Below are 71,691 nucleotides of genomic sequence, written 5' to 3'. Positions count from 1 at the left end.
GTAATACAACAGTATAACTATTAAGGGTTAAAAAGTGCTGAAACATTTTTGTAACAGTTTCATTCTTGTGCAGCTCTGCACTGACAGTTCGGGCAGAGGGGCATTAAGCTGTGTGTTTCTGTGCTAAGCCCATCTCCACTAATCCCAGAGCCCTTCATTAAAACACTGAGGGGGAGCGTCTGCTGGAAATCCTGTCTGTGAGCAGAAGTGAGTCATGGGGCTCACAGACTGAGCTCTCTCTCAGGACACCTAGACTCTGTTGTGTAGGACAACTGTCTCTTGCCAAGTCTCTCTCTTTGTAAAAGAGTCCAGCTGGTTTCCAAGTGCAGAAAGGAGATTCAGTGTAAGGGACCAGCACTCTGGCACATCAGCTTCTCCGTACAGGAGTGAGAGATGTGTTACATCTCCCACACCCACTCCCAAACTCCCACAGCCACTCTGAGCTTGTTACCGTCCTGCTGTGATGGAGCCAAACCGTGATCTTCTCCCAGTCTACAGGAATGGCCCTCAAGAAGCTCACAGGGAGGAGAGGAGATGTTTCTTCTTGCTGATACTGGTACTGGGCCCCAGGATCTGCTCCAGTCAGGCAGTGTGGCTGAAAAGCACCACTGTTGTGTTGAAGATGGGAGCAGCTGTGCTTGTGGAGAGAGAGAGGAGAAGGGATGGAAGATAAACGACTAGAGAGAAAGAGAGGACACAGAGAGAGCATTGTAAGCTCTCGATCTCAACAAACCCCTCCTTCACAGAGGTGGGCCTGCTCTCTGGTCGTCATGGTGACGCAGGCATTTGAAAAGCATTGTGGGAGAAGACCCACTTCCTGCTTCCTCCCAGATCATCTCCAGGAAGTCTACTGCTCATCAAAGCTGTGGCTGTTACAGGAGATGGCAGGGTGTAGATCATTTCGTCCTGTTGTTCAGCTCCAAGCTCAGGGTGTTCAGAGTCCAGACAAGCCTCCTTCACCTCCAGACACTGGAAACACAAAGAGAGAGCCGTGTGTCAGTGTGTCGTACAGAGAGAGGCTCAGTGATGTAGGAGAGAGAGCTGTGTGTCAGTGTGTCGTACAGACAGAGGGTCAGTGATGTAGGAGAGAGAGCTGTGTGTCAGTGTGTCGTACAGACAGAGGGTCAGTGATGTAGGAGAGAGAGAGCTGTGTGTCAGTGTGTCGTACAGACAGAGGGTCAGTGACGTGGGAGAGAGAGAGCTGTGTGTCAGTGTGTCGTACAGAGAGAGGCTCAGTGATGTAGGAGAGAGAGCTGTGTGTCAGTGTGTCGTACAGACAGAGGCTCAGTGACGTAGGAGAGAGAGCTGTGTGTCAGTGTGTCGTACAGACAGAGGGTCAGTGACGTAGGAGAGAGAGCTGTGTGTCAGTGTGTCGTACAGACAGAGGCTCAGTGATGTAGGAGAGAGAGCTGTGTGTCAGTGTGTCGTACAGACAGAGGGTCAGTGATGTAGGAGAGAGAGCTGTGTGTCAGTGTGTCGTACAGACAGAGGGTCAGTGATGTAGGAGAGAGAGCTGTGTGTCAGTGTGCCGTACAGAGAGAGGGCAGTGATGTAGGAGAGAGACTTTCGGTGTGATCAGGACTTACAGTATGGGGGCTCCATCTCTTTACTGTGTCTCCTCCTGACAGGCACTCTTCCAGCTCCTCTCTCTTCCTCCTCTTCTACATCGACCACTTTCTTGGCCGACTTCCTCTTCTCTATCTTCTGCAGAAGTTTTCTGTCCATCATGTAAGGAAAGACACTCATTCCTGCCACCATGTCCTCTATCTTCTCCAGCAGCTCTGTGACCTGAGTGCGGTCACCCCTGTTCTTGTTGTTGAGAACATGATACCTGTTCCCACACTTCTCCACCAGCCACTGGAGCTCCTCTCCTCCTCTCTCAATGTGCTGCTCAATGCTTGTGTGTGTCAGTGTGTCTGTCAGCTCATCCCCCCAGGTGAACAGCAGTATTGTGTGTCTCCACACTCTCTCACTGAGAAGCTCAAGATGCTCCTTCACTGATCTCCTCTGTTTCTCTCTCAGTGTGATGAGAGGGATCACCAGGAGGAGAGCGTGGGGTCCTGGGGGGCACAGAGACACGCTGTACACAGTCTCTTGTTTGACCTGCTCTGAGGTGGACTTTATATTATCCCACTCCCAGCCTGGAGTGTCGACCACAGTGATCTTCCTCCCAGCTACTTCACCCTGTCTCTTCTCACACTCCTCAGTTCCTCCCTCAGCGTCAAACTCCTCTCTGCCCAGGATGGTGTTTCCTGCTGAGCTCTTCCCAGCCTTTTCACACCCTAGAAGCACAATGTTCAGCTTCGACAGACGAGGAGCTGCTGAGATCTCTGGACGGGGAGTTTCTCCTGGGCTTCTCCCTGGATCAGCAACCAAACAAGACAACATCAGTGTTAGAGCTTGTAGTGTTTCAGTGCACAAGAACTAAATCATTTTTTCAGCTGTTCTGCCACTCTAGTACTTAAAGGGGATGAAACTCTGCTGTGTGCTTAATTGAAACAAACATGTCAATAAAACAAGCAGATTCTGGGATCTGAGTGCAGAAGGTTAAAGTTCCCTTATGTTATCAAAAACATCAAAAACTACAGCTTTTGGAGTTTAAAAGACATAAACCAAGATGAAGAGAAATGTTATGACAAAAAAGAAAGCAAAGTGAAGAAGAAAGAAATTCAAATAAGAACCACTGCATAGAGACAAAATAAAAATCACAAGATGCAAGACCTCTCTTCAATCTTGTCACGATTGCATGTATGCAGTCCAAACTACACAATTCTCTGGAATTTGCAGTTTTACCTCTTAAACTGGGCATCTACCTCCTGCCTTCCTGCTGGGGTACTTACTCTGACCCGGCTCCAGGCTCTGAGGCTGGGAGGACTCCTGCAGCTCCTTCACTCTCCTCTGCAGCTCCCCTTCCCACCTCTCCTGGATCTCCGCCTCCTTTCTTTGCAGCCTCCTGTCGTACTCCTCTCTCAGCCCTTCCTCCCACTGTCTCCTCAGCTCCTCCGTCCTGCTCCTCTCCTCCTGCGCCTCTCGCTGCTGCTCCCTGTATCTCTCCTCCAGCTCCTGCTCTCTCTGACGGTGCTCCCTCTCCAACTGCTGCCTCAGCTCCTCCGCCCTCCTCCTCTGCTCGTCCTCCAGTTCCTGCCTCAGCTCTGCCTCCCTCTGCTGCTGCCTCAGTTTCAGCTCCTCCGTCTGCCTCTGCAGCTCCTGCCTGCCCTGCTCTCTCATCCTCTCCTCGTGGAGTCTGAGCTCTGCCAGTCTGCTCTGCTCCTCCTGTGCGTATCTCTGCTCCAGCTCCTCCACTCTCCTGAGCTCCTCAGCCTTCCTCAGCTCCAGCTCCTGCTCCCTCTGCCTGCGATCCTCCTCCAGCTGCCTCCTCAGCTCCTCCTCTCTCTTCCTCTGCTCCTCCTCCTGCTCCTCCCTCTTCTCCTCCATCTCCCTCTGCTGCTGCTGCTCCAGCTCCTGAACTCTCCCCTGCAGTCTCTCTTCATACAGCTGCTTGATCTCGTCCACCTTCCTCCACAGCTCTGCTTCACACCTCTGCTGGGCCTCCCCGCGGTCTTGGCCTCTGTGCTGCTGCCTCAGCTCCTCTATCTTCCTCTCCTGCTCTTCTTCAAGCTCCCTCTTCACGGCCTCCATCCTCTCCCTCAGTCTCTCTGCACACTGGGTCCTGGTCTCCTCCACCTTCCTCAGCTGCTCCTCAGTGAGTTTCAGGATGGTCTCCTGCACCCTCCTGTGCTGCTCCTGGTGTCTGAGCTCCATCTGCTCAGCTCTGCTGCGCTGCTCCTCCTCGTACCTGCGTAGGAGCTCCTGGTGCTGCGTCCTGTAGTGGAGCTTGATCTCCTCCATCTTCTCGCGCTGCTCCTGCTCCAGCCTCTGGCTGTGCTCCTGGTTCTGCAGCTGCAGCGCCTGCTCCTTCCTGCGCAGTGTCTCCTCCTGCTCTCTCCTGAGAGCCTCCAGCTGCCTACGCTGCTCCTCTCCCTGCCTGCGTCTCAGCTCCTCCAGCTGGTGCCTCTGCTGCTCCTCGTGCTCCTCCTTCAGCTGCTCCGCTCTCCTCCTCTGCTCTTCCTCACTCCTGCGTCTCAGCTCCTCTGTCTTCTGACGCAGTTCTGCCTCGTACTCCTCTCTCAGCTCCTGCACTTTCTTCAGAAACTCCTCCCTCTCCTTCCTGCCCTCCTCCTCCTCCCTGTATCTGTTCTCTCTTTCTCTCAGCCTCTCCTCTGCATCCTGGTCCACAAAGAAGTCCAGACTGTTTCCTGCCACCATGTCCTCGATCTTGTCCAGCAGCTGTGTGACCTGAGTGCGGTCGCCCGTGTCCATATTGTTGAGAACATGATACCTGTTCCCACAGCTCTCTATGAGCTGCTGCAGGTCTCTCCCCTGTGTGTCAACGTACTGCTGCACTGTCTCCTGTCCCAGACTGTCCCCGTGGGTGAAGAGGACGACAGTGTGATTCAGGACAGCCTCCCCGAACACCTCGGTCATGGTCAGCAGGGCTCCCTTCTCCTCGTCCGTGAAGCGTCTGGCCCGCAGCACCAGCAGGAAAGCGTGGGGTCCTGGGGAGGACAGCAGCAGGCACCTCCGGACCTCCAGACACACGTCTCTCTGGCGCCCCCTGCTGTTCAGGAGGTCTGGCGTGTCGATGACAGAGAGCTGCCTCCCAGCAGCCTCTCCCCTGCATCTCTCGCAGTCCTGGGTGACCGCGGACAGGCTGGGCCGGGAGGGGAACTGTGTGCTGCCCAGGATGGTGTTTCCTGCTGCGCTCTTCCCAGCACCAGTCCTGCCCAGCAGCACCAGTCTCAGCTCAGAGGGGCGGGGCTGGAGTCTGGGTTTGACTGCAGGGTCCCCTTCACTCACTGCAACAGGAGGAGAGACAGGAGCATCAGGGATGTGACACATGAGAGGAGACCAACCTCTCCACAGGTAAGAGGAGTACAATTTGCTCAGGTTATTTCTTGACAAGCGTAACTTAAAAGTCATTATAATAATAATTGCTTACACTTCTATAGTGCTTTTCTGGACACTCTACTCAAAGCGCTTTACAGGTCCTGGGGATCCCACTACTGCCACCAGTGTGCAGCCCAACCTGGATGATGCTCCAGTCCTCTCCCCACACAGCAGCTCTCAGTGGGGAGGAGAGCAGAGTGATGGAGCCAGTTCAGAGAGGGGGGTTATTAGGAGGCCATGACTGGTAAGGGCCAATGGGAGATCTAGCCAGGACACCAGGGTAACACCCCTACTCTTCTCGAGAGACACCCTGGGATTGTTCATGACCACAGAGAGTCAGGACCTCGGTTTGACGTCTCATCCGCAGGATGGCGCCTGTTTACAGTCCAGTGTCCCCGTCACTATACTGGGGCATCAGGACCCACACAGACCGCAGGCTGAGACCGCCCCCTGCTGGTCCCACACACACCTCTCCCAGCAGTAGCCTTAGTGTTTTCCCAGGAGTCTCCCCTCCAGGTACTGGCCAGGCTCACCCCTGCTGGGCTCCTGTGGGGCTGCCAGCTGGGAGTTGCAGGGTGATAGGGCTGCTGGCCATTATGAAAGAAACTTACATCTGGGAATTATTCTTGGGCATCATGCCCAGAGTCGGCACAAGTACATCCTCCACCCTGACTCTGAACATCGGCGTTCCCCAGCGCTGCAAACGCAGCCCTCTCCTCTGCTCCCTTTTCACCCACGACTGCATCTCCAGAAACAAGACAAACTCCATCATCAAGTTTGCGGACGATACAACGATCATCAGCTTGATCATGAACGGTGATGAGTCCGCCTACAGGGAGGAGGTAGAAACGCTGACAGCATGGTGTCAGGACAGCAGCCTCTCTCTGAACACCAGCAGAACTAAGAAGCTGATGGTGGACCACAGGAACAGACCAGGCACCCATTCACATCAGTGGGTCCGCAGTGGTCCAGATTTTCAAATTCCTAGGTGTCAACATCACAGGCGACCTGACCTGGACCCACCACACCAACCCCGTAGACAAGACAGCGCCTGTTCTTTCTCCCCAGACTGAAGACGTTCAGCCTGCCTTCACACATCCTGACCAGCTTCTACAGCTGCACCACTGAGAGCATCCTAACCGGCTGCACCACTGCCTGGTGTGGTAACTGCTCTGCCCACGAGCTCAGGGTCCTCCAGAGGGTGGTGACACTGGCTCAGAACACTACCGGCTGCACTACTGAACACAGAGGATATCTACTGTGTTAATGCCTCAAGAAGGCCAGGTCCATCCTCAGGGACCCTAGTCACCCTAAACACAACTTGCTCTCTCTACTACCATCTGGAAAACGGTACTGAAGTATCAGACCAAGACCACCAGGTGTCAGAACAGCTTCTTCCCCCAGGCAGTAAGACTGCTGAACAGCCAACCACAGCAGACACCTGCAGTTACCTCCTTGAACTGACAGGGGGCACTGGCACTCTCAGGACACCTACGAAGAGCACTAAATACCTCCTACCCTGTACCCTACTACTGTCAGGACACCTCAATACCTCCTACCCTGTACCCTACGACTGTCAGGACACCTCAATACCTCCTACTCTGTACCCTACTACTGTCAGAACACCTCAATACCTCCTACCCTGTACCCTACTACTGTCAGGACACCTAAATACCTCCTACCCTGCACCCTACGACTGTCAGGACACCTCAATACCTCCTACCCTGTACCCCACTACTGTCAGGACACCTCAATACCTCCTACTCTGTACCCTGCTACTGTCAGGACACCTCAATACCTCCTACTCTGTACCCTACTACTGTCAGGACACCTCAATACCTCCTACCCTGTACCCTACCACTGTCAGGACACCTCAATACCTCCTACCCTGTACCCTACTACTGTCAGGACACCTAAATACCTCCTACCCTGTACCCTACCACTGTCAGGACACCTCAATACCTCCTACCCTGTACCCTACTACTGTCAGGACACCTCAATACCTCCTATCCTTGTGTTTGTTCCACACAATCTGTGAATTGCAGTTGTGTAATCTGTTGTATCCCAATGTTAACCCCTATAAATTCCTGTCCTCCAACTCTTCTATCCCTCTTAACGAGCCTTTAACGAGCTCGCAGATTTCAATGCTGACAACACCGCTGTGTGCTGTACTGTTCGTGCATCGATCAATAAGCCTTGATTGATTGAGTGTTGGTCCGACAGTCTTGAGGAACAGATTACAGAGACTGAGCTGCTGTGTGATGGATTAAATCTAATCTCCCCGAGAGAAAACAGTTCAATTACAGCACAGAGGATTTAAACAGACACAGATCTGTGTGCCACTGTTAGTAACGCAGTACAGAGCGGAGCACAGAATGATTTTAATTCCTAACAGGACACAAGATGGTTGAATCTCTCAGTCTGATGACCAGTAAGATCAGTGACTCAGTAATACAGCATCAATCACACTCACTGTCGGGAGGTTCAAGATCTTTACTGTTCCTCCTCTTGACAGGCAGTCTGGGCTCCTCTGTCTCTTTCTCCAGCTCCTCTTCCTTCAGTGTCTTTCTCATCTTCTCCTTCAGCTCCTCTTCTCTCCTGCTCCACTCCTCCTCCAACCTCTGTCTGAGCTCCTCTTCTCTCTCTCTCTCCCTTCTTTCATACTTCTGTCTCAGCTCCTCTGCCTCTCTCTGTCTCTCCTCCTCCCTCTGTCTCAGCTCCTCTGTCTCTCTCTGTCTCTCCTCCTCCCTCTGTCTCTGCTCCTTTGTCTCTCTCTGTCTCTCCTCCTCCAACCTCTGTCTCAGCTCCTCCGTCTCTCTCTGTCTGTCCTCCTCCCTCTGTCTCAGCTCCTCCGTCTCTCTCTGTCTGTCCTCCTCCCTCTGTCTCAGCTCCTCTGTCTCTCTCTGTCTCTCTTCCTCCCTCTGTCTCAGCTCCTCTGTCTCTCTCTGTCTCTCCTGCTCCCTCTGTCTCAGCTCCTCCGTCTCTCTCTGTCTGTCCTCCTCTGTCTCTCTCTGTCTCTCCTCCTCCCTCTGTCTCAGCTCCTCTGTCTCTCTCTGTCTCTCCTTCAACCTCTGTCTCAGCTCCTCTGTCTCTCTCTGTCTCTCCTCCTCCCACTGTCTCAGCTCCTCTGTCTCTCTCTGTCTCTCTTCCAACCTCTGTCTCAGCTCCTCTGTCTCTCTCTGTCTCTCTTCCAACCTCTGTCTCAGCTCCTCTGTCTCTCTCTGTCTCTCCTGCTCCCTCTGTCTCAGCTCCTCCGTCTCTCTCTGTCTGTCCTCCTCTGTCTCTCTCTGTCTCTCTTCCTCCCTCTGTCTCAGCTCCTCTGTCTCTCTCTGTCTCTCCTCCAACCTCTGTCTCAGCTCCTCTGTCTCTCTCTGTCTCTCCTCCTCCCACTGTCTCAGCTCCTCTGTCTCTCTCTGTCTCTCCTCCTCCCTCTGTCCCAGCTCCTCTGTCTCTCTCTGTCTCTCCTCCAACCTCTGTCTCAGCTCCTCTGTCTCTCTCTGTCTCTCCTCCTCCCTCTGTCTCAGCTCCTCTGTCTCTCTCTGTCTCTCCTCCAACCTCTGTCTCAGCTCCTCTGTCTCTCTCTGTCTCTCCTTCAACCTCTGTCTCAGCTCCTCTGTCTCTCTCTGTCTCTCCTCCTCCCTCTGTCTCAGCTCCTCTGTCTCTCTCTGTCTCTCCTCCAACCTCTGTCTCAGCTTCTCTATCTCTCTATTGTATGTCTCCAGTTCAGTATATACTTGGTCAATGTCAGTAGTGAAGTACAGCCCATAGTTTCCTGCCACCATGTCTTCTATCTTCTCCAGCAGCTCTGTGACCTGAGTGCGGTCGCCCCTGTTCTTGTTGTTGAGAACATGATACCTGTTCCCACACTTCTCCACCAGACACTGGAGCTCCTTCCCTCCTCTCTCAATGTGCTGCTCAATGGTTGTGTCTCCCAGTGTGTCCCCCCAGGTGAACAGTACTATTGTGTGTCTCCACACTCTCTCACTGAGAAGCTCCAGATATTCCTTCACTGATTTCCCGTCTGTGTCTGAGTCGAGATCAATCACCAGGAGGAGAGCGTGGGGTCCTAAGGGACACAGAGACACACTGCACACAACCTCCTGTCTGATCTGCTGAGGATCATTCCTCATCAGCCACACATTCCAGCCTGGAGTGTTGACCACAGTGATCTGCCTCCCAGCTACTTCACCCTGTCTCTTCTCACACTCCTGAGGTTCTCCCTCAGTGTCAAACTCCTCTCTGCCCAGGATGGTGTTTCCTGCTGAGCTCTTCTCAGACCATCTCTTCCCCAGCTGCACGATCCTGATCTCTGAGAGACGCTGTGGTGCCTCATGGGAATCAGCCTGTCCCTCCCCTGTCAGAGAGAAAGATCACAGATTATTTACATGATAAAGTTCTCATCACAGATATCTTCACTCTTCATCCCATTTAAAATTCACGATAAAAACTTTTCTATATCTTTCCTATTGTCCCTGCCCTGTGAGAGAGAAAAATCACAGATTATTGAGATTATATTTCTGTGTATTCTCTGTGGTATACAAAAATGTTCTGTTAATGTTAGTCAAACTGTATTCTTACATTCTATATATAAATATTTTATTTTTAACTGTTCTCTCAATAGTACATGTTTATTTTTCATCAGGATTTTTTTTCTTAGAATAATTTAACCTCACTGAAAGGTTAGATTTCTCTCATCTGATAAACAACACAGACATTTTTCCAATGCCTTCCTTGCTCATCTTTACCAAGGGTGCCAATACTTCAAGAGGGCCCTGTAGAGTCCCACTAACACTCTGAGTGTCCAATGGCAGTTCAGACACATATGGGACTCCTGTGTTCAGAATGAACCTTTATACCACCTTATTTTTAAATAAATGTAAAAAACTGTAAAATCATTCAGTCTGTCCTGATTCTTCAGTAGTTAGTCTAAAATTTCACATTTCATAAAGAAATGTTTGGGACTCAGCCACCTGGCTGGGAAATCTGTGTGTTGTATAGTTTCAAACCGCTTAGAAACTATCTACTGTGATCCACACTGAAGAGAATTAGCATGATGTTAGTTTAAAAACAGTGAAACTGACAAGCTGGAGGAACTGAGTCTCTTTAGTCTGAAGGGAGTGTCCCACACTGACAGGGTGAAGATAGGGAACCACATATATACAAAATATTCAACATCCTCAGTGACAGTCATCGTTAAAGACCAGTTAGATATTGACACCTCAGAGTTCCTCAGAATTAACACTGAAACTCAAAGCAACACTAAGACTTAAAATCAGGAGTGGGAGGCTCTACTGTACACAGAGAGGGGTGGGAGGGGGGAACAAGCCGATACCCTGGCTTCTCTCCAGACACAGCTGGGTGAGCTCCTCCAGTCAGGACAGGAGGCTCTACTGTACACAGAGAGGGGTGGGAGGGGGGAACAAGCTGCCCAGTCAGGACAGGAGAAACAGCTGCACGAGAACCTGGAATCACTACTAATTATGGGCCAAATAAATTCCTCTGTTGTTCATCTGTACTGATTCCCCTCTGGTATTATCAGCTGTACAATAAACACGGCCCCTGAGCAACAAACAGGAAACGATCATATCTGAGCGTGTCTGAGCATCATGAATACTAACAGTGTGAATCCAATACCATCAGCACACAGTCAGGTTTTACATCAATCATTTTACCTTAAATAAACACCTTATTAAAATATTCAGTACATTCCAAACAGCTTGAGTTGACAGTACCGATCTCTGATCCCCAACAAGAGAAAGTGAAAGTAAACCAGTTCCTGTCTCTCTCTCCTAGTTCAGACCCTGTGTGTCTGACACACAGAACACACTCTCAGCAGACAGGAAGACACTTCTCCAGCTGCTGCTGTGCTCTGTGACAGAGAAGAGACCCTCAGTGACTCCCTTACCGACACTCTGACAGGTAGAACAAGAGAAAACTCACCAGGGCTGAGCGCTGAGCTCCTACACACTGCCATCTCTCTCTTTCTCTCTCTCTCTTCCTGGTGATCTGAAGGGCAGGACTTTGTCCTCTCAGTGGCCCTTGATAAATTTACTGGGTTCAGTTAATGATTAACTCACCAGAGCAGAATGAAGTCTTGGGCGCCGCCTGATATGAACGTTTCTGGTATATCTAATCACTTAGGAATTTAAAAATACTTTAAAAATTATTTTTCATAAGCAAACTCTCGTTTGGGGTTCTGGAAAGTTGATCTAAAAGGATCTCCAAAGCACTTTACAATCAGGGACCCCACTTCATCCCACCTGCAAACAACTGAGAAGAGGGAATTTGGGAAGTACAGACCGAACCCCGACTAAGCAGCACCCCTGACCAGCAGTCGGAAAACTGGGGTCCACACCCATCTGGATCTATGAAGTCAATGAGGCACTGCAGTACTGCGCAGTCCCCGCCAGGGGGAGACAAGGCACCAGAAGTCAGAGGCCCTAGCTGAACTGCTTCAGGAGAGAGACAGATTGGGTAAACAGCAGGCCAGAGAGAGAGGGAGAGCAGACAGTAGATAACAGACCTGAGGATTTCATCGGCTTGTTCCCCCCTCCCACCCCTCTCTGTGTACAGACCATCTCTTAACCACAGATGCCTGAGCGCAGATTGACCCCGACCTCCCCCCCCCCCACCTTGTCTGAGCCGCCCCCTCAGAGCCCGTGACGGTCTGGGGACGAGTACAGTTTCAGGAGAATCTCCTCTCTTCCACCGGCTCCTCCAACGCAGACTCTCAGTCGGCTCTTCTGCAGCGTAAATCCCTCCCCAGAACAAACACAAACCACACCGCTGCTTCTCCGTCTTTATTCATCTGTTCACAGAACACACAGCGACCGGGGCCTCCCTCCCTCACGAGGAACCCCAGGCCACGGCCAGGCGGAGAAAGGAGAGCGATGCGGTGGGGTCTGGGGATTTCGGACCAAGGGGCGGTCTGTCTTAGTCCTCTGGGCGTTACTATGGCGAAATACTCCCTCCTGTCCTGCTTTTAAGGTCGAATTTCCTTTTTTATTGTAATAAATACATTCGCTTTTTTTTTAAGCGTTTTTTTGGGGGCATCTCTGCTGTTGAAATAAAGACTTAGGAAACATAAACAAAGACCTCAGTCGGTTTCAGAGGAGAAACCGCCCTCCTCCCCCCCCCCCCACTAACGATGAACGCAAGAAGGTTAAAAATGAAGACGACCCGCGACCTCACAGGCGTGTCCGTGGGAGTCTGCTTGAGCGACGCAGAAACACGTCCACGCCTGGGGCTCGCCTGCCATTCCCACACAAGAGAGCAACAGGAACCGGAAGTCCAGGGCTCCGTCTCTTGCCGGGGAGCGTGGGTGGTGTTGTTTTTGTGGGTGGGGGTGGGAGAAGGGAGTGAAACACGTGTCGTTCCCCGCCCACCCCACGATCATTTCGCTCACTGTCATCGACCGATCGATTATACAACGACAAATCATGGAGAACCGTTCCAGTTCCTCACGGTGAAGGAAGAGTAGCACCACCTCCGCTCTCACTGAAATACTCTCCATCAATAAGACGCACGAGTCTCTCCGTCAATAAGATAAATAAATAAGCCACGCAGGAAATCAATCAATAAACAAACAGAGCGATAAGGCGCCACGGGCGTCTCCGCCCACGAGTCCCGGACTCCCCTCTCCGGGCGGCAGCGGTCCGGGTCCGAGCTCGGGTTCGGGTCGAGCTGGCCCGTATGGGTATCGGTATCGGGCCGGACTCGAGGGCCTCTCCCGTCACGGTCGGACTCCACCCAGAAGGGGGGCGGGGGGGTGGGGGTCACAGGTCACAGGTCACAGGTCACAGGTCGGAGCTGCTGCTGAGGTACTGAGAGATGCCGACCAGGAGCAGCACCTCCCCGGTCTTCGTCGCCTCGGCCGCTGCCCCCTCTTCCTCCCCCGCCAGGAGGGGCGATGGCAGTGTGGGTGGGTGGGGCAACAGCAGCCCCCGCCCTTCCTCCTGCCCTTGCCCCTCGGGGGGGCAGCTGGCAGTGGGCAGCGCCGGTTTGCACCCAGACTCCTCTGGATCTGGATCTGGAGACATTTTGCTTGTTGTTTTTAAAGTAATGACAACATGGTATCATTGACAACAACAGAAACAACATGGAACCACTTTATCCAGTAAAAAGTAGAATTTTGGAACCGTCGTGAAGCCCTTTTTAGAGGAAGATTACACTTTCTTTAATGAGCACTGCATAACTGATTTGTAGATTTGAATTAGCCCATGTTTTTCTCACAGATGGTCAAGCGTACTGTCACTCTACAAAAGCACTGGTTTCCTTTTGATGTTGTATTTCAATGAATTATGCTCTCCCTTTCTCAAGACAAAATCAAAGCACTTCAGAGCTGTAATAGAGCAGAAAGGCAGCGAGTTCTGTTTCTCACCATATATAGTTCTTATTATCAGTCTGTAATTCCTTTTAAATGGTCATTTTAAAACTGTTTACTTACTAAACTACCAAGGAGCAAAAAGATGTTTTTATTCTGAGGTGATCAGTAGCCTGATTGTGTTGTAAGAGGGAAATCGATAGGTGGGTTACGTAACTTTGTAGTGCAGATAGTGTATTTATGTAAGTGAATGTAATGAAGGAGTATTTGTGTTGTTTGTATGCTTATTCCATTGAAGTAAGACAAAAGGCCAGTGAGATAATGGATTATCAATAGAGCAACAATAATGCCACCAGCTGGTGGAATTTGAAAAAAAAAACATTTTTATTTTTATTACAGACTGTAGTAACATATCTCTGTCTATGTGCTGTTGTTGAGTTCTTTTATCTTGTTTCAGAAGACAGCCAGTCTAAAGTATTTCATGTGTCGATTAAAACTGAAAAAGCTTTTGGTTTACTTTCAGACAGAAAAGGAAAAATGCCCTTCTTTTGTGTAACTTGAGGCAGCATTGTTGTCTGTGATCTAGACAGCTGGGTTGCAGTGTTTTACTTGGGAGCAGAGGGGCAGTCTGTTAATTAGTCTTTATTTTATAAAACAACTTTTAGATTACAAAAAATGTTGGTAAAAACAAAAGCTGGCAGCGCTGGGGCCCTGGGTTCAGTTCCAGATAACAGGTACTATCGGGGTGGAGTTTGCATGTTCTCCCCAGGTTTCCTCCAGCTGCTCTGTTTGTTCCCCATAGTCCAAAGACATACTGCGAGGTTAACTAGCTTCTGGGACAATTGGTCCTGGTGTCAGAGTGTGTGTGTGTGTGTGTTTCTGTCCGTGTATAACCTGTGATGGACTGGTGTCCCATCCAGGGTGTGTCCTGCCGTGCGCCTGTTGCTTGTTAGGACAGGCTCCAGCTCCCCCATGACCCTCTACTGGGGAAAAACCACTTAGAAGATGAATGTATGGTGAAACAGTAATGTCAGGACTTAAACCAAATGCATAAAACCATACAAGTCTAGGTTAAAAAACATGAGCTGCAGAATTGTGGACGTACTGAAGTTTAGCTCCAGCGGGGAGGACAGGACAGTAGTCCAGCCTGGGCATGGCAAAAGCAAACGCTGATTTCTTCCCAGCAGGCATTCACAGTACAGGACACAGCTGTGAAATTGCCCTCACCTCCTCTTGTGCCGATGATGTGGGCATGCGTCGCTGATGTCAAAGCGAGATCGGAAAGGACTCCCTGGTGTTTTATTTTGTCACAGCTCTCATTCTGAACTCCCTCAGTGGCAATGGTTGGATTTTTGGGGGGTGGGGGGGGGTGGTTTTTATCCGATGCCTAACATTGGCAGTACGAGTTGTGTACTTGGTGGTAGCCACTTCAAAGTCAGATTTAGATTGCAAGAAATATTGCAAAATATTTTCAACCCAGAGATAAAAACGCACCTCAGTTCATCTAAGAATATGGCCAGGTATAGAGCCTGAGGGAACTCCAGTGGAGAACTGCCTGCTAATATGTCTGACCCCCATAGAGACGGTCCCAGAAAGGCAAGACTCTCACCAAGTGCAGCCTTGTAGAACCAGAGATGTCCAGTAATCCTCCACACAGCTCGCAGTGTCCCCTGACCTCCCAAGGCCAGACATAGCGACCAGTCTGCTCTGTGGTTTCCATCTGCTGCTGAAGCGAACGGGTTAGTGCTGTCACAACCGCATCGAGGAAGCATGCCCAATGTATTTCCCGAACTTTATCTTCCTGGGAAAGACGGCTCACGTCTCTGTCCAGATCAAAGGCTGAAAGTTAAATCTGTGGAGTGGACAGCGTCTGGTCTCGTGCAGCAAGTGTGCAGAACTGTCTTTATCGATTGCCGAACACCAATTGTTCTGATGGGTCACGCGCGAGTGAGTACAGTTCCTGTCAGTCTAGCCCCAGAGACAAACGGGCGAGTCTGATGTTAGTGAAATTGTTGTCTGTTGACGGCGCACAGTCTCGTATCAGAAAGGCATGCTGTTCACAGCTGTTGCTCAATGGATTATCGACATCTTGCCTGTCCCCGTGAAAAATAAGTGTGGGTTTAGGGATTTCAGCAGGGTTTCCCATCGCCAGGATCTCTAACAGAAGGGATTCATAGGTTGTCAGGCACTCTTTGAACTTCTATACGGTCCACATCTTGAGGCTTACTTGAATGTGTTTGTCAAGGGTTCTAAATCGCCATCTATCAGAAACACCAGAAGCGAAGGATAAGATCCCACATCTATGAGTGTTTCTACCAAACTGTTCATAGAATAGACAGCTGAGCTTTTTTAACTGTCCTATCTTGCAGTTTTTGGTGAATAAATTTGGTCGGAGTGTTTACGTATGTTTTTTTTTCTTTTCTCGTAGCAAAAACACAAGCTTGGCAACCTTCACTATGTGTTTCTGTAATAGCTCATCCCACTAAGCCCCCTTACCTCTATCTGATTAATCTTCATGAGTGCCACCTTATTAACGTAAATGCTGTGCAGCAACAGTGAAAACACAGCAGAACAGGTTCAGAACACTACAATATTTTTTCGTGGGACAGTTACAAGCACTGTGCTGCAGCTTTGTTAATATCAGAACAGCACATTTTTAAGATTAAGGAGGGATGCATGTTTGTTTTAGCCAATTACTATAAGCTCCACTTCTTTAACACAGAGTCATTGCATTTGTACTCTAATTATCATATGCAGTGGGTCCAGAAAGTCACCACTTCCTTCAAAATGTTCACCTTTTATTGCCCTAAAATCCAGAAAGACGACCAATAAAACCAGACTTTTTCCAGTTTTATTTACAAATTGTACCTTGCAACATCCAAGTGAAAAAAGAAAGCAAAATTTCTGGAAAGAAAATTAAAAAGTGGAATAACTGGGTTGGATAAGAGAACACCCCCCTGAATTAATACTTGCAGGAAGCACCTTTTGCTTGAATTACAGCCTTGAGTCTGTTTGGATACATCTCTGCCAGCTTTGCACACCTAGAGGGAGGAATATTTGCCCGTTCCTCCTTACAGAATTGTTGTAATTACACAACAGGATGCTGTCACCCCCGTGCTTTACTGTAGGAATGGTGTTCTTTGGAAGGGAAGGTGTATTGGGTTTTTGCCAGATATACAGATTTGCGTTCCGCCCAAAATTTGATTTTGGTCTCATCTGACCACAGCACCTTTTGCCACTTGGCCACAGAATCTTTAAGGCGCTTTTTAGGAAAACATAAATGAGGCTCGATGGCTTCTTGCCACCCTCCTGTACGGGCCGGATTCGTGGAGCGCTTGTGATATCGTTGTCACATGCACACCAGTAGTTCAGGTGGGGAGCTGCGTCAGCATGCGTAGGCTGCAAAGGAACAAGTAGTAGGTTTATTCCCTGCTGAAGAGAGAAGAAAGACAACGCAACGTTTTGGCTGTGGAGCCTTCTTCAGGTGTGTCTTTCTCTTTTCAGCAGGGAATTAACCTATTGCTTGTCCATCACAATGACTAGTCTTGGCCATAGAGGCCTACAGCTCGTTCAAGGTTGCCACCAGCCTCTTGGTAGCCTCTCTGGTCAGTCTCCTTCTTGCTCGGTCCTCCAGTTTGGGGGGTCGGCCTGATCTAGGGAAGTTCTGGGTGGTGCCACACGCCTTCCACTTCTTAATGATGCTCTTGACTGTGCTCCATGGGTCACCTCAAGCCCTTGATCTCTTTTTATACCCGTCTCCTGACTTGTGTCTTTCCACAACTTCATCTCGAAGCTCTTTTGGAAGCACCTTTCTGCCCATAGTGGAGTCTTTGCTTTGAAATGCACTTCCAAGCAGTGGAATCCTCTAGAAACAGCTGCTTCTATTCTGAACTAATCTAAATCATCACAGCTGATCACAGCTGGGAGCCAATTAGTTTGTTGTGTGATCTGTAAGGTGATTGGTTATACCTGAGCAAGTTTACAAATCCAATTCAATTAAACTTTATTGTCATTAAACTTACACACACAGGTGCATAGTATAATGAAAAGTGTTTCTCATGAGTCACTCAGGTGCAGTATATAAATAGGACAGAAGATAAGACAATAGACAGTAACACAATAGCAATAACAGTAACGTGTAATAACATAACATAAATAACATGTAATCAAGTGATCAAAACTGTGCAAAATTCTGCAGAGAAAAAATAACTGGACAAAAACAGTGCAGGGTAATTCTTGGAACAGTGCAAAAATAGTATGGTTAATTAATCAATATTAAATATTACTGCAATTGTAGTGCAAATGCAATTGTAATTGCATTACAAATGCAATTGTAAGGGGGGTGGTCACTTATCCAAAAGAGGTATTTTACTGTTGTAATATTAATGTTCAGAGTGTCATACAACAATAGGTACACATTTTGAAAGGGGGTGGTGACTTTCTACACCCACTGTAAGTTTGGGGTGCTTAGACTTTTAACCACACATACTACATAGTGCAGTACATTATGCCACATTATAGGGGTGGATTTGGTTACATGTGAATTTGCCTATTCTCTGTACTGAGTCCTCACGCATGGCGAGACTACTCTATAGATCCACTTGGTATAAGGGCAGGTACACTTCTTACAATACGTGTGTTTGTATTGTGTATTCTTCAGCGAATGTTTCATAAATAATTTAAAACACACATGAAAATGCCAACTATATGTAAAGGAAAACTTAAAATGCACAAAAAAGTTTAAAATTAATACCAAGTATGTTTCAGATTCCGGAATATCAATGAAGCCCTGTAGGGGTGGGTAAGGTGGTGTTACGTTGGGTGTTGTTTGTGTTGTGTATGCCTTAGAAAGCTTTATACAGTATATGTATGGCACATTATATAAAAATCAAAAAAAGTGATTATATTTAATCAGAGGAACAATTTTTGTTGATGGTGTTGGTTGCAATTGTTAAAGTATGTCAAAAGCTCCAGAATGTCTATACAGTATATATTATGTTTTGGGATATTTACACATTTCTTTTACAGTGAATCTTGGATTGCAGTATATGGAGGGGAGTCTAAGAGAAAAAATGACACCAAAGCGTGATCTTCCTTTAATTTGTTTGGGAGTGCAAAGTAAACAAACATGCAATCTTCAGGTGTGGAAAACATGTTGCCCCCAGTTGAACTCATCCCAATCGAAGGCAGAATTGGAGTCCCCTGTCTTCAGATGAGACATAAAACTGAGGACCTGACTCTCTGTGGTCATTAAAACTTCCAGGGCACTTCTCGGAAAGAGTAGGGGTGTCACCCCGGCGTCCTGGCCAAATTACCCCCCTGGTCTTTACCCATCATGGCCTCCTAATAACCCCCCTCTCTGAACTGGCTTCATCGCTCTGCTCTTCTCCCCCTGAGAGCTGGTGTGTGGGGAGCGGACTGGCGCACTATGGCTGCCATCGCATCATCCAAGTGGGGGGAGGGGATCCCCATTACCTGTGAAGCGCTTTGAGTGCATATGTACAGAAAAGTGCTCTGTAACTGTTTGGATCGTTTATTTTTTATAATTATTTCAATAGTTAGTGTTATTGAAACATGTCCTTGTCTTCCCAGGCCTAGAGAGAACATGGCAGGGAACAGCCTGGTGCTCCCGATCGTCCTGTGGGGCCGCTACGCCCCCATGCGCTGCATCTCCAGCCTGCTGGTCACGGACGACCTGTCCACCACTGGCACCGACTTCCCCGATGGACAGATCTGCCTCTGGGACCTGACCGCTGAGCTGGAAGGGAGTCTGCCGTGTTTCAGGACATCGCAGTCAGGGGTTCTCAAACTCGGCTATAGGGTCCTGTTTCAGCAATGCGATTAACACGAGGAGGCACCGTTGTTAAGCGAGTGACAGGAGTGCAGCTGGGTTATACGACACGTAGCATAATCATGTAGTGAAAAGCGTTGATAACGTCAGCCCAGAGGCTGTCAGAATGAAGTGAAACAAGAACCAGAGAGGGCAGGAGGCAACTGCGTTTCAAACTAAGAGCAGTGGAACAAAATGACCCAGCCGTGTTCTCCAAGACTTGGCATCTTTCATGATACAGCTTGATAAGATCCCTGTTTCAGTTAGCTACTGATGACAGCACAGGCTAATTGGGTCGAATGGTCTACTCTCATTCGTGCCCGTCCTTATGAACATCCTACTTGCTTTCCTGAGTGCAGAGTGTTCAAGGCGCCTTTCACCCTCAACGCTCTCCCAAGCCGTGTGCTGCGTTTCTTTCTTGTTTGCTGAATCACACAGCCTTGGAGTCAAGAACTCATTTTAGTAGTTGCAGGTGAATGTAAGTGCAGGCGAAGGCCCTCTTTAATTCAGCAGTGTTTCCCCCTCATCTTGCGTGCCCACAGATCACTGCGAGGGCCCTGCTGTTTGGCCACATGGCTCCCATCCCACGCCTGTCCAAGGCCAGCCCAGGCAGCGATCAGCAGTGCATTGTTAGTGCCTCTGAGAGTGGGTGTGTAAGGGCAGCCTCCCACGAAGATCCAAGATGCCACCCGGTTAGCCAGAGATCATACCAGCTCTGGCATTTCCAAACTGTTTCCTCCGGTTTTGTCCTTTTAAAGAAGGACTTTTAGTCAGCAGTTCCTCAGATGTATTGCACTCGAAAGACGAGGGCAGACAACCTTCCTTTCTTGTCACAGGCAGCTCTGTAACTGAACTACTTGGCACTCACTTGGGTTGATTAGGCACTGATTTTGATGAACATGAGAGTAGCGCTAAACCCTTTTTGCACTTACCTGCAGTTTATTTAGCTTCCAGGCCCTAGTGCTAAACCTTAGTTCTGATCTCACCCTTCACCTCAGCTCATCTACTTCCCCTGCCTACAACAAACCCTTTCTTCAACTTAATCCTATTGGATAAAGATCACCTTGAAGTTAAGGAGATAAGGAGAGATAAAAGAGGGTTTCCCTGCTTCCGTCTCGTAGTTGTGCCTGAACGCAACTGTGGAAAGACTGTGAGATGACAATCTTCCCCCATTGCCTCTTGGCTTCTTGTCTTGCTTAGAAAATGCCGTGTGCAAGAAACTGTCTTTGTGCTCCTCTGTCTCCATGTGCCTGTGGGATGTCAGGGATGGGAGGTGCATTGCTTTTACGAAGCTGGCCTGTGCCCACACTGGAAAACAGGTCAAGATCATGGGAACACCTGCGTCTTCTTTGTGAAGGGCAGATTCAGCTCATTCAGCTAAACTGGAAAATCTCTGATGGAGATTCACCCGAAGAGCAGTTTTCAAAGTCGATTCAGTCCACCGCAGCTGAATTTTGTCCTTATTATTTAGTAGTTTTCAGTTGTGGGTACATTGTCTGGTAAGTGTTTGGTAAACGGATTGTAAACTGATCTTTTATCTAAAAAATATTGAATGATGGTGTACTCCGATACAGAAAGCACATCACTGTGCTATTCCCCTGCGATAGTAATTTTATGAGCAGTCTATCAGATGATAAGTGAAGGCTTGTGTGGATGAAAATGACATCACACATCGTAACTAAATCAAGCTGGCTGGTGTAAGTTGAGCCGCAGTCAGTTTGAAGGAGATTCCTAATGGGTTGATTGTGCACTGCATGTCTCATCAGTTTCTCCTTGCGCTTTCTAGTTGTATCAGTTCACCATTGGTACCCAGCGGGAGGGAAGACTGCTGTGTATCGGGCATTATCCGGAAAGCCTTGTTATGGATGCCACCAGCCTGGAGGTCCTCTACTCTTGGTGTCCAAGATAGCTCCCGACTGGATTAGCTCAATGAGCATTATCTGTTCTCATCGGACACAAGGTCAGTCGTAGTCTCCTACTGGGCCGCTGTGCAACTCCCAGGCTTGACAGGAGTATAAGATAAGCATCTTCTAGCTCTTAACATGGGACGCTAAGGAGCAAACGCCAGTAGTGATGTTAAGGGGCTCTTGCTTTTCCTCCACTGCCTCATGGGTGTACGTTAGATGCGTGTAAAAAGAGTCCTAAAAAATCAGGGGCATGACAGCAGGTTCTATATATGCCAGCTGATGAAGAAACGAAGCCACTGGAAAATTTTGAATTCTAAAATGCCGGATAAAAGAACGAAAACTTCCACTAGTTTAACGTAAGGTCACAGGGTGGCATGGCTGCCTTGGCTGCCTTGCAGTGCTGGGGCCCTGGGTGTGAGTCCTGGGGTGCTACCTGCCTAGAGTTCGCCTGGTCCCCATGTGTTTGTGTGGGTTTGCTCGGGGTGCTATACTGAGCTAATTAGTAAATACTGGACTCCTCAGAATTGAATTTTTTTTCTATCAAAATAATTGCCAAGTATTAAAAAGATCTTTTAAAAAAACAGATGCAAAAATAATTCAACTACAGCAGAATGACTATCTTAACTTTTCTTCTCATCCCTCATTGACCTGCAGCTGGTCTGTGGTCTCTTTTGATAACAAGAACCACTCTCATCCCTGCTGTTTCAACATTAGACTCTGTGTATACAATTATACTCTAATGTATACAGATTACAGATCACACAATAGCAATAACAGTAACGTGTAATAACATAACATAAATAACGTAATCAAGTGATCAAAACTTTACAAAATTCCGCAAACAGAGAAAATATAACTGGACAAAAACTGTGCAGGGTAATTCTTGGAACAGTGCAAAAACAGTACAGTTAAAAATAGTATGGTTAATTAATAAATATTACTGCAATTGTAGTGCAAATGCAATTGTAAATGCATTAAGCTGAAAGTCCCCCCGTGATGCTGATAAGATGCTGCGAGAGAGATGTTTTCTGCCGGAGCTCCTTGCTGTTCTGCTTCCCTGCAGCCACTGAAGTGTTTCTTGGTGGTCAAGGATTCTGGGGCTGGTGAATCACCACCTGGAAGCACTGCCTGTCACTGGAGGTTGCAGTTTCCATTTAGACGCTGTTCACATCTCCACAGAGTTTCTCTTTTTTTCCCCTCTATCCTCTTCCACTGTACAGTATTAACATCAGGTGCCAATAAATAATGTTGAATGCTCACACATCGATCCTCATCACTAGAATCATGCTTAGCAATATCAAGCTTATATATATATAAACACACATTTGTCCGAATCTCAGCCTTAACTCTCAAACATAACATACATGGGTTGGCCCTTTGTGTGGTCTTCTTGATAAATGTTTTGAGAGTTTTGATTTGACTTTGGAATCCAACACACATTCAAAGTCTTCTGTTACAGAAGAGAATCACAGCAGAACAGATATTATTAGTGACCACAGAGACCGTGGATGACTGCGTTGTGTTTTTGTTTTATTTTCAGCTGTTACTGACTAATTCCATAAATTTTCAAGTGCTGCATTTAAACCTTGTGTACAAATAGAAAAATGTACACGTCCTAACATACAAGTCAACCATTTCTATGTGCAGTTTCGTTTTCATGTCTGAAAACTAAATCTTTTTTTTTTTTTATTGCATTAAAAATTTGTAGCATTTTGGCCTTGAGACTTATGGCAAAAGGGAGTATTATGTACTGAGCACCAGAAGAAACATTATGTATATTTTCTTTAGAGAAATGTAGTTTTTGGAAGTTGATTTTTTTTGGTGTCATGTTGATTAATTGATCCTTCATGACTGACTGTTAAGCACTGGAGGGACTGAGACTGTGACAGAGGCACTAAATCACCCTGTGAGGTTAGTGAGAGGGGCTTCGTGAGAAAGCCGCCTGGTCATTTGAAAAGCCAGCAGAAGGCTGAGGCACAGCTGGTCTGGCTGAGTAATTAGTGGTCACAGGGAGTGAAACTCCACGGGAGGGAAAGGAGTTGGGACAGAGGCTCCGAGTGGAATTAGCCACTCCTCCGGGCTAATTAAGAGGCTTTTGGTCTCTGGGTTGGGCTCTAGTCTGCAGGGAGGGAGAGAGGGAGATCCAGGGAGGAGTTCTCACGAGCTGGGATGGGATTGATTCCCAGGCCAGTGAGACTCGGTAAGCTAGGGAGGCTGGAGAAAGTACAGCATGGTCTGTGCTGAGGGCTGTCGCAGGTGCAGGACAGGAGAGCGGGGTGGCGGGTCACTGGCTCGGATCGGTGGGAATGGGGAACAGGCTTGGCCAGCTGGAACAGGGCGTTGGCAGCTGCAGGAGAGGGGCATCGCTTGGCACAGTTGCAGAGTGTGAGAACACAGCTGTCTTGAGAAAGTAAGGCTGCTGCTGGAAGAGGTGTTAGTGGGACCAATAGGAGGTGCTCATATTAACGCTCCAGTATAGTGACGGGGACGCTATGCTGTAAAAAGGCGGTGTCCTTCGGGCGAGACGTAAAACCAAGGTCCCGATTCTATCTGGTCATTAAAAAGCCCAGAGAGTAGGCTGTTCCTGATGTTTGGGCCAAAACTTCATTAATCAGTTCTCCTCCACACTGATAGCTCATCCAGGTGGGGCTGCACACTGGTGGGGGTGGAGGGGATCCCCATGACCTGTCAAGCGCTTTGAGTGGAGTGTCCAGAAAAGCGCTCTGTACAGTAAGCGTGAGGATCATTATTTTCTGGAGGAAAGACCAGTGGAAGAAAGAAGACTGTACAGTTTGGGTTTGAAAGAAGAAAGACATCATTTAAAAATCTAAATGTTGAGATTGATTAGAGTTAGCATGCCCCTATAAATAATTATATCTTTATTTATTTTGGCTCGAGTGATGAGGTGGTTTTGCACGTTTGTTGTCAAGGCTGGTGAAGATCAAAAAAGGAAACAAATATTCTCCATTTGTCAAGTGACCAAAGCCCTGCTTCCATCGGCATGTTGGAGACCGGACGATGCCTGCAGGTGGTCGCTTGTCATCTTGGGTCTTCACACCCAGCAATGTAATTTTTAGCAGGTTTTGATTTATTAACTGGACTGGACTGCGCTCAGGCCGAGAGAGACAAGATGGAGACCCACTGAAGCAGCAGAACACTGACTCAATCAAGGGTCAGGACCTCAGGACATCAGAACCTCAGGACATCAGAACCTCAGGAGCTCCAAACCTCAGGACCTCAGAACATCAGGGCCTCGGAGTTCAGGACCTCAGAACCATAAAACCTCAGAACTTCAGGACCTCCGTGCTTTTTACTCTCCAGAGCTGAGACCCGTTGAACACTTGTTCTGAGACTTTCTGACTTAGAGACCATTGAACAGGCATATACCTGTACAGGTCCTACAGAAGGAACAGAAGAGTATCCCACAAGACAGCACGTGCAGCCAGGTGCAGTTCTTACACTGTGGGTGTAAAGTTTGTGTTGTATCTAACGGTTTCCACACATTAGTAGTCTGCCACTTCCACCGAAGGTACCCTGTTGATCAGTCATTTTGATAGCCGATTTTAAAATGTGTCATGAATTTGCCCATCATTTCTGCTCAGTAATATATCGGTGCACAAAAGATCACACACTGAACAGTTCTGTCCCATTGTGTTTGCTCACTGAACACAGTACTGTCCCACTGTGATTACTCACTGAACACAGTACTGTGCCACTCTGATCACATTCATATTTTCAGAAGGCCTAGTAAATACACTATCAAATCCTCTCTGTGTGCATCTGATTCTTGTTCACAGACTTAATTATAAACTTAATTAAGCAAAGTCTACCTTTTCTTCATCCATGTTGACTCTCCCCTAGGTTCATATTTCCATATAGGTGATCCTCTAGATCTGATCATTGATTATAGCTATGGAAATGTAATAGAACGCAGACTTATTGATCTGTATTTACTTGATTTCAGTTTTTTATAGATGGGCAGTACAGTAGCCATTTTCTAGTACATAGCTCCCCTCTGCAGTATTTCCCTTAAGGCGTTTTACTTGCACACGTTATTAAAAATGGGAAATAATTCTGTCCTCTTAACATTGTGAAAACAGTGCAATTATAGTGGTGCATATTTTTATTATATCATGTAGTGATAGTTCCTGCTCTTCTGTTTTAACAACCTGGTAAATAATTGCTGTGCTGTGTTTGCCATGTTGTTGTAGGAATAGACCAGCCTCAAAGCTGTACGGTGTTCCACTCGTGCTTCAGCTTCTGTTTGTGGTCTGGTGTGCCCAGATCGTATAGTAATACTGAACCCAGGAAGACCCTTGAGGCCAAGGAAATGCTCATTCCACTGTTTGATGCGTCGACATGACTGGAAAACACGATGAAAATATTCAGTCTTGAGCAAGTCAGCTGTAGGAAAGGCCTTGGTTTTAAGCGACCTAGCTTAGATAACGAAGCAAAAAAATCTGAATGGTTTGTCTCCAGCAAAGCTCTCTGCAAACGTTTGCCATTCGAAAGCAGATGAAGGTTTTGGGCTGCGTTTTTCAGGCCTTTATAAAGAAAAGACGCAGTTGGTGAAAGTGCTGGGTACTCAAGTCTGGAATGAACAGTGGAGTGTGCCGATGTGGTGACTGGGTAACAGCCCTGTGAACTGGAGTCTTCTGTCCATGTGAGGAGCAGGTACTATAGTCTGAGGGAAAGGGGAATTCAGAATTCTTACCTGTTCAGTTCTCAGCCCATTTTTCGGAGTAGATCTTGAACACAATCCCAAAAACTTCACAGTTCACAGCAAATGGTGTGGACTTTTTTTCTACTGGGGGGGGGGGGGGGATGAGACTTTTAAACTGGTTTCGCTCTCGAGATTGAAACTGCAGCCGAGAGAGACGAGCATCAGCTGGAAACCCTTGTATAAAAGAACAGGCCTGCCCTCGGTAGGGGGTCGGCCCATTTTGACACACCGGCAGCAGGGGAGGATGTGGCCTCACACACTGAACACTGTACTGTCCTCCTGTGATCACACACTGAACACTGTACTGTCCCCCTGTGATCACACAGTGAACACAGCACTGTCCCCCTGTGATCACTCACTGAGCCCAGCACTGTCCCCCTGTGATCACTCACTAAGCACAGTACTGTCCCACTGTGATCACTCACTGAACACTAGCGTCCCACTCTGAACACAGTACTGTGCCACTTTGATCACACACCGAACACAGTACTGTCCCACTGTGATCACAATGAACACTGTACTGTCCCACTGTGATCACACACAGAGCACAGTACTGTGCCACTCTGATCACACACAGAGCACAGTACTGTGCCACTCTGATCACACACAGAGCACAGTACTGTGCCACTCTGATCACACACTGAACACAGTACTGTACCACTGTGATCACACAGTGAACACACTACTGTGCCACTCTGATCACACACTGAGCACAGTACTGTGCCACTCTGATCACACTGAGCACACTACTGTCCCACTGTGATTACTCACTGAACACAGTACTGTCCCACAGTGAACACACTAGCGTGCCACTGTGATCACACAGTGAACACACTAGCGTGCCACTGTGATCACACAGGGAACACTGCAATACCTAACCATCTTGGAAAGCTATCTGAACTCCTCCGAACGAGGGACGGGGGAAGAGGTAGCTCCTGATCTCGAGCCAGAGGGAAGACGGGGAAAATGGTTCAGGTCAGGGGAAGTCACAGCCCTGACGTGGGAGAACATCAGACTATTCCTAGACTTCAAGAGAGAGAACAAAGGCAGACCGAACAAGATCTGTGTGGCGTCAATCGACGACGAGGTCAACATCGGATCTTCCGTTTACCTCTTCGAAAGGGGGGCTCTGGCCAGCAAGCACTTCGAGCTGCCTTCCCAGCTGGGGGTACCGGCCGTGCTGACAACTCTGCACGACTCCGTCCAGCTGGCGTTCCGCCCGCCGAAGTACGGCGCCGGCGAGATCGTGAGGTATCGGGTTCTGTACCAGAAGCCGGGCGACTCAGCTTGGGGGGAAGTGGACACCAATGACAACAAGCCAGAGTTCACCGTGTCGGGGCTGGACCTGAATGCTCCGTATCGATTCGGCTGTCGGGCGGTTTGCAAACCCGGAGTCGGCTGTGCCAGCGACGCAACTCCTTCCTGCAAGACGCTTCCTTCAGCCCCCCCCGGAGCTCCTCAGCAGAAATCAACAGGACCAAACTCCATGACGGTCACCTGGGACATGCCCACCTCTGTGGGACAGGGAGTCAGCGTTACTTCCTACGAAGTTGAATACAGAGAGGTCTTCAAGGGGGCAACGGATGAGCAAGACAGCAAAACATGGACGAAGCTCAACGCCAGAGGGAGGGTGTGCACTCTGGAGAACCTAAGGGGAAGGAAGTTCCTACATCGTCCAGGTTTATTCCGACTGTGGCAAAGAAGGCAAGAGTCCACCGAGCCCCGAGACTCCAATAACAACCCCGAAGGACAGCAGAGTCAAGTCAGGGGACGTCAGTCGTGTTAAAGTACAGAGCGACCACTTCCTAAACTTTTCCACTTTGATAGAGCGCGGGCAGCCTTCCTTATACAGGCTGTCGCTGGAACAGGAGCCCACCGACGAGCAGCATTTCCAGCGCTTCACGTTCGGCAGGAAAGTAGAAGAAGGGAACAATAAGGTCATCATCCTTCTGGGGGCCACGGGGGCAGGGAAGACCACCCTCATCAACGCGATGATCAATTACATACTGGGCGTGCAGTGGGAGGATCGGTTTCGATTCAAGCTGATCCATGAGGAGACCAAGCGCTCGCAGGCGGAGAGTCAGACCTCCATCATGACGTCCTACGAGCTCCACAACCAGAAGGGATTCGTCGTCCCCTACTCCCTCACGGTCATCAACACCCTGGGGTTCGGAGACACGCGGGGACTCTCTCGGGACAAGCTGATCACAGAGCAGGTGAAGCGCTTCTTTACCAGCCCCGGCAGCGTGGACCACATCGACGCCGTGTGCTTCGTGGTTCAGGCGTCTCTGGCGCGGCTGACCTCCATCCAGCAGTACGTCTTCGACTCCATCCTCTCCATCTTCGGGAAGGACATCACCGAGAACATCCTCGTCACGTTTGTGGACGGGAGGGACATCCCCGTCCTGGGCGCCATCGAAGCCGCGAGCCTGCCCTGCCGCAAGAACCGGAAGGGCAAAGCGACGCACTTCGAATTTAACAACTCCGCCCTTTACACGCAAAACGAGAGGCCCGACACCGATTCCAATGGGGAGGGCTACAGGAGCGACATCGAGGAAGAGGACGACAACAAGCTGGAGAAAATCGTCTGGACGAACAACGTGAAGCAGCTGAAGAGGTTTTTCCAAACGTTGGAGAAGACGGAGGGGAAGGACCTGACGCTGACAAAGAAAGTCCTGGAGGAGCGCGAGAGGCTGGAGACGGCGATGGCGAGGCTGCAGCCTCAGATCTCGGCCGGGTTGGAGAAGCTGAGCGAAATGAAGAAGATCAGGGCATGCCTGGAAAATGAGCAGGCCAGCATGGAGCAGAACAAGAACTTCGAGATAGAAATCGAGGAGCTGGTCCCAAAACGGAAAAACACCAAGCATCTATCAACAAACTGCAACAACTGTCTGGTTTCATGCCATTCAGGATGTTTCCTTCCCACACCAGGAGAAATCAGTCTCTGCGCCGTCATGGATGACGCTGGACACTGTGATCTGTCCAGGTAACTGCCACTACTCCGCTCACATATCCGAGATGACGATGTGGGAGTACGAAGTGGTGAAGGTCATGAAAACAGTCAAAGAACTCAAGGACAACTTCGTTAAGGCTTCCGGCAAGTTCATGTCGACGAAGGAGATGCTCGAGAAAATCGAAATGGACTTCGAGACGATCGAGGACCGGATCAAGCAGCTGATCAGGCTGTCCTCCAACTGCCTGGCGCGGCTGGAGGAGATCGCCCTGAAGCCCAACGCTCTGTCCACGGCCGCCTACATCGAGCTGCTCATCCGCAACGAGGAAGAGGAGCCCCGCATCGTCGACCTGCACAAGATGAAACAACACGCCGAGATCCTCGCCAAGATCGCCAACAACGAGAAACTGCTGCCGGAGGAGCGCAGGATCGTGAGGGAGAGAAACGAGAGGCTGAGAAAAATCGCTCAAGACGTCAAAGTGGCGAGCTCCGCAGTGAGAGTCTGGACTGCAGGACAGTTAACACGTTCCACACCGGCCGAGAACTCCTGCAGGACACTGAACACGTTCCGCACCGCCTGAGAACTCCTGCAGGAAACTCCATCTTGCGTTAAATCTCGAGTAAACCAAAACACAGTATAATGTTCGGGTTTCGTAAAATAACTGTTCCTAATAGTTCAACTGAAATAAAATAATAAGTTAGTTAGTTCTACTTAATCACTTAATTTTAAAATCTACAAAAATCATTTTAAATTCTCTAAATTCAAAGCCTTCCTTTCACCAGACCTCTAGCCAGACTGATGTTGGCCTCTCTTTCATGCAGTCAGGATAAAGCTGCCTTCCAAATCAATCGGCATCCTGCTGCGACTGAGATGATTTAATGTCCACAGGGGAAAGTGTGGTTATAGATTATAAAGACCGCAGGACACCTCAGGGTTTGCAGACACAACAGTCCTGACCACACCTCCTTAGCAGAAGATCTGAACGCAGATCAAACACTTCTAAGGAACAGCCGCTTCAAGAACAGTTCTCAACACGTCAGTGTGAATTTCAAATTGCATTTCAATATTTTTTGTCTGGCGTCTGTACTTGGTAGATCCATACGCCGGTGAAAAATGAAAAATACCTTTCCTCTGAGTGACCTGTCGTGCTCTATTTCTGGGTGACCTTGGACATCATCCATCTCTAAAGAACGGTGTTGACTTCTGACGATTCTTGTGCACTCTCTCTCACCTGTATATAAAAGCACACTTCAGTAACCTGCAGGCGCGAGGCCCTGCTGACGAGAGATGCTCTGGTCCTCAGGTACGGGGCTGTGAAAGAGCGAGAGGCTGGAAGTGGGGCCTGCTCCTCCTCTCTCTCTCCCCCGTGTTCGCTCACAGGGTCGGTCTCTCTGAACGTGCCGAAGACGGGCGGAACTCAACACCCCTGCCTGGACGACGAGAGGAATAACAGGCAATCAAAACACTTAAGGACACCGACCGACTGACCTTGCCGAGAGCGTTCATGAGGTTTCAAACCGAAGTTCGGGAGGAAGGTGAGAGCCGCCGCTCGCCTGCGCTCGTCAGTCTCACACTCGGCACATCTCACACTCCTTCACCGCAGCAGCTCAATCCTCTCCAGCGCACTCTTTACAGTCCAGCTGCACCACGGAGAGGAGACCCAGGAACGCCTGAGGGGCGATGGAAAGGAATCCACTGTCACACACAGCAGTGACACGGGCACACGCAGTCACATGGGGACACCACAGCAGATGATCGCTTGACAGCATCGCAGCCGAAACACGGGGTCGAGCCCCGAGAATTTCACAAGGCACTCAAGCCAATCACTCTCTTTTCTTGAGATCGACAGTTAATGGAGGTTCCAGGAGAGAACATCAGAGCAGGAACAGGATACCCCCGTGCCCGCAGTGTGACTGTTCCCGCCAGAGCCCACAGACCACACTCATTCCCCAGCACCAGTCCTGAACTGGAAGACAAGAACCGGGGCAAACCAGTAAGTTACTGCTGATCACTACTTAATAAACTTCAAGGTTTAACGGACAACCTGCGGATCTCCTGTTTTCAGTTTTTATATCGTTGTTTTTGAGTCAAACATCCAGAACACCCTTTCATAACGCATCTGTACACCCTGTTCTCATTTCTTTGGTTTAGTTTCTGCTCACTTCCCCTGGAGTGAAACACGCCTCCGAAATAAGTGTTTATAAAACTTTCATTTCTCTTTACCTGAAGTCAAATAAACCTGCAAAAACACATCATCATACAGAGCTTCAGCTCAGCATATTTCCTGTCACTTATTTTATACTGTATTACTGTATTTGAGGTGTCAGCTGAACCAAAGCAAACCTCGAAAACACGTTTTTACAACATTGTTTCTGTCGATTTTAGCAGCGGTGATGCAAACCTCCAATATAGACGGTTTGAAAACGTCATCTCTGTTCAGCTGAAGTGCAGCAAATGTGCGAATCGGTTTTTAGTTCATTTATTGATCACACTGTTTCTATCAGCCCTGGATCTGACATGAGCCACAGCGAAACCGGAGCCACTTCGACACACCGGTATCCTACAATTTCATTAAAAAAAACACTTGATATTTACTTCAGGAGGAGGAAATACAAATATCAGCTAAACAAGCCGGCTAGTCAAAGAAACAGCACATTTAAACCAACAAAACTACAATTTCACTCAAAATGTCAGACGCCAACTGAAATTAAAGTGGCCTTCGAGATCAGTTCAACAAGCTCAATAATAAAGACACTTTCACACCAACAGACCCACAATTTCACCACAAACACATGGAGCTTGTGTCTGTGAAGGTGAAGTGTGAGACGATTCTGTCATCAGGAGGGAGGGCCACAGCAGTACAGCAGAGAGAGCCATCACTGTTACCCACATACTCTCACACCGGTCCCATGTAGGACTGCTGGATTAAACTGTCTGGTGAAGAGACGCGTCTGAGTCTTCTCATGATCAGGACAGGTCACAGTAAACATGGAGAAAGTGATGGTGAATTCTTGTTTCGCCTGTGTCTTATTTACTCGTTGTCAAACATACCAGTCTGTGTTATTGTGCGTTTTGAAAAGTGGTTGTCGATTTCTTTAAATGTTTCATACAACAATGCTATTTGGAGAGTAACTAATTAGATATTCCCCTTGACTGAGGATGTGTACAGTCATCCATCAGGACTGGTACATTTAAAAATGACTGGAGAGAGCGCCACCTACAGGCGAAAGGCCACATCACAGCAGCAACGTGTGAACAATAAGACTTTTACACCCAAAAACCACAATATCTCCACAACCCCATAAGCACAATGATAAAAACACACTTTTACACAACCTCACCACAAACCCCCACGAGCTCAATGATAAAAATACACTTTTACACAATTTTACCACAAACCGCCCCGAGCAAAATGATAAAGACACTTTTACACAATTTTACCTCAAACCCGTCGAGCTCAATGATAAAAGGACACTTTTACATAATTTCACCACAAACACCCCGAGGTCAATGATAAAAAGACACTCTTATATCACCATTTACCTTGGTGGTGGTGGAGGGGAGTCCTCAATCTGTAAAGCACGTTGAGTGGAGTGTCCAGAAAAGCGCTATGTAAGTGTAAGCAATTATTAATTTTACACAATTTCACCTCAATGATAAACAGACACTTTTACACAATTTTACCTCAAACACCCCGAGCACAATAATAAAGACACTTTTACACAATTTTTCATCAACGATAAAGACACTTTTACACAATTTCACCACAAATACCACGAGCTCAATGATAGACAATTTTACACAATTTCACCACAAACCCCCCCGAGCTCAATGATTAAAAGACACTTTTACACAATTTGACCTCAATGATAAAAAGACACTTTAACACAATTTCACCACACAGCCCCCGAGCTCAATGATAAAAAGACACTTTTACACAATTTCACCATAAACCCCCCGAGCACAATGATATAAAGACACTTTTACACAATTTCACCATAAACCCCCCCGAGCACAATGATAAAAAGACACTTTTACACAATTTCACCATAAACCCCCCCGGGCACAATGATAAAAAGACACTTTAACACAATTTCACCATAAACCCCCCCGAGCACAATGATAAAAAGACATTTTTACACAATTTTACCACAAACACCGCGTGCTCAAAGATAAAAAGACACTTTTACACAACCCCCCGACCACAATGAAAAAAACACACTTGTACACAAAGATAAAAAGACTTTTAAGCAACTTTACCACAAACCCCCCGAACACAATGATAAACAGACACTTTTACACAATTTCACCACGAACAGCCTGAGCTCAATAATAAAGACTTTTACACAATTTCACCACAAACCCCCAGAGCACAGTGAAAAAGACACTATTTCACAATTTCACCACAAACCCCTCGAACTCAATGATAAAGACCCTTTTACACGATTTCACCTCAAACACCGCAAGCTCAAAGATAGACACTTTTACACAATTTCACCACAAACCCCCCGAGCACAATGATAAAAACACACTTGTACACAATGATAAAAAGACTTTTACACAACTTTATCACAAACCCCCCGAGCACAATGATAAAGACACTTTTGACACAATTTTACCTCAAACCCGTCAAGCACAAAGATAAAAATACACTTTTTACAGAATTTTACCTCAAAACCTCCCAGCACAATGATAAAAAGAAACTTTACACAATTTTACCTGAAACCCACCGAGCTCAAAGATAAAAAGACACTTTTACACAATTTTATCTCAAACCTGTCGAGCTCAATGATAAACCGAGACTTTTACACAATTTTACCTCAAACCTGTCGAGCTCAATGATAAACCGAGACTTTTACACAATTTTACCTCAAACCCCCCCGAGCTCAATGATAAAAATACACTTTTACAATAAGACACTTTCACACAAACTTACCTCAAACCCCCCGAGCTCAATGATAAAAATACACTTTTACAATAAGACACTTTCACACAAACTTACCTCAAACCCCCCGAGCTCAATGATAAAGACACTTTTACACAATTTTACCTGAAATGCCACGAGCTGAATGATAAAAACACACACTTATATCACCACTTACCTCGGTGGTGGTGGAGGGGAGTCCTCAATCTGTAAAGCACGTTGAGTGGAGTGTCCAGAAAAGCACTATATGAGTGTAAGCAATTATTAATATTACACAATTTTACCTCAAACACCACAAGCTCAATGATAAAGACTTTTTACACAATTTGACCTCAAACCCGTCGAGCTCAATGATAAAGACACTTTTACACAATTTCACCACAAACACCCTGAGCACAATGACAAAAAAACACATTTACACAATCCGACCTCAAACACATCGAGCTCAATGATAAAGACACTTTTACACAATTTCACCACAAACCCGTCAAGCTCAATGATAAACACACGTTTACACAGTTTTACAATAAGCAGACACTTTTACACAATTTCATCACAAACCCCCCCCCCAAGCACAATGAAAAAAGACACTTTTACACAATTTCACCTGAAATCCCCTGAGCTCAATGATAAAAATACACTTTTACACAATTTCACCACAAACCCCCGAGCACAATGATAAACAGACACTTTTACACAATTTCACCTCAATGTTAGACACTTTTACATAATTTCACCACAAACCCCCGGAGCACAATGATAAAGACACTTTTACACAATTTCACCACAAACACCCCAAGCTCATTGATAAAAAGACACTTTTACACAATTTTACAAAGACAAAGACTTTTATACAATTTCACCTCAAACCCCCCGTGCTCAATGATAAACAGACACTTTTACACAATTTTACCTGAAACGCCACGAGCTGAATGATAAAAACAAACACTGATATCACCACTTACCTCGGTGGTGGTGGAGGGGAGTCCTCAATCTGTAAAGCGCGTTGAGTGGAGTGTCCAGAAAAGCGCTATATAAGTGTAAGCAATTATTAATATTACACAATTTTATTCCAAACACCCCGAGCTCAATGATAAAGACTTTTTACACAATTTCACCTCAAACCCGTCGAGCTCAATGATAAAGACACTTTTACACAATTTAACCTCAAACCCGTCGAGTTCGAAGATAAAGACTTTTACACAATTTTACCTCAAACCTGTCGAGCTCAATGATAAAAAGACACTGTTACACAATTTTAACCTCAATGATAAACAGACACTTTTACACAATTTCACCACAAACCCCCCGAGCACAATGATAAAAGACTTTTACACAATTTCACCACAACCCCCTAGAGCTCAATGATAAAAAGACACTTTTACACAATTTCACCTCAATGTTAGACACTTTTACATAATTTCACCACAAACCCCCGGAGCACAATGATAAAGACACTTTTACACAATTTCACCACAAACACCCCAAGCTCATTGATAAAAAGACACTTTTACACAATTTTACCTCATTGATAGACACTTTTACATGATTTCACCTCAAACAGCACGAGCTCAATAAAAGACTTTTACACAATTTCACCACAAACCCCCAGAGCACAGTGAAAGACACTTTTACACAACTTTACCACAAACCCCCCGAACTCAATGATAGACACTTTTATACAATTTTACCACAAACCCCTCGAGCTCAAAGATAAACAGACACTTTTACACATTTTCACCACAAACACCCCGAGCACAATGATAAAAAGTCACTTTAACAGAATTTCACCACAACCCCCTCGAGCTCAATGATAAAAAGACATTTTCACAATTTCACCTCAAACCCCCCAACCTAAATGATAAAAACACTTGTACACAATGATAAAAAGACATTTACACAACTTTATCACAAACCACCCAAGCACAATGATAAACAGACACTTTTACACAACTTTACCACAAACCCCCCGAGCTCACTGATAGACACTTTTACACAATTTCACCTCAAAACACCCCGAGATCAATAATAAAAAGACACTTTTACACAATTTCACAAAACCCCTGAGCACAATGATAAAAAGACACTTTTACACAATTTTACCTAAAACACCGGGAGCTCAAAGATAAAAAGACACTATTACAATAAGACACTTTTACACAAATTTACCTCAAACCCCCTGAGCTCAATGATAAAGACACTTTTACACAATTTTACAAAGACAAAGACTTTTATACAATTTCACCTCAAACCCCCCGTGCTCAATGATAAACAGACACTTTTACACAATTTTACCTGAAACGCCACGAGCTGAATGATAAAAACAAACACTTATATCACCACTTACCTCGGTGGTGGTGGAGGGGAGTCCTCAATCTGTAAAGCGCGTTGAGTGGAGTGTCCAGAAAAGCGCTATATAAGTGTAAGCAATTATTAATATTACACAATTTTATTCCAAACACCCCGAGCTCAATGATAAAGACTTTTTACACAATTTCACCTCAAACCCGTCGAGCTCAATGATAAAGACACTTTTACACAATTTAACCTCAAACCCGTCGAGTTCGAAGATAAAGACTTTTACACAATTTTACCTCAAACCTGTCGAGCTCAATGATAAAAAGACACTGTTACACAATTTTAACCTCAATGATAAACAGACACTTTTACACAATTTCACCACAAACCCCCCGAGCACAATGATAAAAGACTTTTACACAATTTCACCACAACCCCCTAGAGCTCAATGATAAAAAGACACTTTTACACAATTTTACCTCAAACACCCTGAGCACGATGATAAAGACACTTTTACTCAATTTCACCAAAAACCCCACGAGCTCAATGATAGACAATTTTACACAATTTCACCACAAACCCCCTGAGCTCAATGATAAAAAGACACTTTTACACAATTTTACCTCAAACACCGCGAGCTCAATGATGAAGACACTTTCACACAATTTCTCCACAAACCCCACCCGAGCTCAATGATGGAAACTTTTACACAATTTGACCTCAAACCCCGTGAGCTCAAAAATAAAGACACTTTTACACCATTTTACCTCAATGATAAACAGACACTTTTACCTCATACACCCTGAGCTCAGTGATAAAAAGACACCTTTACACAATTTTACCTCAAACACCCTGAGCACGATGATAAAGAAAATTTACACAATTTCACCACAATCCCCCTGAGCACAATAATAAAAAGACACTTTTGCACAACTTTACCTCAAACCCTTCAAGCTCAATGATAAAAAGACAGTTTTACCTCAAACACCACAAACTCAATAATAATAAAAGACACTTTTACACAATTTTACATCAAACACCCTGAGCTCAATGATAAAAAGACTTTTACACAATTTTATCTTAAACACACATCACATTCTCTCCACTACACAAATAATTTCTTTACCTCCAGCTTCTCTCTTCTTGACTCAGCATCCCTCAACAAACTAGTTACACGCATGAAACCCACCACATCTATTTTAGATCCCATTCCCACCACTTTATTCCAGTCCCGTTTCTCTTCTCTCTGTCCCATTGTCCTCAATATTATACATGAATCCATGAGCACTGGTGTTATACCAACGGTCCTCAAAACTGCTGCCATTACCCCCGTGCCAAAGAAGCCTAACATGGCTCTCGACAATCTTAATTTTCACCCCATCTCCAACTGACCCTTTCTTCCTAAAAGTCTAGAACGTGCTGTCACACTCCAGATACGTCACCACCAATCATCTAATAGCTTCTGATTCTGGTTCCCTCTCTATACTCATCCTTCTTGATCTCAGTGCTGCTTCTGACACTGTTGACCATGACATCTTACTTTCTCGTCCTGAGACTGTGTTTGGAGTTTCTGACACTGCTCTCAAATGGTTCAAATCTTACCTCACCGATCGCTGTCACTTTGTCTCTCTCAATGGGTAAAGCTCTGAAATTGGTCTTGTTAAGTCTGGTGTCCCTCAGGGCTCAATACTGGGCCCCTTGCTCTTCAGCATTTACATGTTCCTACTTGGTCAGCTTTGAAGATCACATGGCCTCAGCTTTCATTTTTACGCTGATGATACTCAACTATACATCCATACCAAACCTGACACTGATGTGGCTGTCTCTATTCTATCTAATTGCATCTCGGACGTAAAAAGTTAGATGACTCAAAGCGTCCTTCATCTTAACTGCGACAAGACTGAAGTCATACTTATTGGCACACCCCATCAACTTCGTAAAGCCAGTCCTGTAACCCTGTCTGTAGATGGCTCTGTACTTGAGCTTCAATCAAAATTGAAAAACCTTGGAGTTATATTCGATTCTGGCTTAACATTCGACCCACATGTGCAGCATATCATCAAAACATGTTTTTTTCACCTTAGAAATATCGCTAGACTACCCCCTATGCTATCACTAACTGTGGCTGAAAAGCTGATCAACACATTTGTGTTCTCTCGAATTGACTACTGTAATGCTCTACTCGCTGGGGTATCTAAATCTACTCTGAACAAACTGCAGTATGTCCAAACCTCAGCAGCCAGAATCCTGACTAGGTCTGGTGCAAGTGACCACATCACTCCTATCCTGGAGTCCCTCCACTGGCATCCAGTTAAATTCTGTGTGGACTTTAAAATCCTCACGCTCACCTGTAAGGCTATGCATGGCTAGGCACCTCAGTACCTGTCTGAACTATTATCGCCCTACACTCCACCTCACAACCTTCGCTCTGCTAATTCTGCTCTCCTTACTGTCCCCCAAGCCCCTCTACACTCTTGGGGTGACAGGGTCTTCTCCTGTTCTGCCCCCAAGCTCTGGAACTCTCTGCCCAAGGATATCAGAGAGTCACCTTCTCTAAACTCCTTCAGATCCAGACTCCAAACCCTCTTCTTCAGAAAAGCCTTTACTGAACTGGTTCCATTCTTCACCCCTCTGCTCTTAGTACCACCTTCCACAGTCTCCTCTGTGTGTTGTAATTGTGTTTTATCTTATATATTTTTCTTATTTATTGTTGTCATCCTGTAAAGCGCTTTGAGAAGCCACCTTTAAAGGCGCTATATAAAATAAAGTTTAACACCCCGAGCTCAATGATAAAAAGACACTTTTACACAATTTCACCTCAAACCCTCCAAGCTCAATGATAAAAAGACACTTTTACACAATTTCACCTCAAACCCGTCACACTTAGGAAAAAAAAGACACTTACCTCAGTGTTGGTGGAGGGGAGTCCTCATATCCTGTAAAGCGCGCTGAGTGGACTGTCCAGAAAGGCGCTATATACAGATTCAGCCACGCAAATCATTACGTCATACCGCGGTACGTGATTGGCGGCCAAAATGACCGACAGGGGCGCTCGTGGTGCGTTGGTCGGTCGTGGAAAGATTTCATCATTTGATCTCTTTACTGTGCACATTTTAATCTGCTTAGTATTGAATATTTATATGGAATTTTATCACTAAAGGGAAATTTTAGTAGTTGAGCTTAAAAGGAAGAGGAGCATAACGCATCTGAAGGTCATAAACGATATTAATTTAGGAACATAAACATATTATGTCTCGGTATTTTAAAGAAAAAATACACACCAGTCTTCCATTTCTCCCTGAACATTTTAAGCACCAAAGTCTTACATGTGGTTATTTGGGAAATGTTTTCACGTGCTCCTTGCCCCCTCTGACCATGATACCGGACGTTTATACAGTAGACAGCGCTCTGTGAGAGAAGTGACAGTTTCAAGCTTGTCTGTGAAGACGGAGTAAACAAGCACACTTTTAGAACTGGGTTAATCGGGAGTATAAGATGGAAGCGCCTATCTACAGGAATGAAGGCCGGTCTAACTATATTCACGCACTGTGCTGTTTCAGTGCTGGTCACTCCACTGCCTCGGTGGCGTGATCGCTGAACGGAGGTCGAGTGTTCAAACCCAGCTGGCGCCATCAGTTTCCTTTGAACAAATATTATTGGCATCATCTTGACTTTTTATATTTCTGAACATCACCACGTTCGTGCTGTGTGCGGTCCTGTAGGGCGCAGATTCACGTACAAAGGTTGTTATCGCATCTCTCTCTCCGGTTTCACAGGTATTTTCAGAGTAGAGTAAGGGCCAGTCCGCCTCCCCCACTCACATGTCCTCTTAGAAAAACAGGTTCACAACGCGCAGCTGTGTCAGTCCTCTGTGTGTAAGAACAATCGGTCTGAACACCATGGCTGCTGGTTTTAACGAGCTGCCCAGTCAAGAATACTTGAATCCTCCTGCTGTCAGCAGTGTTGTGAGTATAGCTGAGCCTCACCTGGATGAAAACAGGACATAATGCATAATCAGCAATCAGGTGATGGAGACTGTGCTGCTCTGCTCTTCCTCTGGTGATCTACAGGCTGTATTTCTCTCGCTGTGACCCTGTGGGTCCAGTCAGTGCGTCATTACGCAGCGATGAGAAACCGCAGGTTTAAACAGAGAGAAAGAGCTCACTGATTAAAACCACTGCACATTAATACAGTGACAGAGAGAAGCTCAGATCACACAGCAGGATCTCACACCCGGGGACTGATCTGGGATCTGGGATGGTCGAGTGTGAATTGTGGGGCTCTAGCTGTGCTGAACAGCTCTTGAGCACACTGGAGTCTCTCAGTGACAAGACCACGGGCGTCTTCCCTCCCCTACATCCTCAGAGTAGAACAGAATTGATGACCGTGCTAAACTGAATATTATTGATGACTAAGAGTTCATGCCAACACCTAACTTTCTTAACGCGAGAAATACCGCTCAACACGGCTCCGAGTGAAAAACCCGTCGATCACCAGAGGGAGCAGGACAGCGCCACCTCCAGTCACCCAGAGGAATAGATGTGAAATGAAAGGACACACAGGAAGGGCTTCAGAAACAGACAAGGCTTTATTCTCTCGCCCACGTCAGGAGCCATCAGAAGCTTCTTCCAGTAACGGTCAGCAAGTCCAAGCGACTCGTTACAATTACATGGCCAGTGAACGTGGATTCTGTCTGGCACGGCCAGATTGTGAAAAATGACTATTTCATGAAACACGCGTTTCATTTTAATCAAGATGGGGGCAAGGGGGTCTTCTCTGTGACCCTCCCTTAGAAAATTAACGTGAATAAACTAAAAATCAGACAATCACAACAGACATCTCAGAAAACATCTACATACTGTGAGTGTCTGGAGACTGTAACTGAGATTTAGTTTTTGGCCGGACCACAGCCCCACCCACACAAACACCCCCACTCCCCCATCTTCACACACTCCCCCACACACTCAGCCACAACCCCACACACACACAACCCCACCTACACATACAACCCCACACACACTCCCCCACAACCCCACCTGCACACACACCCCCGCCGGCGCACCTCGCCGTGCCCGGACCCCACTGCGCCGCATCAAACAGACACTTTTACCTCAAACACCCTCTATCAAACAAGAATTTTACACAATTACACCTCAAAGATAAAAAAAACACTTTTACACAATTTTACAATGATAAAGACAATTTTACAATAAGACCTCAAACCCATCGAGCTCAATAATAAAAAGACACGTTTACAATATTTTACAATGATAAACCGACATTTTACGCAGTTACACCACAAACCCCCCGAGCTCAATGATAAACAGACACTTTTACACAATTTTAACCTCAATGATAAATGACCTTGGTGTTGGTGGAGAGGAGTCCTCATTCTGTAAAGCGCGTAGCGTGGAGTGTCCAGAAAAGCACAATGAGTGTAAGCAATTATTAATATTACACAATTTTACCTCAAACACCCTGAGCACAATGACAAAAACACACATTTACACAATCTGACCTCAAACCCGTCGAGCTCAATGATAAACTTTTACACAGTTTTACCTCAACCCCCCTGAGCTCAACGATAAAGACACGTTTACACAATTTTACAATGATAAACAGACACTTCTTACACAATTTCACCTCAATGATAAACCGACACTTTTGACAATTTTACCTCAAACCCGTCGAGCTCAATGATAAACAGACACTTTTGACAATTTCACCACAAACCCGTCGAGCTCAATGATAAACAGACACTTTTGACACAATTTCACCACAAACCCGTCGAGCTCAATGATAAACAGACACTTTTGACACAATTTCACCACAAACCCGTCGAGCACAATGATAAAAATACACTTTTGACACAATTTTACCTCAAACCCCTCGAGCTCAATGATACAGACACACTTTTACACAATTTCACCACAGACATTTTCTCACTCCTATGACTGTTTTCTCATCAGCCTGAGGACTGAACGATTTCAATGAAGAAACGGAGGGACAAGTCGCCACTCACCGCCACAGCCCGGGAAACATCTTCCGTCTCCAACACGAACAGCAAACGTCCTCTCGGTGCGCAGAAACGTCCAGAAACGCGTTGACTTTGGACTCAGTCAAGTTTAACAGGTGTATAAACGTGCTGAAGAGCCCCAGCCTGGCGAAAACTCTGTCAGACCGATTATACTGACGCAGTATTTTATTATATTAGCGTTACAACACTGATAGCATATGATATTGATGACACTGACGCAAACCCACACTTTTCCACCGATATCTACGTTCGTGAAGAACAAATTTCTGCTCTAGACGACATTATATTTTAAAAAAAACAAAAGAATTGAGTGATTGAAACGTGTTCAAACCGCGGTTGACCTGTGGCTTCAGCTCGGCGACGCAGAGACACGGCGTCCATGAGGGCGGGAAAGAAGAAAGCTTGTATATTCTAGTAAAAAGCTGACTAAAACCAATTATTAATGATAAAATACGTTCAAACTCGGGAAACCGCGGCGGGGCAGGAGCCCTCACGGCGGGAAGCGCGACCGTTAGGATTTCAAACTTCAAACGAGACGCGCACCTGCCCCGAGTTCTCGCAGGGACCGCCCCCCTGTCCCCTCTCAGCCAATGGGCTTCCACCACGGTGGAGTGACGTCCCGCCTCACCCCTCTCCTCCAATGGGCTTAAGGGACACTCGAGTGACGCTCTCGGGAGCCCTCCTCCCTGGGCAGGGTTGTTATAAGCCCTCTGAGTGACTGACCCAGGGTTCACAAGCTGCCCAGGAGGCTCTACTGTACACAGAGAGGGGTGGGAGGGGGGAACAAGCCGATACCCTGGCTCCTCTCAGGAAACTGCTGATGAAGCCGGGATCAATTAACGACCGACTAATTAACGAGCGAGTTGAACCCTGTGGGTGTCATTCCCAGTGTGGCCCAGCAGTGGGGTGAAGGGCTGCAGGTGACGGCACCCCATAACCCCCCTCAGAAAAATGACACCTGACCCCCCCCCCCGTCTCTACCCACCTACTGTGTGCGCTTTCAGAAACAGTGACCCAGTTCTGACCCAGTTTAAATCTGGCCGATCCAGCTCGTGGCTCCCTGGTTCGATACCGACAGAGTGGACCGGGTCGAGACAACAGGACCGTCAGGCTGCGCTGTTGATCTCAAAACGTCAGGAAGGATAGCAGTCATTTCACACAGACACCAGCACCAGCGACCCACAGCAGGAACACGCAGACTCCACACACACAGACACCAGCACCAGCGACCCCCAGCAGGAACACGCAGACTCCACACACACAGACACCAGCACCAGCGACCCCCAGCAGGAACACAGAGACTCCACACAAACAGACACCAACTCCAGCGACCCACAGCAGGAACACGCAGACTCCACACTCACTCTTGTGACACAGTTTCACTCGCTTGTCCTCGCCGCTCGGCTCAGGAGACGAGTGAGGACAGATTCAGGGAAAGAGCAGCACCGACAGTGAGTCACTGGGGAAAAGAGAGACTCTTTCTCTGAGGAGCAGGGCGGTATTGGCTTCAACAGGCTCGCTGGAGGTGCTGTGGTTCCAGTTTGCGATGTGATGAGAACAGAGATTCGTCCAGCAGTTTCAGGACTCAACCTAAAAAGTGACTTTTTAGCTGATGTGACAGAAGACCAGCCTAGAGGACCAGGTATTGAAGAGAAACGGGAACGTGTGTTTTTACCTCCTTCCAGTTGAAGTACAGCAGTAGAAACCTATTGTTCGCTTCTTTAGAATGATACAGAAACGCTGCTGGAAAACAAAGGTGATTATGAGAGAAGTAGTTGAATAAAAATCGGAATCAAGCCCTGCAGGACTAAAGGGATCCTGTCTGTTGTAACAGAGCTGACTGGCAGGAGCTGGTATTTCATACCAGACTGAGAGGATTATACTGGGGAGAATAACAGACAGGCAGGAGATCAAATATTGTAGGGTAACACGTTACAGGACTCCCGTCTCCTGTGGAGACACACGTGTGGGGTCGTGTCAGGGCAGAAGTCCCACATTGTAAACCAGTGTAAACTGGGACTGGGACCAACCCGGATCAAGACCAGACCTGAGAGCTTCAGGACTCTCTCCCACTGGTGTCCTTTTCTCTCTCTCTGTCCTGTGTCCTAGATGGATAGATACTTTATTGATCCCGTGAGGGAAATTGCAGTGCAACAGCAGCTTAACACACACAACACAGCCACAGTGTAACGAATTATATAATAATAGTACAATACATACAATACAATACAAGAGTTACTCACAGTCCGGACGCACAAGAACAAACTAGAACAGAACAGTACACAGAAAATCGTATCACACTCATATCACACATATGAATATAAATATAGATGTAACTATAGATATAAATATAAATGTATTGCACAGGTCCCTGGCATATATTGCACAAAAAGTGGTTGTAAACGGGAAAAAGAAAAAGAAAAAGAAAGAGAACAGATGTAGCAGTAGATGTGTGGATGCGTTTAGTCCAGAAACAGGTCACTGTCGATGTTGCCTCTGCCAAGACGCAAGGTGGATGCGTTGTACAGTCTTATAGCAGACGGCAAGAATGACCTCCTGTAGCGCTCCCTGTCGCACCGTGGATGAATCAGTCTATTGCTGAACGTGCTCTTCATTCCTGCCAGCCTGTCAAAGAGGGGATGGGAGAAGTTGTCCATGATGGCCTCTAGTTTGGACCTCATTCTCCTCTCAGCCACTACCTCCAAGGAGTCCAGGTCAAACCCAATGACAGAGCTTGCTCTCCTGATGAGCTTGTTCAGCCTTTTGGAATCTACTGCTCTAATCCCAGAGCCCCAGCACACCACTGCGTAGAAAATGGCACTCGCTACCACCGACTGATAGAACATGTGTAGCATCTTACTACACACATTGAAGGACCTGAGCCTCCTAACAAACCCCACTAACACCCCGTGTGGGAAAGAGGACCCGCTCGTCCCTCCTGTCCTGTCCCGGTGTCGCCGTCACTGGGACTGGAGCAGCCGGAGAGGAGACGCACTTCCAGAACTTTCCTTCCCGCTCGGCTCTTCCCCTCCTGAGGAAAGAGCATCTTCCCACACAAACAGCCCGTTTCTCTCGGAGACGCCCGCAGCACAGGGGGCCTTTTCCCAGGACACCAGGACACCCGGGAAGAGCCTCCCAGCCCACAGGAGGGGAGTCCCAGTCCTTCCCGGGATTTCCAGGACAGGAGCGGCTCCTCAGCTGGGAATAAAACCGCCCCGAGAGGAGCTCGAGCGCTCGGGCTCGGAGCGTCGCTTAGCAACCGGCGCCGCAGCGGCATCCGGAGGACGAGCCGGAAGCGGGTTTTGGCGCCAGTTCTGCTCTTTGATGATCGGCCCAGGAGAATAAAGTCGATAGAAAAACATAAAAGTCCATCTCTCCCTCCTCTGTGGAAGCCGTGTCCGCCAGGGAGTGGAAAGAAAAAAAAACGCGCCGCGGTTTCTCGCCGTTTCGACTTTAGATCTCGAAATTATGACTTTTCTGACTCGGAATTGCGAGATATAAAGTCCCAATGACCAGAAATAAAGTCGTGATTCTGAGATTGTAAGTCGCCGTTGCGAGATATAAAGTCCCAATGACCAGAAATAAAGTCGTGATTCTGAGATTGTAAGTCGCCGTTGTGAGATATAAAGTCCCAATGACCAGAAATAAAGTCGTGATTCTGAGACTGTAAGTCGCCGTTGCGAGATATAAAGTCCCAATGACCAGAAATAAAGTCGTGATTCTGAGAGTGTAAGTCGCCGATGCGAGATATAAAGTCCCAATGACCAGAAATAAAGTCGTGATTCTGAGACTGTAAGTCGCCGTTGCGAGATATAAAGTCCCAATGACCAGAAATAAAGTCGCGATTCTGAGATTGTAAGTCGCCGTTGCGAGATATAAAGTCCCAATGACCAGAAATAAAGTCGTGATTCTGAGATTGTAAGTCGCCGTTGCGAGATATAAAGTCCCAGTTGCCGGACGAGCCGGTTCTGCTCTTTGATTATGGGCTCAGGAGAATAAAGTACACATATACACATATACACATACTGTAACGCCCAGTTGTGAGGAGGAAGCGCCCCTAGGCGCTCATAGTACCGCTGGGCATGCTGGGAGTTGTAGCCAGGGAGAGTCTGAGGGTCAGCACGATGACCAGCGGCTGACCCTACCTGTGTAAATAAAGTCATAGTAGTGTCTTATAAGTGTACTGTATAGCTTGTTGTTAAGTCGTTAAGTAATTACCACCCTAAAGATGTGTGCGTGTTCCGTCATGTGTGTGTATATTCTGTAGTTGATAAAGAATAAAGCCTGGTTCGTTTATCGTGTCTCCACTGGTCCTTTGTCCTGAGAAGAACCTGTAAATGCTACAATATATTCTGTTACACACACATATACAATATCAGAATTATATCCAAAAATATTCATGACATTTATGAATATATATACACAAAGAATACCAAAATACAAACATGATCAAAATAGAACATTATTTAAAATTAGTTTTCTTCACATGGGACACTAAGGGCAGGTTCTCAGTGAGTCAGATCTCTTACGAGGAAGAGATCAGTGTTTCAGTGGAAAGTCCTCACTCTGTGTCCAGGAAGTATCTGGTCTTCCTCTCCCGCTGGGAAAGACTGTGTGGATCAGTGACTGACCTGCGGCAGTGTCTCTCTGTGTCTCTCTGTCACTCGGATAACACTGCCTGAGCTCCTCCTCTCCCTCTCCTGCTCCTGTCTCAGTGTCATCAGCTCTCCGATCTCCTGTCTGTTTCTCTCTCCTGTCTGTGGGCTGTGTGTGTCTGCGGGCTGTGTGTGTTCTCTATGTGTCTGAGGGTTATGTATTCTTGAGTGCCTTCAGGTTGTGTGTGAGACTACGTTGTGACTACTGTGTGTGCTCTTGTGTGTCTGCGGGCTGTGTGTGTTCTTGTGTGTCTGCGGGCTGTGTGCGCTCTTGTGTGTCTGCGGGCTGTGTGTGTTCTTCTGTGTCTGCGGGCTGTGTGCGCTCTTGTGTGTCTGCGAGCTGTGTGTGCTCTTGTCTCAGTCATCTTCTGTGACCTTCTTCTCGATGTGCTGCTTGTGGTCCTCAATCACTCTCCTGTATCTCCTGTGTGTCTCTGATGCCACACAGTGAGTCTGTCTATCACTGTGTTTTGTCTCTCTATTGTCTCTCTGTATCTCTCTACTGCCTCTCTCAGCTCCTCGATCTCCCTCCTGCAGCTCCTGTGCTCCTGTCCTGCTGGAGTGAACTGTGTTGTCGACACACTGAACTGCTGGAGAGTCTCTCCGTGTCTCTCTGCCTCCTCTCTGGCCTTTTCCTCATAGTGCTGCCTGAGCCCCTCCATCTCCCTCCTGTGTGTCTCCTCTCTCTCTCCTCTCCCTCTCCTGATCCTCTCTCAGCTCCTTGATCTCCCTCCTGCAGCTCCTGTGCTCCTGTCCTGCTGGAGTGAACTGTGTTGTCGACACACTGACCTGCTGGAGAGTCTCTCTGTGTCTCTCTGCCTCCTCTCTGGCCTTTTCCTCATAGCGCTGCCTGAGCCCCTCCATCTCCCTCCTGTGTGTCTCCTCTCCCTCTCCTGCTCCTCTCTCAGTTCCTCTATCTCCCTCTGAAGCCTCTCTCTCTCCCCTCTCGCTCTCCTCAGCTCCTGCTCCAGCTCTCTCCTCCTCCCCTCATCCCTCTCCTCCCTCAGCCTCTCCTCCAGCTCTGCTATCTTCTCCTCCAGCGCTCTGATCTTCTCCTCTCGTGTCTGGATCTCCTCCTCCATCCTGCGGAGGTGGTTCTGCAGCTCCTTCTGGTGCTTCTCCCTCAGTCTCTCCTCCTCCCTCTGTTTCCTCTCCTCTCTGTCCCTCAGAATCTGCAGTTGCCTCTGTCTGATCTGGGACTCTGCCTCCTGGTACGTCTCAGTGCTGTAGTAGCTGCCCTTGTTTCCTGCTACCAGCTCCTCTATCTTCTCCAGCAGCTCTGTGACCTGAGTGCTGCCCCTGTCCTTGTTGTTAAGGGCGTGATACCTGTTCCCACACTTCTCCAGCAGCCACTGGAGCTCCCTGCTGCCTGTGTGCACAGACTCCTCCAGCGTCCTGCTGGCCAGCTCATCAGCGTGGGTGAGCAGGACCATGGTGTGTCCCAGGGCCCTCTCCCCGAATATCTCCAGGACTGTCTCCAGTGTCCTCCTCTCCTCCCCTGTGGATCGGCCCAGCGGGGTCACCAGGAGGAAGGCGTGGGGTCCCGGGGCAGACAGGTTAACACAGAGCCCCACATCCCGTCTCCTGTCCCCCTCAGACAGTCCGGCGTGGAACCAGTCTGGAGTGTCCACCACAGTCACCCGTCTCCCGGACACTTGTCCTGTCCTCTTCCGGCTCTCCTGAGTGACCGCCGAGCTGCTGGCTTCAGAGGGAAACTCCTCTGAGCCCAAGACGGTGTTTCCTGCTGCGCTCTTCCCAGCACCAGTCCTGCCCAGCAGCACCAGTCTCAGCTCAGAGGGGCGGGGCTGGAGTCTGGGTTCGACTTCACTCACTGCAACAGGAGGAGAGACAGGAGCATCAGGGAGGTGACACATGAGAGGAGACCAACCACTCCACATATAAGAAGGGTTCAGTTTGCTCACGATTCAAAACTTAAAAGTAATTATAAAAGAAACTTATAGTCCTGGGCATCATGATTACTACATAGTTTTACCTGATGTTCATGATTTTCACTACTGTCAGATATTGTTTCCCAAAGTGACTCAAGTTTCATCTGAAGAATCTATGTTCATTTACTGGCCTCAAGCAACAACAGTCATGCTGTAGTACTGTACTGTTACAGGGGCAGAGTGTAGAAGGACGTTAATTGAAGAAGGAGAGATAATCTCTTCACCCCAGTGAAGAACAGCACTCTAGGAGAGTGTGCAGTCCAGTGCAATCATCCTGCTGGTATTTCACTCTGAAACTGACCACACCCAGAGTCCAGAGTCAGAGTCCACTGTGTCTTTATCAGAGGATGACAAGAGGGAAACAGGCTTAATACTTCTCAGCACCTGTCAGTGGAATAAACTCCACCTCATTTTCCTGGTACCACATCCCCACTGCTGGGCTGAGCTGCAGTGATTCAGTGTCTGTCGGTCAGGAACTGTCCCTTCAACCCTGAGACCTGCAGTCTTGAGCACTTTGTTAACAAAGCAGAATTCAGACTCCAGGCTGTTCAGTAATTATCCATCTCACCCTGTTTGACACAGATTCTACAACAGGCTGCTGCTGTTCAGTCACAGACTCACTGACTCTTGTCTGGGGTTCTAATGATCTGCTGATGGGCTCTTTCACCCCAGTCACCCTAAACACAACTTGTTCTCTCTACTACCATCTGGAAAACGGTACTGAAGTATCTGACCAAGACCACCAGGTGTCAGAACAGCTTCTTCCCCCTGGCAGTAAGACTGCTGAACAGCCAACCTCAGCAGACACCTGCAGTTACCTCCTTGAACTGACAGGGAGCACTGGCACTCTCAGGACACCTACAAAAAGCACTAAATACCTCCTACCCTGTACCGTACTACTGTCAGCACACCTCAATACCTCCTACCCTGTACCCTACTACTGTCAGGACACCTCAATACCTCCTACCCTGTACCCCACTACTGTCAGGACACCTCAATACCTCCTACCCTGTACCCTACTACTGTCAGGACACCTCAATACCTCCTATCCTTGTGTTAGTTCCACACAATCTGTAAATTGCAGTTGTGTAATCTGTTGTATCCCAATGTTAACCCCTATAAATTCCTGTCCTCCAACTCTTCTATCCCTCTTAACGAGCCTTTAAGGAGCTCGCAGATTTCAATGCTGACAACACCGCTGTGTGCTGTACTGTTCGTGCATCGATCAATAAGCCTTGATTGATTGAGTGTTGGTCCGACAGTCTTGAGGAACAGATTACAGAGACTGAGCTGCTGTGTGATGGATTAAATCTAATCTCCCTGAGAGAAAACAGTTCAATTACAGCACAGAGGATTTAAACAGACACAGATCTGTGTGCCACTGTGTTAGTAACGCAGTACAGAGCGGAGCACAGTATGATTTTAATTCCTAACAGGACACAAGATGGTTGAATCTCTCAGTCTGATGAGCAGTAAGATCAGTGACTCAGTAATACAGCATCAATCACACTCACTGTCGGGAGGTTCAAGTTCTTTACTGTTCCTCCTCTTGACAGGCAGTCTGGGCTCCTCTGTCTCTTTCTCCAGCTCATCTTCCTCCAGTGTCTTTCTCATCTTCTCCTTCAGCTCCTCTTCTCTCCTGCTCCACTCCTCCTCCAACCTCTGTCTCAGCTCCTCTGTCTCTCTCTGTCTCTCCTTCTCCCTCTGTCTCAGCTTCTCTGTCTCTCTCTGTCTCTCCTCCTCCCTCTGTCTCAGCTCCTCTGTCTCTCTCTGTCTCTCCTCTCTCTCTCCCTTCTCTCTCTCTCTCCCTTCTTTCATACTTCTGTCTCAGCTCCTCTCTCTCTGTCTCTCCTCCTCCCTCTGTCTCAGCTCCTCTGTCTCTGTCTCTCCTCCAACCTCTGTCTCAGCTCCTCCGTCTCTCTCTGTCTGTCCTCCTCCCTCTGTCTCAGCTCCTCTGTCTCTCTCTGTCTCTCCTCCTCCCTCTGTCTCAGCTCCTCTGTCTCTCTCTGTCTCTCCTCCAATCTCTGTCTCAGCTCCTCTGTCTCCCTCTGTCTCTCTTCCTCCCTCTGTCTCAGCTCCTCTGTCCAATTCCAATTCAAGGTGCTTTATTAGCATGACCGATGGGTACAATCAGTGTTGCCAAAGCAAATGAAAGTAATGATATTTACATAAAACAAAAATAGAAGTAAAATAAAATCTACAGACATATTACAGACATTTACAACAAAGACATATTATAAAATATTGTAACGCAACGGGGGCTCAGGCGGGCGCCCTTGCCGCATCAGGTCGGCCCCACACCGTCCGGGGCTCGAACCCGGGACTTCCGCGTCTCTCTGCAGCGACCTAGCCCCGTGAGCTAAAGAGAGATCTCTCTACAGCCCAGTAGCTGTAGTCCTGCTCTCACAGGGAAGGGCGGTGACGTCACCTGCTCTGGTACGCCGGCTCTTACACAGTACCTGTCGGCCGTAAGCGTTACAATATTGACATATTCTGAGAGGATTCTGTCTCTGTCTCTGTCTCTCCTGTCTCCTGTCTCCTGTCTCTGCTCTCTCTCTCTCTCCCCTGTCTCTCTCTCTCAATTCAATTCAATTCAAGGTGCTTTATTAGCATGACCGCTGGGTACAATCAGTGTTGCCAAAGCAAATGAAAGTAATGATATTTACATGAAACAAAACAAAAATAGAAGTAAAATAAAATCTACAGACATGTTACAGACATTTACAACAAAGACATATTATAAAATATTGACATATTCTGTAGGCGGCTGGAGCATTATTGGAAGACAGACTCATTGTTCCTCAGGCTGTGACAGGAGATCACATACTGGGCTGCCAGTTCAACTGAGTTCCCTCCTCCCTCTCCCAGTAGGATTGGGACCCATTGTGATTCTGGCAGGTGTGGGAACTCTGGGATTAGATTGCTGAATTTAGGGAAGAATGTTTCTCTAATCTCAGAGTATCTGTCACAGTGCAGTAGGAAGTGCACCTCTGTCTCTGTTTCTCCCCGCTGGCAGTGGGAGCACAGCCTGTCCTCTCTGGGCAGCCAGGTCTGCCTGTGTCGCCCAGTTTCTATGGCCAGGCTGTGGTCACTGAGCCTGTACTTCGTCAGGGTCTGTTTTTGTTTGTTATTTTTTATTTTGGTCAAATATTCAGCTAGTGTGTATTGTCTGTTTAAGGTTCTGTAACATTCCAGTTTATGTTGTGTTTGTGTGTGTGTGTCCCAGTGTGTGAGATATTGCTGTTTGATCTGTGCTGTGATGTGGTTGAGTCTGGGTTGTGGTGCTCTAGCAGTGCTGTCCTGAGGCTGGTTAGTGTCGGTGTGGCTCAGGTCGGTGAGCCTCAGGACCAGCTGGCTCAGGGGGCTCTGTTTTGGGCTCAGCTCTTGGCTCAGCAGGGCTTTGTGGTGGTAGGAATTTTGGTCACTGTTTTTTAGGTGTAGCCAATACTTGAATATTCTTTTCTGTATGTTTATCAATAGTGGGTACTGGCCTAATTCGGCCCTGCACCCGTTGTTAGGAGTTCTTCTCTGCACACGGAGGATGTTTCTACAGATCTCCATCTGTCTCTCCTCCTCAATCCTCTGTCTCAGCTCCTCCGTCTCTCTCTGTCTCTCCTCCTCCCTCTGTCTCAGCTCCTCTGTCTCTCTCTGTCTCTCCTCCTCCAACCTCTGTCTCAGCTCCTCTATCTCTTTATTGTATGTTTCCAGTTCAGTGTACAGTTGGTCAATGTCAGTGGTGAAGTACTGCCCATAGTTTCCTGCCACCATGTCCTCGATCTTCTCCAGCAGCTCTGTGACCTGAGTGCGGTCACCCCTGTTCTTGTTGTTGAGAACATGATACCTGTTCCCACACTTCTCCACCAGACACTGGAGCTCCTTCCCTCTTCTCTCAATGGTTGTGTCTCTCAGTCTGTCCCCCCAGGTGAAAAGCACTATTGTGTGTCTCCACACTCTCTCACTGAAGAGCTCCAGATATTCCTTCACTGATCTCCAGTCTGTGTTTGAGTCCAGATTAATCACCAGGAGGAGAGCGTGGGGTCCTGGGGGACACAGAGACACACTGCACACAACCTCCTGTCTGATCTGCTGAGGATCATTCCTCATCTGCCACACATTCCAGCCTGGAGTGTCGACCACAGTGATCTGCCTCCCAGCTACTTCACCCTGTCTCTTCACACACTCCTGAGGTTCTCCCTCAGTGTTAAACTCCTCTCTACCCAGGATGGTGTTTCCTGCTGAGCTCTTCTCAGACCATCTCTTCCCCAGTTGCACGCTCCTGATCTTTGAGAGACGTTGTGGTGCCTCATGGGAATCAGCCTGTCCCTCCCCTGTCAGAGAGAAAGATCACAGATTATTTACATGATAAAGTTCTCATCACAGATATCTTCACTCTTCATCCCATTTAAAATTCACGATAAAAACTTTTCTATATCTTTCCTATTGTCCCTGCCCTGTGAGAGAGGAAAATCACAGATTATTGAAATTATATTTCTGTGTATTCTCTGTGGTATACAAAAATGTTCTGTTAATGTTAGTCAAACTGTATTCTTACATTCTATATATAAATATTTTATTTTTAACTGTTCTCTCACTAGTACATGTTTATTTTTCATCAGGATTTTTTTTCTTAGAATAATTTAACCTCACTGAAAGGTTAGATTTTCTCATCTGATAAACAACACAGACATTTTTCCAATGTCTTCCTTGCTCATCTTTACCAAGGGCGCCAATACTTCTGGAGGGCCCTGTAGAGTCCCACTAACACTCTGAGTGTCCAGTGGCAGTTCAGACACATATGGGACTCCTGTGTTCAGAATGAACCTTTATACCAGCTTATTTTTAAATAAATGTAAAAAACTGTAAAATCATTCAGTCCATCCTGATTCTTCAGTAGTGAGTCTAAAATGTCACATTTCATAAAGAAATGTTTGGGACTCAGCCACCTGGCTGGGAAATCTGTGTGTTGTATAGTTTCAAACCGCTTAGAAACTATCTACTGTGATCCACACTGAAGAGAATTAGCATGATGTTACTTTAAAAACAGTGAAACTGACAAGCTGGAGGAACTGAGTCTCTTTAGTCTGAAGGGAGTGTCCCACACTGACAGGGTGAAGATAGGGAACCACATATATACAAAATATTCAACATCCTCAGTGACAGTCATCGTTAAAGACCAGTTAGATATTGACACCTCAGAGTTCCTCAGAATTAACACTGAAACTCAAAGCAACACTAAGACTTAAAATCAGGAGTGGGAGGCTCTACTGTACACAGAGGGGGGTGGGAGAGGGGAACAAGCTGCCCAGCCCTGTTGTTGAAGATGATACCCTGACTTCTCTCCAGACACAGCTGGATGAGCTCCTCCAGTCAGGACATGGAGCTCTACTGTACACAGAGAGGGGTGGGAGGGGGGAACAAGCTGCCCAGTCAGGACAGGAGAAACAGCTGCACGAGAACCTGGAATCACTACTAATTATGGGCCAAATAAATTCCTCTGTTGTTCATCTGTACTGATTCCCCTCTGGTATTATCAGCTGTACAATAAACACGGCCTCTGAGCAACAAACAGGAAACTATCATATCTGAGCATGTCTGAGCATCATGAATACTAACAGTGTGAATCCAATACCATCAGCACACACTCAGGTTTTACATCAATCATTTTACCTTAAATAAACACCTCATTAAAATATTTAGTGAATTCCAAACAGCTTGAGTTGACAGTACCGATCTCTGATCCCTGACAAGAGAAAGTGAAAGTAAAACAGTTCCTGTCTCTCTCTCCTAGTTCAGACCCTGTGTGTCTGACAGACAGAACACACTCTCAGCAGACAGGAAGACACTTCTCCAGCTGCTGCTGTGCTCTGTGACAGAGAAGAGACCCTCAGTGACTCCTTTACCGATACTCTGACAGGCAGAACAAGAGAAAACTCACCAGGGCTGAGCGCTGAGCTCCTACACGCTGCCGTCTCTCTCTTTCTCTCTCTCTCTTCCTGGTGATCTGAAGGGCAGGACTTTGTCCTCTCAGTGGCCCTTGATAAATTTACTGGGTTCAGTTAATGATTAACTCACCAGGGCAGAATGAAGTCTTGGGCGCCGCCTGATATGAATGTTTCTGGTATATCTAATCACTTAGGAATTTAAAAATACTTTTAAAATTATTTTTCATAAGCAAACTCTCTTGTTTGGGGTTCTGGAAAGTTTATCTAAAAGGATCTCCAAAGCACCTTACAGTCAGGGACCCCACTTCATCCCACCTGCAAACAATTGAGGAGAGGGAATTTGGAGAGTACAGACCGAACCCCGACTAAGCACCCCTGACCAGCAGTCGGGACACTGGGGTCACACCCCTACTCTCACACACCGTAAGGACATTGTTGTTGTCATTCTGTAAATCGCTTTGAGAAGACACCTTTAAAGGTGCTATATAAAATAGTTTTTTTGTATTATTACTTCAAATGAGATCTGCTGAAAATCAAGAGTCGATTTTATTGTTGGACATGTGCAGCTATATAGAATCTGTTGATGTATTTATCACTCTTGCCATTAGTAATCAATTAATTTAAAACAATGAAATACGGCTATAATCTGTTAGGTTTTGCACCAATTGAATGATTTTTGTAAAGTTCTTTTAGAACAGCATGACGTGACCTCGATAGTACTGACCTGTGAAAGTCTGTGAAAGTGAAAATGTTTTTTAAGTTGATTAGATTATTCTTTATTGCCAATAGTTGGTGGAATTTGCTAATAGTACAGCAAACAACACAGATGAGTCACACATACTGTACAACATATACAGGACAAATTTACATACAACAGAAGACAAACATTGTCACATACAGCACATACAGATGCAGCCATTCAAAATGCGCGGGCGATACCGCATTATTTTCCGGTACGCTGTACGCAGTCTACCGCAAGTTACCGGTAAATACCGCAAGTTACCGGTAAATACCGCTAGCAAAATAATAGTATCCGGAATTTCCGCAAGGTGGAGCTAATAAAGCTCAACCTCTCAGGTTTGAGCTGTGGCCATCAAAGTCTTTAACGAAGATATTACTAATAGTATTAATAATAAATGACCTTGGACAAGCTGTAAACTCAAAGTATTGCCCTGGTCCACATTCTTTTTTTCATTGACCGTCTTTGTAAAAGTAACACCACAGCATTTCGTAATCACGCATTTTTTTCCAATCATGCAAAGTACAGTAATTTTTGAGAATCGATTCACCATGCCTTTCACATGCTCATAAAAGAGATTGATTTAGGAACATAAACATGTTACCGTATGCAAACTGTACTGTATACAGTATGTATATGTATATTTAATGTCTTAACTGTGCCCGTTTAAGTATTGAATATTTATATGGAATTTTACGGCTGAAGGGAAATCTTAGTGCCTGAGCATAAAAAGAATAGGAGCATACTGCAACGCGTGTGAAGGCCATAAACGATATTACATTTGGAACATAAACATACAGTATATGGCTGGTCTCGGTACTTTAAAGAAAACATACACGAAACATGGTTTAATTATGACCAGAATCGGTTTTGAGATATTTTTAACTTGATTTACAGTATTTGAGAGGTATGTCTTGACACCGATACTACGTAAGTACTGCTCACGTACTGTATATGTTTCTAGGTTTATATTATGCATTTCATACGGTCAAATTACTTTTGAGCAACTGATAAGAAGCGCGAAACGGTATGCCCAGGGCGTTTTAGTTTCGTTTTGTGCTGGGACTCTGCTTTAACAATGTCGCCATGGATTGATTAGAGATATCAAGTACATACAAGTCATTTTTTAAATGTTGTAGTTTGTCTTGTAAAAATGTTACGAGAACATCATCTGTCAACAATTACACAGGTTCTGTTTCCATATTGCGGATTTTGGTTACGTAATATTATTTTCTAATTTAACATTGTGAATATATGATTTGGGCAAACAGAGCCACAAAGAAGTACATTATGTTTTTTATAGCGTTATCAAATCTGGTGGCGCTGTGTGTTAGTTTCCTGACTCCCATGTCACATGGTCTGTGATTGAATCCCATGGAACTACTGTACAGTATCACTTTATTTTTTAACAAACATTTCTTTGAAAAAATGAAACGTTTCCCTTGGTCAGAGATTAAATAAAACCTCACTCGCACCAAACAAATTTATATTTCTAAATATCACAACATGATCGAATTTTAGTCTTTTTAATAACAATGAATAGTCATCTATGCATTACAAAATAAACATTTATATTGATTTGAATCGCGTTTTGATTTAAATCGTAAACGCGTGTTTAAATATATGTGTTTAAAGGTGATATACTGTATAAAAGCGCTGATTCTTATGGAGTGTGTTCCGCCGGGGATTCAAAAAATGTTTTTTTTTAATCGCGTATCTAAGGAAAATTGCAGTATAACTTTGTTAATGCACAAACAGTGGCATGTTACATTATAATTTGGGTGTCTCCCCTTGCCAGAAAGCTCTAAATTGCATTTTGAGTGCGGTTTTTGACTTTTTCTAAATTGCAACCCATAAATAAAGCTGATAAAGCTTAGACTAACTGTATTCTAAACTGTATTACAACGTAATTGCAAAAATGCACTTGGAATCTGTCCAAGCCCTCCTACGAAAATTATTTAAACTGCGACACTGGTCATTCATCTCTAAATAAACTTTATTTTATATAGCGTTTTAGGCGAATAGGTAATTAGATTGCTCATAAACCTAATCGCTTTTTCTACATAAACACAGCGTGATTGCTCTCTGAAAATGCTTTTCCTTTATATTTAGGCTCAGATTTCAACTATAGATCGCATTATTATAAACGTTCTTGGAAAAATGTATTTTATGTAAACCATGTTTGCTATTAATTCATTTAGGGCTAAAATACGTTCATTGTCTTCCAATCGAGTCGAGTTGACATTAGAAGCTTGCCACTCCCGGACTGTTACACCAACGCATTAGCATGTTAAAGCGACTTAATTGAGGTGCCCAGCTACCAGTTAACACTGTACTTCCTACTTTAAAAATACTTGTGAAACCGGTTTAATTCGTCACAGCCAGCACTCCTGCAGAGAGAGGGTTGTACTCGTAAAGTAGAAGCAGGCGAGATTTCCAGCGAAAGACACCTCCCCCCCTCAAAAACCCAGTAAGCAGCAAGGCTTTATGTTGAAAATTGAGGTGGATTTTGTTTATGATAAACAGGATAAACTGGGATGGGAGGAGGGTTTGGTTTTGCATAAGGGGCGGGATTATGATAATTGGAGGAATTTGCGAGAGTATAATGGTTTGATATATTTGATTTTGTATTGTGGTCGTTCTCTATGTTTTTGGTTGGTATTATGTTTATATGTTCAGGTGGGTAGCTGCGTCAGCATGCGTAGGCTGCAAAGGAACAAGTAATAGGTTTATTCCATGCTGAAAAAAAGAAGAAAGAGAACACAACGTTTCGGCCGTGGAGCCTTCTTCAGGTGTGGACACCTGAAGAAGGCTCCACGGCCGAAACGTTGTGTTCTCTTTCTTCTTTTTTTCAGCATGGAATAAACCTATTACTTGTTCCATTATGTTTATATGGTTGTTTTTGTTGGTTGGTTGTTATTATGGTTAGTAATAATACGATCTATAGTTGAAATCTGAGCCTAAATAAAAAGAAAAAGCAAGTGATTAGGTTTATGAGCAATCTAATTACTTATTCGTTTAAAACGCTATATAAAATAAAGTTTATTATTAATTTGCTGGACAGAGAGGTGGACATTATTATGCATAAGACAAAGATAACGATCCTGATCAGTTTAGAAATCTGTGTACGCTGTAAGGTTTTTACTTCTTAAACTTTTAAAATACACGTTTCGAATAGAAAGAAATCCTCTTCCTGGTACAGTCGCATGAAGAGACAGGCGAAACAGCCCTACACAGCCCTGTCGCAGTACATGAATATAATCATATCGTTATTAAATTCTTTAGATACGCGATTCCATATTATATTAGCAGAAAAGCTTAAACTACCACTTTTTCACACGCTATTTCACGTTAGTTAAATTTAATTTATTTATATATTATATATTTATATCTCTGACCAAGGGAAACGTCTCATTTTTTCAAAGAAATGTTTGTTCACAACGGCGACTGTCAGAAGATAGGACACAGCGGCTCAGGCAATCGCTGAATGGAAAAGGGGCACTTTAATGTTCTGTATGGCTAATACTAAAGCCAATACTAATATTCAATACTTTAATATCCTTTTCTGTATGTTTAACAATAGTGGGTACTGGCCTAATTCGTCCCTGCTCCCGTTGTTAGGTGTTAATGTGTTGTTAAGTGTGAATTTGTACCTGTTTCCCTGAGGTCTGGCTTTTTTTCTGGAAAACCATAACTCTGGTCTTGTCCAGATTGACTGTCGGCGCCCAGGTCTGACAGTACTGCTCCAGCAGTGCCAGGTTCTGGCGCAACCTCTGTTCTGTGGGCGACAGCAGGACCAGGTCGTCTGCACAGAGCAGGAACTCGATTTCCATAATTAATGCAGATCAGTAAATCAAGGGACAAAACAATTATTGCGCCCGAGTCCTCAATGGGCTTTGACGTGCTAATGCTTTGGTTTAACAGTCCGGGTGTGGCAAGCCTCTAATGTCTCCCGACCTTGAAAACCAAGTAATAACTTAACTATATGTGCAAACGTTTCATATGTTGCTGTTGTGGATGCCTGTGGAGTGTATCTTATTTGCCGCGCGCCCTCCCCCCCTCTCTCCCTCAATTCAATTCAATTCAAGGTGTTTTATTAGCATGGCAGATGGGTTCAATCAGTGTTGGGTATTTACTTTGCTTTGAGATTCCACTTTTAAAGGTGATATATAAATTTTTGACTAAAATAAATTGATATCTTTGTCTTCTAAGCTCTCTGTGTACAGTGGAGCCTCCTGTCCAGCCAGCACAGACATTCACAACAGCGACATATCATAAAACGTTTGCACATATAGTGTGCAAAAATGCACTTTATTTACTAAAAATAAGACAGAGATACTGTATCAATTTATGTTGCATTGGCCTGATTATGATTAAAAAAACACATATAATTAAACACGCGTTTGTGATTTAAATCAAAACACAATTTAAATCAATATAAATGTTTATATTGTATCGCATACTGTCCAGCCTCCATTTCTCTATAAAAATTTACTCTATTACACACACTCACAATAGAAGCAGGAAGCAGAAGCAGGGACCGTTGTCAGAAGGGAAGAAGGTGACTATTCATTGTTATCAAAAATGACTTAGAATCGATCATGTTGCAATATTTTGAAATATAAAAGTCAATTGATTGTCCATAATATCGCTATTCTATTTTTTCGAAGAAATGTTTGTTAAAAGAAAAGTCCAGCACCAGCCAGATTTGAACACACAACCTGCAAGTTGTTAATCAGGCACGTAGACCAGTAGGCTACAAGACAACTCAGATGAACAGGGAGGCAAAACAGCCCTACACAGCCCTGTCGCAGTACACGAATATAATAATATCGTTATTAAATTCTTTAGATACGCGATTCCATATTACAGATGCAGCCATTCAAAGTGCGCGTCACAGACACGTACCGCAGGTGACGTCGCTCAGTATGACGTAAGATGACGCGCGGCACCGCAGTAAGTGATTGGTTGACCGACAGGGGCACTCGTGGTCCGTTGGTCTGTCGTAGAAAGACTTACAGTAAAAACGTCTTTGCTGTGCCCGTTGTAGATATTGAATTTTACCACTGAAGGGAAATCTAAGTAGCTGAGCATAAAAAGAATAGGAGCATACTGTAACGCGTGTGAAGGCCATAAACGATATTAATTTTGGAACATAAACATACAGTATATAGCTGGTCTTGGTACTTTAAAGAAAAAAATACACACCGGTATTCCATTTCTCCCTAAACATTGTAAGCTTCGAAGTCTTTAACTAACGTGATACCGGAGTCAACAAGCATACTTTTAGAATTTGATTAAAAGGGAATATAATATGGAATCGCGTATCTCAAGAATTTAATAACGGTATGATTATATCCGTGTACTGCGGCAGGGCTGTGTAGGGCTGTTTCGCCTGCCTGCTCATGCGAGCTGACTGTAGCCGACTGGTCTAGGTGCGTGCCTGCCAACGGGCAGGGTGTGTGCTCGAATCCAGCTGGTGCTGGACCTTCCAGTTTCATTTATTTATTTTTTAATCGCGTAACATATTACCGTATGCAAACTGTACTGTATACAGTATGTATATGTATATTTAATGTCTTAACTGTGCCCGTTTAATTGAATTTTAAAAAATTATTTAACACGAACATTAAGCTGTTTACATCTTCTGCCTGAGAACAGTCACCCGTTGCTACCCAACGCAGAATGGTGATTGGCTGACACCATCTGACACCCCTCTGATTGGAGAAAAAAGACGTGCTGGTTTGCTATACATACTGTAACAGGAAGAGGATTTCTTTCTATTCAAAACGTGTATTTTAAAAGTTTAAGAAGTAAAAACCTTACAGCGTACACAGATTCAGGATCGTTATCTTTGTCTTATGCATAATAATATTCACCGCTCTGTCCAGCAAATTAATAATAAACTTTATTTTATATAGCGTTTTAAACGAATAAGTAATTAGATTGCTCATAAACCTAATCACTTGCTTTTTCTTTTTATTTAGGCTCAGATTTCAACTATAGATCGTATTATTAATAACCATAATAACAACCAACCAACAAAAACAACCATATAAACATAATACCAACCAAAAACATAGATAACAACCACAATACAAAATCAAATATATCAAACCATTTTACTCTCGCAAATTCCTCCAATTATCATAATCCCGCCCCTTATGCAAAACCAAACCTTCCTCCCATCCCAGTTTATCCTGTTTATCATAAACAAAATCCACCTCAATTTTCAACATAAAGCATTACACAAAATCAATACCTCAACACTCCATACTCAACAACGATAATTCACAGCCAGAACATGTAACTACACATTCCCAAACAGAGCTAATTTCCATAGCCCCGCCCCTTATGCAAAACCAACATCCCTCCCCTGTTCTCTCTCTCCCCTGGCGGTTGTAATTGTTTTTATTTTCAAATAAATTTTAGCAAAGTCATGTATTTTAAAAATCTTAAGATTTTTATATTTATGTCTTTATTTAGTGGTTTCATTAGTGACAAAGGCTAAACTTTCTTGGAAAAATGTCTTTTATGTAAACCATGTTTGCTATTAATTCATTCAGGGCTAAAATATGTTCATTGTATTCTAATGAAAGAAGGGTTCCTTTCGCCGTAGTCGGGAGCCTAGCCTTTAACTAGTAAGTACTGTACTTACTGGGTTTTTGAGGGGGGGGGGATTGTCTTTCGCTGGAAATCTCGCCTCCTACTTTGAAAATACCCGTGAAACCGGTTCAATTCGTCACAGCCAGCACTCCTGCAGAGAGGGGGGTTGTACTTGCAGTGTATACAGTACACGCGTTATGCTCTTCGTTAATGTCTAAGCCGGAACATATCATTATATCTCATTTTGTATTTCTTAAAAAAAAAATCGTTTTCCCAGCCTAACAGTATTGTTTTTAACCTGTAAATTTGCTGGACAGAGAGGTGAACATTATTACACAGAAGACAAAGATAGCGATTTACGTTGCATTGTGTATCGTGCTGCTTTAATACAGTTTTAAATAATTGAAAGTCTAAACAGTATCAGCTTTATTTATGGGTTTTAAATAAAGGTGATTTAAACGCGATTTAAATCAATATAAATGTTTATATTGTAACGCATAGGTGACTATTCATTGTTATTAAAATGACTTAAATTCGATCATGTTGTGATATTTAGAAATATACATTTGTTTGGTGCGAGTGAAGTTTTATTTAATCTCTGAGCCATACTGATTCTTCTGGAAGCCAGTTTCCTCCAGGGAGTAAAAAAAAACACACTATGGTATTCTCTCCAATGCAGTGCAGTTAAAAACATACCTCTGATGCTGCTCCTAAATGAATATCGTTTATGACCATCAGAAGCTTTATGCTCCTTTTCTTTTTTCCAGTGGATTGAACAGGGAGAGGCATTTCATTAAGTACTTTTCACTGATGAAACAACAGTGGCTCTGGAACAGTTTTCAACCATGTCGTTTTATAAAAAGGGGAGATATGTACACGTTACTGAAGCTAAAAGTTTAGCCTTTGTCACTAATGTAACCACTAAATAAAGACATATAGAAATCCCTACGTTACAGACTGTATATGGCTGGTATTGGTAGTTTAAAGAAAAAATACACACCAGTATTCCACTTTCTCCCTAAACATTTTAAGCATCAGAGTCTTACATGTGGTTATTTATTGCATAATTTAATTTTGAAAGCCACTGAGACATCAGGTACTACTGTTGTATTTATGAAAAAGAAACAAAACAAAAAACATACTAACAACTGTGCCATCCTACTCCTTAGTTAATACATTTTATTATTCATAAACAGTTAACATTGTTAGCAAAATATTTTGAATTATATTTAACCCTATTTTTTCTTTAGTTTTGTATTTAACTTATTATATGATAGTCAAACTTAATGTATATTTGAACAATGAAAATATATTTTTACAAGATTTTACATTAAGCACTTAAAATTAATATGGTTAATAAAAGTAAACTGTAACATGCTGTAACAAGATCGGTTAAACTGCGAAGAAAATGCTTTCAGAGAAAATGTTTCAGGTGTGAAGAACATAGATCTCTAATGCAATTTCAACCAAACCTGTTCCCACACACCCTGCCCCCACTACCATTAGAATATACACAAACATTTTAGCATTTCATTCTGAGCAGAAGACCCTCACACCTGAAGAGTGCTGGCTGTGACGAATTAAACCGGTTTTACAGGCTTCAATCACAGACCATGTGACATGGGACTCAGTAAACTAACAGCGCCACTGGATTTGATAATACCTAACCAAAGTCCGCAATATGGAAACAGAACCTGTGTGATTGTTGATAGATGATGTACTCGTAACATTTTTTCAAGACGAACTACAACATTTAAAAAATGACTTGTATGTACTTGATATCTCTAATCAATCCACGGGTCCCAGCACAAAACGAAAGTAAAATGCATACCGTTTCGCGCTTCTTATTAGTTGCTCAAAAGTAATTTGACCGTATGAAATGCATAATATAAACCTAGAAACATATACGTGAGCAGTACTTAAGCACTGTAGTATCGGTGTTAAGACATACCTCTCAAATACTGTAAATCAAGTTAAAAATATCTCAAGACCGATTCTGGTCGTAATGAAACCATGTTTCGTGTATGTTTTCTTTTTCATCTTGAAATAACTCATTTCTAAATACCTTTTTCACTGTTAACATCTTGCAGCAACTTTGCGAACAAAATATACACTCTGACAGTTCATCCTGCTACCAACATTAAATAAAACAAATCTTAAGATTTCTATATTTATGTCTTTATTTAGTGGTTTCATTAGTGACAAAGGCTAAACTTTCTTGGAAAAATGTATTTTATGTGTTGCAGAAAAAACTGACTTGCTTTAACAAAATATGTTTACAAATCCTTTCACCTGGCATTTTCGTAGTTAGAAATTATGGAACGCTCTGTTAAAAGCAAGGGAGTTTTTATGTCCGTTGCAGTTCTTTTGCAACATGAATATAATTATATCGTTATTAATTTCTTGAGATATGCGATTCCATATTATATTCCCTTTTAATCAAATTCTAAAAGTATGCTTGTTGACTCCGGTATCACGTTAGTTAAAGACTTCGAAGCTTACAATGTTTAGGGAGAAATGGAATACCGGTGTGTATTTTTCCTTGTGATATTTTAAGCTCTAGTTGAATGATAGGTGTCGCATTTTAAATCATTTTCGTAGTTAGAAATTATGAAACGCCCTGATAAAAGCAAGGAAGTTTTTACGCCCGTTGAAGTAAAACAAAATGCCTGACAAAGTATGGCTTGGACAGATTCCAAGTGCTTGTACAAATGTGCTAAACAAATTATACTTTGAGTATACAGCTTTGTCCAAAGTCATCCATTATTAATACCATTAGTAATATCTTCGGTAAAGGCTTTGATGCATAAATATTTCTGATAAAGGTAGGTTGTGTACTTTTGTCCAACTGAGCAATCTTGCTTTCATAAAATATACCAACATTTTAATGACTGATGATTAACATGCTGTAATACACTGTTCAAAATTAAAGGCTCAAATGCTGTACATGAGAGGTTAAGCTCCCCCTGGCGGTTTTACAAGGTGACGCCGGATAGTTTCCGGCAGAGCGTCAAATGACGCGCGATTAACCACGTGACACTGCGTGACACCGCGTGATACCGTGACACGCCCACCGGGGTATGCCGCAAAATAACTCACCCATTTTGAACGGCTGCATCTGTACTCTCCATCAATAAGACGCACGAGTCTCTCCGTCAATAAGATAGATAAATAAATAAGCCACGCAGGAAATCAATCAATAAACAAACAGAGCGATAAGGCGCCACGGGTGTCTCCACCCACGAGTCCCGGACTCGTCTCTCCGGGCAGCAGCGGTCCGGGTCCGAGCTCGGGTTCGGGTCCGGCTGTCCGGTATGGGTATCGGTATCGAGCTGGACTCGAGGGCCTCTCCCGTCACGGTCGGACTCCACTCCCAGAAGGGGTCACAGGTCACAGGTCGGAGCTGCTGCTGAGGTACTGAGAGACGCCGACCAGGAGCAGCACCTCCCTGGTCTTCGTCGCCTCGGCCACCGCCCTCTCTTCCTCCCCTGCCAGGAGGGGCGATGGCGGTGGGGGTGAGGGGGGCAACAGCAGCCCCAGCCCTTCCTCCTGCCCTCCCTGCTCCCTCGGGGGGGTAGCTGAACCTCCCTAGGGGTTCACACCCGGGCTCCTCGGAGGCGTAGATCTGGAGACAGCGTTTCTGCACCTGGGGGGGGAAGAGAGAGAGAGGTCAGGGTCTGTGCGGCCACCAGCAGCAGGAGCAGCTGCTGAGCAGAGCCGCAGGGCTCGGCCACCGAGGGACGCTTCTGCAGCTGGGGGAGAGGAGAGAGGTCAGGGTCAGGGGTTCACACTCGCTGGGGTTCGAGCTGCATGATATTAATAATAACTCCTTACACTACTATAGCTCTTAAAGGTCCTGGGGATCCCACTACCGCCACCAGTGTGCAGCTCTTTACAGGTCCTGGGGAACCCACTACCGCCACCAGTGTGCAGCTCTTTACAGGTCCTGGGGATCCCACTACCACCACCAATGTGCAGCCCCAACTGGATGACACCCCAGTCCTCTCCCCACACACCAGCTCTCAGGGGGGAGGAGAGCAGAGTGATGAAGCCAGTTCATAGATGGGGATTATTAGGAGGCCATGACTGGTAAGGGCCAATGGGAAATTTGGCCAGGACGCCGGTGTAAAACCCCTACTCTTCTCGAGAGACACCCTGGGAGTCAGGACCTCGGTTTGACGTCTCATCCGCAGGACGGCGCCTGTTTACAGTCCAGTGTCCCAGTCACTATACTGGGGCATCAGGACCCACACAGACCGCAGGGTGAGAGTGCCCCCTGCTGGCCCCACTCACACCTCTCCCAGCAGCAGCCTCAGTGTTTTCCCAGCAGTCTCCCCTCCAGGTACTGGCCAGGCTCACACCTGCTGGGCTCCAGTGGGGCTGTTTAAGTGTCACACTTAAAAAAGAACATTGAAAAGCAGGCAGGAGACACACCTGCACCCACACAGTCGAGACTCACCGCGTCGGAGTACAGCACGCGCAGGGACGGCCGGCACCCACCGCGGTTGTGCGAATTTCCGCCGACTCAATGCTGCCGCGTGGCGCTCGAGGTTTCAGAGAACTGTGTTTGTTTCTAGGAACAAACAGGCCGCTGCTCCCCGGGAGGAACCGCCGATACTACTACTGATAACAATAGTACTACTAACACTAATACTACTACTGATAACAACAGTACTACTACTAACACTAATACTACTACTAATAACAATAGTACTACTAACACTAATAATACTACTGATAACAATAGTACTACTAACACTATTAATACTACTGATAACAATAGTACTACTAACACTAATACTACTACTACTGATAACAATAGTACTACTACTGACAACACTAATACTACGACTAATACTAGTAACAATCTCCTTCACACAAGAACTGCACACGGTGTACAAATCAGCTGACTGGAGAGTAATTTCCGACGGTGATAAACACAAGGAATAGAACTGACCTTGTTGGTTTCTCTAAAAACACTACCAGTCCTGTCAGAGACAGGATATGCGCCACTAGAATTGTTGTCTCTGACCGGTGAGGAATTTCGTTTGTTGTGCGAAGGACTCGGCAAGAAGAGATGTGTCAATTCAGGTGCAGTTGTTTATCGTGAGGGAAAGCACAGATAATATGGGCTTTAATGAATTAACAGTGAAAGTGTAGCAGGGGGCCTCGTATGGACTGCGGTGGTGTCTGGTTTTTCTTATTTGCATTTAAAGATTTTGCTTGTGTTTTGCAAACAAAATCTAAGCTAAGACTTTTACATGAAACATAATGCAGGAGTAGCTGCAGCCTAGGTAGACGTGCCGAAAACCACATTACGTTGTTATTATTTACTTTATTATTTATGATTTACTTTAATGTGATCTGTAGCATACAGAAGGGGAAATCTGGCTCGCCAGGCAGCAAATAGACACCGGACAAACGTACCTCCGTTCCAGGGCATCGACGCAAACCGTCTATATACAGCCTACGTACCAAAGATGGTTCAAAATGTAAGAGTATAATTCACGATTGGATAGCTTGCTTTCATTTTGCCTGCTAAGAAAGCACTTGCTATGTAGGTCTAGGATGGAAAGCGTGCGTCAATTACACTTTCTCCACAAGAATGTAAGTCTCGCTGCCTCACTGTAGTAGGCAAATAGGACTGAGGTTAGCATCCCCAACTTCAACACGCTGCGGGCGAAGTACTGCGTTGCTTTTTCAGCTGATTAGAATCGGCTTGGTCTTGCTTTGATCTTTAGCCAGATAAACTTATTGGCATCCTTTGCATTTGTGGATATTTCAAGATTCAAATATGGCATGTAGGCATCCTCAAGGGCGAGAATCGCATCTTACAGCATAGCAAGGATCAGGAGAGAGAGATTGCAAATGAAACGCGAGATGTTTTTCTTCTAAGCATGATACTTAATTACTGTCTTCTTTGACCAACGTGTCTGCAGAGAACATTCGGTGTTGTCCGCCTTCCAGGACCGATAGCTTTGGACCAGAACAGATGACCTCTCTGTCTGGGGTCCTCTTATCACTGGGGGGGATTAGTCCTAGTCTCACATCCATTCTTTGTGTTGTTGTCATGGAGCTGTAAGGCATGGACATCGGAGGTAAGTGGAGCCACTTATTATTATTATTATGATTATAATTGCTTACACTTATATAGTGCTTTTCTGGACACTCCACTCAAAGCGCTTTACAGGTCATGGGGATCCCCTCCACCTCCACCAGTGTGCAGCCCCACCTGGGTTATGCTCCAGTCCTCTCCCCACACAGCAGCTCTCAGTGGGGAGGAGAGCAGAGTGATGAAGCCAGTTCAGAGAGGGGGGTTATTAGGAGGCCATGATTGGTAAGGGCCAATGGGAAATTTGGCCAGGACGCCAGTCCCAGCCAGTAGGACCTCGGTTTTACATCTCATCCGAAGGACGGCGCCTGTTTTACGGTATAGTGTCCCTGTCACTATACTGGGGCATTAGGACCCACATGGACTGCAGGGTGAGAGCGCCTCCTGCTGGCCCCACTCACACCTCTTCCAGCAGCATACCGAAACCAAAATTATCCTGCAGCTAGGATCACACCTACCCCCTTCTCTTAACGACAGACTACTCTTCTTCTAAATTTTCTCCATTCATTGGAAGTTTCATTTCACACCTCTTTGCACCCATTCTGACTGCACACCTCTTGATTGGCCTCTCTTTCTGTCCCCTACTCCCACCTCTCACTCCTCCTCTCTCTACATCTCTACAGGGCTGACTGCCCTGTCTCTCTCACACCTGAATAAACCTATTACTTGTTCCTTTACAGCTGACGCAGCTCCCCACCTGAACTCCTTTTTTTTTTTCCTTATAAAATATACCTTATTCCAAAAAAAAACATCTCAAAAGGAAACATCTCACACATATTAACGCTGCACGTAATAAAAACAACGGCTGAACGGCGGTGATTGTCCGTTATCAGTCCTTGCAAGTGTGGGCAGATTTGCACTATTATGAGAGTCCCTCCAAACCCTACCACTTGCTGTTAACCATTAATCCCTGTACAGGGTCCATAGTCCTTTCCAGCGCTCCTTTGCTGTGGGGAAACCCCATTTGGCAACGTCGCACTTCATCCTCCTCCTGAGGTCCTCCAGGATCCTCTCTTCCAACTCCCTCGCTCCCCACTCGATGTTGTGCCAGATGAGATTGTTCCTCGCGTCCCACAGGCCTTTTTTTGTGAGGGACAGCAGCAGCCACATCAGGAACTGCGTCCCCTTGTCCAATCCGGTAGGTGCCAGCCCCAGCAGAATGTACTGGTAACTGAGCACCGCACCGGTCCCCAGGAGTTGCATGGTGTTGTCCATTCTGCCCCACACCGCCTTGGCGAAGGGGCAGCTCCAGAACACGTGCTCCTGAGTCTCCTCGACGAAACACATGTCCTGGGGGCAATGCGGATTCCTGGAGATCGAGTGTCTGTAGAGGACCTCTCTGGTAGCCAGTCTCTTGTGTACGGCCATCCAGTTGAGGTCCTTCAGTTCGTTGTCCAGTTCTTTCGGCTGCGTTCTTTCCCAGACTTGTCTGGGAACTTGCAGCCTTTCGTTGGCGACCAGACGCCTGAACTCATATTGTATCTGCATCTGCCTTTGCTTTCGGTGTCTAAACTTGAGAGTCTGAATTCGGAATAAGGCAGTTTGGATGCGGCAGGAGACCTAGGCGTTTTTGTTTTGGTTTCTAGGGTGTATACAACTACTTGAGATGGCTGAAGTACAGTAGTTCCAGTAGGGAGCTGTGTGAGCATGCGTGGGCTGCAGAGGACCAAGTAAAGGTTTATTCCAGCTGAAAAGAGAAGTAACACCCGAAGAAGGCTCCACAGCCGAAACATTGTTTGTTTTCTTCTCTTTTCAGCTGGAAGAAACGTTTACTTGTTCCTTTAGATGGCTGTTTAGATCATTTCTTTTTATTTTTGTTTGCCTGTTAATGCCGAGATCATCTTGTCCTCACGTTCAGTGAGACGGCACCAAGTGCTGCATGTAATGACATTTGCGTTCAGAAAAACTGTGCAAACCTGTCTGAACACGTTTTGTGACCGATTCCTAACTGACATTGTGAATTTCGGATCAATTCTTCACGTCCCCCTTTTTTCTTTCAGAGGGTTCTATCTTCCAGTGTCGCTCTGGGCCTGCTGACGTATTGATTATGCTAAGAGCCTGTGGATAGATTGGTGCCGAGTTTGGTAGTTGTGTAGTGTGGACGAGCGGTCAAAAGCAGACGTACTGTGTGCCTTCTAAGGCTTATTTCTTGGTTCTGGGTGTTTGGGGAAAATCTAAACTGCATTCAGGATGACTTTTACAATTTGCGAAAAGTTGAAGAAAATGTTTCAGAAGCTTCGGCAGTCTTCTGTGAAACAACTTGAGGCACCAAGGTAAGGTACATATGTTTAGGTTTTTCTCATGACCCTGAAAACACCTTTGTGCTTAGTTCTACAGCCCCGAGTTTGTGCAAGCATATGTTAAACTGAGAGGGGGCATTCTGGCTCGCCTAACTTTCTCACACTTTAGTATTTTTTAACTGTGTTATTGCTCCGTTTTTACTTTTAATTTGGTGTATTTTAAGTGATATAATGTGTGTAGCTGACTACGCTCTGTAGATTATATGACCGACTGATTTTGGATAGTGGGTGCAGGCTGTATTTTGTCCGTCCGAACAACAGCAGTACGACGAGAGATTCAGGAGAAATTTGCTGTGCCTGTTAAATGTATTATTTTAGTAAATGCACAATTATGTTGCTGGTCAGCTGCTCAAGCCTTGGCCTAATCAGAACTCAGATGAGGTTTTATTATATTGTACTTGTGATTCTTTTTTATTTACTTTTATTGGCTCATCTTTGAAGTCAAATATGACGTCAGTAAAACAGCTTTTTATTAGGAGCGAAACGCTTTTATTTATGAAAGGAGAGCAGATCCTGTACTTCTGCAGGACTGCTGAATACCCCAGTGTGGGCTCTGCGTGGGGACAACAATCCTACTGTCATGCAGCTTTGTGCGCAGGTATAGGACAGGTAAAAGAACAGAAGAGTGAAGTCAAGAGGCTGTTTGGAATAGAAATAGGTGTGTAAACACTGAAAACAGATTGTTACACAGCAGTTTCAGACGCAAAAGCAATTGAACAGCATGGCTGTTTCCAGCTTCCTCTTCGATGGGGACACCGCAGTAGTCGAAGTTCACAGGACTTAAGCATGGGCAGACACAAAGGAGAAAATGAGGAAGACCAGGCTTCAGGAAGTATTTTAATTCTGGATGGAAGATGGTGCACTACTAGCAGCGTAGATCTGCTTTTTACCTTTGATACTGCCACAGGACAAGCTCTGAGAAGAAACAACAACAACAACAACAAAAAGTGAGTTCACTGCAGACAATATTGAGAGCCAAAATACATGAATAGAAATTAACTGTTAAATCTTGTTTGTCATGAACGACGTCGGTGTCTGTATTCTACCAATTGCGTGGTGCAAACAAAACAGGTTTTGTGATTCAATTAACAGTTCTGCTTTATTAATTTTGCTTGTTGTTTTTAAAGTAATGACAACATGGTATCATTAACAACAACAGAAACAATATGGAACCACTTTATCCAGTAAAAAGTAGAATTTTGGAACCGTCATGAAGCCCTTTTTAGAGGAAGATTACACTTTCTTTAATGAGCAATGCATAACTGATTTGTAGATTTGAATTAGCCCATATGTTTTTCTCACAGACGGTCAAGCGTACTGTCACTCTACAAAAGCACTGGTTTCCTTTTGATGTTGTATTTCAATGAATTATGCTCTCCCTTTCTCAAGACAAAATCAAAGCACTTCAGAGCTGTAATAGAGCAGAAAGGCAGCAAGTTCTGTTT

The 71,691-nt window shown here is 45.7% G+C and overlaps 3 protein-coding genes and 1 pseudogene across 3 annotated transcripts; 1 reads left to right on the top strand and 3 right to left on the bottom strand.

Annotated features, from left to right (window-relative positions):
• Positions 1-579: 579 nt before the first annotated feature.
• On the bottom strand, positions 580-10,926 carry LOC148812610 (uncharacterized). The gene is made up of 5 exons (XM_088908547.1): positions 10,888-10,926; positions 7,421-9,301; positions 2,841-4,856; positions 1,587-2,360; positions 580-969 (listed from the first exon to the last, which is right to left on the bottom strand). The coding sequence occupies exons 1-5, from the start codon at positions 10,919-10,921 to the stop codon at positions 935-937; spliced, it is 4,740 nt and encodes a 1,579-aa protein (XP_088764673.1). The 5' UTR covers positions 10,922-10,926; the 3' UTR covers positions 580-934.
• Positions 10,927-18,875: 7,949 nt separating this feature from the next.
• On the top strand, positions 18,876-30,447 carry LOC148812609 (uncharacterized; annotated as a pseudogene).
• Positions 30,448-47,207: 16,760 nt separating this feature from the next.
• On the bottom strand, positions 47,208-50,648 carry LOC148812608 (uncharacterized). The gene is made up of 2 exons (XM_088908572.1): positions 50,062-50,648; positions 47,208-48,429 (listed from the first exon to the last, which is right to left on the bottom strand). The coding sequence occupies exons 1-2, from the start codon at positions 50,363-50,365 to the stop codon at positions 47,312-47,314; spliced, it is 1,422 nt and encodes a 473-aa protein (XP_088764698.1). The 5' UTR covers positions 50,366-50,648; the 3' UTR covers positions 47,208-47,311.
• Positions 50,649-51,322: 674 nt separating this feature from the next.
• LOC148812607 (uncharacterized) lies at positions 51,323-67,921 on the bottom strand. The gene is made up of 6 exons (XM_088908523.1): positions 67,883-67,921; positions 65,524-65,586; positions 65,078-65,480; positions 54,483-54,548; positions 51,789-52,875; positions 51,323-51,353 (listed from the first exon to the last, which is right to left on the bottom strand). Exons 1-6 carry the CDS (start codon positions 67,919-67,921, stop codon positions 51,323-51,325), a joined length of 1,689 nt encoding a protein of 562 aa, XP_088764649.1.
• Between the last annotated feature and the right edge of the window lie 3,770 nt (positions 67,922-71,691).

This window comes from Atractosteus spatula (assembly GCF_055471065.1).
Source record: "Atractosteus spatula isolate fAtrSpa1 chromosome 10 unlocalized genomic scaffold, fAtrSpa1.hap1 SUPER_10_unloc_2, whole genome shotgun sequence".
In the NCBI taxonomy this organism is placed as follows: Eukaryota; Metazoa; Chordata; class Actinopteri; order Semionotiformes; family Lepisosteidae; genus Atractosteus; species Atractosteus spatula.
The sequence above is the reverse complement of the archived record's forward strand: the minus strand, read 5'-3'. Positions and strand labels throughout refer to the sequence as shown.

Bases quoted from the DNA above. Each gene is read 5' to 3' on its own strand.
- LOC148812610 (XM_088908547.1), bottom strand. From the start codon at position 10,921: ATGGCAGTGTGTAGGAGCTCAGCGCTCAGCCCTG. The intron at 4,857-7,420 runs GTGAGTGTGATT...CTCCTGTTGCAG, and splicing joins AGATCTTGAACCTCCCGACA to TGAGTGAAGGGGACCCTGCA. The intron at 970-1,586 runs GTAAGTCCTGAT...TTGTGTTTCCAG, and splicing joins AGAGATGGAGCCCCCATACT to TGTCTGGAGGTGAAGGAGGC.
- LOC148812608 (XM_088908572.1), bottom strand. From the start codon at position 50,365: ATGAAAGAAGGGAGAGAGAGAGAGAAGGGAGAGAGAGAGGAGAGACAG. The intron at 48,430-50,061 runs GTGAGTGTGATT...CTCCTGTTGCAG, and splicing joins AGAACTTGAACCTCCCGACA to TGAGTGAAGTCGAACCCAGA.
- LOC148812607 (XM_088908523.1), bottom strand. From the start codon at position 67,921: ATGCCTTACAGCTCCATGACAACAACACAAAGAATGGAT. The intron at 65,587-67,882 runs GTGAGACTAGGA...CCTCTCCCCCAG, and splicing joins CAACAACACAAAGAATGGAT to CTGCAGAAGCGTCCCTCGGT. The intron at 65,481-65,523 runs GTGGCCGCACAG...TTCCCCCCCCAG, and splicing joins AGCAGCTGCTCCTGCTGCTG to GTGCAGAAACGCTGTCTCCA.